Source organism: Castor canadensis, chromosome 15, assembly GCF_047511655.1.
Source record: "Castor canadensis chromosome 15, mCasCan1.hap1v2, whole genome shotgun sequence".
NCBI classification, from domain to species: domain Eukaryota; kingdom Metazoa; phylum Chordata; class Mammalia; order Rodentia; family Castoridae; genus Castor; species Castor canadensis.
This window is the reverse complement of record NC_133400.1, coordinates 91,005,481-91,077,569: the sequence shown is the minus strand read 5'-3', so window position 1 is coordinate 91,077,569 and position 72,089 is coordinate 91,005,481. Positions and strand designations below refer to the sequence as shown.

The following is a 72,089-nucleotide window of genomic DNA, read 5'->3' as shown; positions in this document are numbered from 1 at the left end:
AAATTGGTCAAAATTTGCTGTGTTTGCAATGACAGATTTGGGTCTTTAAAAAACGGATTTACTGAAAATAGGATAAGAGGATACAAGATGGTTATTAGAGGGCAGCAGCAGACAGCATGAGCTCCATAAATCAAAAATTTTGCTAAGATTCTGGAGCCAACTTGGTAGAAGAAAACACCAAGAAGAATAAAAAATCTGACAATCTGAACCCCAAGCCCATACAAAGCTTCTCCACACCACATTACACTGAGAAAACAGGAGGGCTCCCGAGCCGCCAGATGCCAGCTCCAAATCTGCTTGGGAGACACAGACCAACAAGTGAGCAAATAAGCAGCACATGGTATTCCCACAGCTAACCCTGGGATAAAGCAGCATAGCCTCCTGGACAGACTGACCCATGCACCACAGAAAAAAAGTTTAAAACTGCATAATAAGCAGGGAACTGAAAAGGAACATGAAGCAGAGGGGGCGGGGTGCTCGGAGTGCACTGAAGAAGGGGGGAGAAGCAAGAAGCTGATCTCCATGCGAACTTTCAGTAAACAAAGACTGGAAAGGCAGAAAGGCTGACAGTGGGTGGGTGAAAGCCACCCTGAAATAGGGCAGATAGCAGTCCACAAAGCTCATCTCCTAAGCCAGTGAACAACATCCAAAGTCAAACAATGTTGCAAAAGTTGAAAAACAGTCAACAAACCAGCATAACATGCTGACAGAAGAGAGCTGGCTGACAGATCTCTTACTTTGTCCCAGAGAAAGGGCATGAGGCAAAGAAGCAAGCCCCCAATAAACCAACAAAATGAAAACCCAACTCTAAAGTAGGCTGCCTAGTGGGCTGCAAAGCTGAACTCCAGAATCTGAGGACAAGCCCCACCTCATTGAGGGAGGAGCTGACTAAGCAGCTGCCACTGAAAGACAGGAAAAAAAAAAAAGCTGGTGAATTTCCCCAACCACTTGGCGAGACTAAGTCAGAGCTTCTGCTTAAATATTAACACCAGGACTGGATGCTGAAAGAGTAACACCAGAACTACTAAGACTGAAATTCTATTGTTCCTGAACCTGGAATTTTTTTTAATGTGTTTCTTTGTTTTGTTCCCTGTTTGTCTGTCCACCACTTTTCCCTATAGATTTCTTTGGTTCTCTCTGTTTTTTCTTTTTCTTCTTTCTTTCTTTGTTTTGTTAATTTTACTATTGTAAGTTAGCTAATACTAAATTACACATAGACCAAGGACAGAAACAGCAAAAAGTGGAGCGATGGGAAGATGAAAAAAGGATGGAAAACATTCTACTCCCCAAAATAAATTAATACAGGATTCAGAGGAAAATGAAGAAAACAGATACCCAGTTCCAAACTCCAACAAAATAAAGATAAACTATGCCAAGGTACCCAACAAAGCCCACAAGAACACTCTGAAAGAATAAATCCTGCAAGTAATCACTGAGAATTTCATGGAGATTTTACTAGACATGGTCAACCAAAACCTACAGGAGGCACTCAAAAAATTCCAAGAAAACAAAAATAAAGAATATGAGAAGACATAAAAACAAATAAATGAACTCATAGGAGCCCTAAATAAATACCAAAATGAAACAGAAAACACCATAAATAGAGAGATAAATGAATTAAGGACAAAAATTGACAATATAAAAGAAGTGACCCATGATATGAAAAACCTCAGAAAAAGAAAGAAATAGAAATACAAAACAGAATGGAAGGCCACTCCAGCAGACTAGAACAAGGAGAAGTCATAATCTCAGAACCTGAAGATGAAATGAAAATTAGGGAAAAACTGAAGAGCTATTTGTCAAGCAACTCAAGACCTATGAAAGGAAAATATGCAAGAACTGACTGACTCCATTACAAGACCAAACCTGAGAATCATGGGCATTGAAGAAGGAGAAGAGGTGAAACCAAAAAGAATACATAATGCATTCAATAAAATAATAACAGAAAATTTCCTAAATCTAGAGAAAACTATGCCCATTCAGTTACAGGAAGCCTCCAGGACACCAAACAGACTTGACAAAAATAGAACTACCCCATGACATATTATCATTAAAACAACAAGCACAGAGACTAAAGAAAGAATATTGAAGGCTGTAAGAGAAAAAAAACAAATAACATACATAGGTTAAAAAAAAAAAACACAGCAGATTTCTCAATGGAAACCTTAGAGCAAGAAGGGGATGGAATGAGGTATTCCACACACTGAATGAAAATAACTTCAACCCTAGGATACTCTAACCAGCAAAACTATCATTCAAAGTACATGGAGCAATAAAAGTCTTCCATGATAAGCAGAAACTAAAACAATATATGACCACCAAGCCACTACTATGAAATATTTTTCAAGGAATTCTGCACACAGAAAGTGAAAGCAAGTAAAACCATGAAAAGGCAGGCAGTACCAAACCACAGGAGAAGAAAAGGCAAGAAAGCAGATAGTAATATTGATTCAGCTGCACACAATCAAACCCTTTAACAAGAAAAACAACTAAATGACAGGAATCACCACATACCTATCAATACTAACACTAAATGTTAATGGGCTTAATTCCCCCCATCAAAAGACACAGTTTGGCAAACTGGATTAAAAATGAAGATCCAACAATCTGTTGCTAACAGGACACCCATCTCATTGACAGAAACAAGCACCGGTTTAGGGTGGAAGGCTAGAAGAAGATCTACCAAGCCAATGGCCCCCCAAAACAGGCAGGAGTAGCAATACTTATCTTGGACAAAGTAGACTTCAAACTTACACTGCTCAAACAAGATAAAGGACACGCCATACTACGAAAAGTGGAAATATAACCAAAAGGAAATAACAATTGCCAACCTATGTGCACCCAATGTCAATGTACCCAATTTCATCAAACATACTCTGAAGGACCTGAAAACATATATAGACTTCAACACAGTGGTAATGAGAGACTTTAATACCCCCTTACACCAATAGATATGTCATCAAAACAAAAAATCAATAAATCCTGGAACTAAATCACAACATAGATCAAATGGACCTAGCTGATGTCTACAGAATATTTCATCTAACTTCTGTACAATATACATTCTTCTCAGCAGCCCATGGAACCTTCTCCAAAATTGATCATATCTTAGGGCACAAAGCAAGCCTCAGCAAATATAAGAAAACAGAAATAATCCCATGCATTCTATCTGACCACAATGCATTAAAACTAGAAATCAAAAACAAAAACAGCAGTAAAAATCATGCAAATAATTGGAAGCTAAACAACACATTGCTCAATGATCAATGGATCATTAATGAAATAAAAGAGGAAATTAAAAATTTCCTGGAAGATAATGAAAATGAAAATATGACCTACTGGAACCTATGGGATACAATAAAGGCAGTCTTAAGAGGAAACTTTATAGCCATGAGTGCATACATGATAAGGACAGAAAATCTCAACTCAATGACCTAATGCCATGTCTCAAACTCCTAAAAAAACAAGAACAAGTAAATCCCAAAACAAGCAGAAGAAGAAAAATTATAAAAATAAGGACTAAAATCAATGAAATACGAGCAAAAATACAAAGAATCAATGAAACAAAAAGCTGGTTCTTTGAAAAATTAAATAAGAATGACAGACCTGGCAAACCTGAGTAAAATGAGGACAGAAAAAAACTCAAATCAGTAAAATCAGAAATACAAAATGAGAGATAACAACAAACACCACAGAAATCCAGGAAATTATCAGACACTACTTAGAGAACCTATATTCTTATAAATTTGAAAATATTGAAGAAATGGACAGATTTCTAGATACTTATGACCATCCAAAATTAAACCAAGAAGATATTAATCACCTGAATAGATATATAATACAAAATGAAATTGAAGCAGCAATAGAGTCTCCCAAAAATTAAAGGTCCAGCACCAGATGTACTCTCTGCTGAATTCTATCAGACCTTTAAAGAAGAACTAATACTAACCCTTCTTAAATGGTTCCATGAAATAGAATAATTTTATGAAATCAGTGTTATACTCATCCCAAAAACAGACAAAGACACCAAAAAGGAGAATTATAGGCCAATCTCTTTAATGAACATTGATGCAAAAATCTTCAATAAGATAATGGCAAAGCGAATCCAACAACACATCAGAAAGATCATTCACCATGACCAAATTGGCTTCATCCCAGGGATTCAGGGGTGGTTCAACATATGCAAATCTACAAATGTAATACAGCACATTAATAGAAGCAATGATGAAAACCACTTGATTATCTCAATAGGTGCAGAAAAAGCCTTTGGGAAGATCGAATAACACTTTGTGATAAAAGCTCTAAGGAAACTAGGAATAGGAGGAATGTACCGAAACATTGTACAGGCTTTATATGACAAGCCTACAGCCAACATCATACTTAATGCTGAAAAACTGAAACAATTTCCTCTAAAATCAGGAACCAAACAAGGATGCCCACTATCTCCACTCCTAGTCAACATAGTACTGGAATTCCTATACAGAGCAATTAGGCAAGAAGAAGAAATAAAAGGAATACAAATACGTAAAGAAACTATCAAAATATCCCTATTTGAAGATGACATGATCCTATACCTTAAAACTCCTATACACCATAAACAGCTACAGCAAGGTGGCAGGATACAAAATCAACATACAAAAATCATTAGCTTTTCTATACACCAATAACAAACAAACTGAGAAAGAATATATAGAAACAATTCCATTTACAATAGCCTCAAAAAAAAAATCAAATACCTAACATAACAAAGGATGTGAATGACCTCTACAAAGAGAACTACAAATCCCTGACAAAAGAGGTCAAGAAAGACTACCGAAAGTAGAGAGATCTTCCGTGCTCATGAATTGGTAGAATCAACATATAAAAAATGGTTATACTACTAAAAGCAATCTACATGTTAAATGCAGTTCCCATCAAAATCCCAATGACATTCATCACAGAGAATGGAAAACCTACTCTAAAGTTCATTTGGAAACACAAGAGACTGCAAATTGCCAAGGCAATACTCAGCAAAAAGAGCAATACTGGAGGTATCACAATACCTGACTTCAATCTATATTACAAAGCAATAGCAATAAAAACAGCATAGTGCTGGCACAAAAACAGATATGAAGACCAATGGAACAGAATAGAGGACCCGGATATGAATCCACACAGCTATGCCCACCTTATTTTTGACAAGACACCAAAAATATATGATGGAAAAAAGACAGCATCTTCAACAAATGTTGCTGGAAAAAGTGGCTATCTGTCTGCACAGAACTGAAACTAGATCCATGTTTATCACCCTGTGCCAGTATCAACTCAAATTGGATCAAGGACCTTAATATCAGACCCAAAAATCTGGAGTTAGTACAGAAAAGAGCAGGGAATACTCTAGAAGTAATAGATACAGGCAAGGACTTCCTCAATAGAACCCCTACAGCTCAGCAACTAAGAGAAAGGATGGACAAATGGGACTTCATAAAATTAAAAAGCTTCTGTACAACAAAAGAAATGCTCTGTAAACTGAAGAGACCACCCACACAGTGGGAGAAAATATTTGCCAGCTATACATTAGACAAGGGACTGATAACCAGAATATACAGTGAACTTAAAAAACAAAACTCTCCCAAAATCATTAAACCAATTAGAAATGGGGAACTGAACTAAACAGAACGTTCTCAAAAGAAGAAATTCAAATGCCAAAAAATACATGAAAAAGTGCTCATAGTCTCTAGCCATAAAGAAATGCAAATCAAAACCACACTAAGATTCCACCTCACCCTTATTAGAGTACGCATCATCAAAAACACCACCAATAACAGGTGTTGGTGAGGATGTGGGGAAAAATGAACCCTTGCACACTGCTGGTGGGAATGCAAGCTAGTGCAACCACTCTGGAAAGCAATATGGAGGCTTCTGAAAAATCTAAACATAGATCTGCTGTATGATCCAGCAATCCCACTCCTGGGGATATACCCAAAGGAATGCGACACAGGTTACTCCAGAGGCACCTGCACACCCATGTTTATTGCAGCACTATTCACAGTAACCAGGTTATGGAAACAACCAAGATACCCCACCAATGACGAATGGATTAAGAAAATGTGGTACTTATACATAATGGAGTTTTACTCAGCCATGAAGAAGAATGAAATCTTACTATTCTCAAATAAATGGATGGAACTGGAAAACATCATTCTGACAGAGATTAACCAAGCTCAGAAGACCAAAAATCGTATGTTCTCTCTCATATGCAGACTTTAGATCTAGGGCAAATACGGCAATGTTTTTGGACTTGAGTCACATGGTAAAGGGAGAGCACATACGGAGGTATGGGGATAAGTAGGAAACCCAAAACACGAACGTGTTTGATGTCCCCTTTCCAGAGGAACTAATACACAAACCTTAAAGCAACAAAGGTTATCATGAGAAGGGGAGATCAGGAACTAGTAAAAAGGTCAGATAGAGATGAATCAACTTGGGTTGTAACACACTTGTACATGAAAGCAATGCTAGGAATCTCTCTGTATAGCTGTCCTTATCTCAACTAGCAAAAACGCTTTGTCTTTCTTATTATTGCTTATGTCTTCTCTTCAACAAAATTAGAGATAAGGGCAGAACAGGTTCTGTCTGGAAGCGAGTCAGAGTGGGGTGGAGAGGATCGGGCAGGGGCAGGGGGTAGAAATGATCCAAACAATGTATGCACATGTGAATAAATGAATAAAAAATTATTTAAAATATGGGGATTTAGCAAATAGGAATCACAGAATTAAAGACTATCAGGATTTTGTGGAATCTTAGACATCATATTTCTATTTCATTTATTTTTCACATAAACGAATGTTCCAGAGAACTGTTTGCTGGCATTTCTATGAGTGCTCAGGCTCCACATCAGCAGCATAACCTATGCCTCCTTGTTTCCTAGTCAGAGCAATCCACTTTGTAGCCACTTTATTGGTGTTTTATACTTCCTTACCTCTATAAACACAAACACAGGGGACTTTCCCATGTTGGTTTTATTAATCTCAGTGGACTAAATTGAGTATTATTCAAATGGATATTACCCTTATGTCTGAAAAATAATGGTGTTGCATGTTTCTATGTAGCTATTGAACTTTTTATAGACTAGTTGTACAAAATGATGAAGGACTTTAAAATTTTTTGCAGTAATGTCATTGGGCTAAGGATGTATCAAGGAGTTAATCAGAAGGGTTTATTAATTAGCATATGTCCAATGGAGCTACTGCAACTGATTAATAAGGGCACACACACTAAAGCGATGTGAAGTTTTAAAATCGATGGTTCAATTGACAGCATTGTCTCTTCTGAATCAATTGCATTGGAGCTTTATCAGAGGAATTTTAGATTAGTAATCATCAGCCCAAGAGTCTTGAATGCTAGCCAACCAAACTAATATGGGCACAGGGAAAAGGTGCTAAAAATGTCTAGGAAATTTTCTATGAATTTATTTATATTAGCACATAAATCTTCCTGTTCAAATTGAAATAGCTATAGTGTTTAATTTTAGCTTTAAATAGGAAAAGCAATTAGTCAAATAAGTGAATTAACTGCTTTTAAATTTTCATACTTCCATACAAAGCCATTTTTAAATAACAGTGCGAAGTACCACTTCTGAGTGTAAGCAAATAATGACATTAAAAATATTGAGTTATGCAGAATTTTGATTGTCCACTAATTATAAACCAGAAAAGCAGTGATTTTAAAACATTCAGAAATAATAAAAACAATTGTTTTATTTTTATAAATATGAGTCTATTATAGGGAGTATGATTATGATTAATGCCTATGAATTTAGGCAATATATTTCTTAAAAACATCACCATTCCAGGAATTCATGCTGACACACAATAGACTTGAAACAACAGGGGCATTTCTTCTGCAACTTATTCCTGAAGACTCTATTTATATTCACAGCTTCAGAATGATAAACTTTTTCTACATCCAATCCCTCTCAACTATTACCTTTCCATCTTTTGAGGAAAAAAATCAGTGTTTAGTTCGCAGAAATCATAACAGTCTTTTTTTGATGATGAGGGTTGAACCCAGGTAATGCACTTGATTCTGAACTATACTCCCAGCTCTACAATATATGTGGGAATCTCCAGGATTTTATTAGATATTCAAGATTTCAGAATGTTCTGTATTAAAAGTATCTTTTTGTTTGAAAACTATTCTTAAAAGGCTCTTCTTTCCCTCAATCAGATTTCAGAGCTTATGATCATGAAGTTCGGAGCCAGTGAGACTGAACCAAATCTAACTCTGGCGCTAGTTAACTATGTGACATTGGATAAATTACATATTCCTTTAAGCATCAGAGTCCTCATCCACACAAATGACATAACAATATACTACATCTAATGTATTTATTGTTAGGATTATATAGATAAACATATAATGCAATTATTCAATAAAAAGAATACTTAGTGTTTGTATTATTATTTCTTTATCATGAATAAAATAACCATATATTATAAAAAGTAGAGGGAACAATTTTGTGAACCTCTACTTTATGAATAAATCAGAGCAAGGAACATGCCTAAGAAATGTGTTATCTCCATGTTAACAAGAGATAGTTAGGATGGGCCGTTGTGAACAAACTTGGCTTGGTGATTATCTTGCTAAGAATTCAGAAGATTAGGGCAGCAGTAAAGATGTTAGAGGGAAAGTGAGCAAAACAGAAAACTTACTCCACCATTTTTTCAATGACTAATACTTAAATAGTAATTAGTCAACATTAAATAAAACACTGGGTTGGTTAATATATACCCTACTTCTTTATAAATTTTGACTGCTTAACCTGGTAATATAAAACGAGGCAAATGTTATGTAATCTTAAAAAAATAGAATTACATGGCATTCAGAATATCCCTAAAATTAATTAATTCTCTAGAAAACATTAAAATAAGGAAATCAGAGCTAAGCAGATATTGGTTTAGGGCTCAAATGACAAAACATGCAGACATATACAAAGAATCCTTTAAACTTAACAGTAAGAAAGCAAGCAACCCAATAAAAATGGGTAAAAGATGTTAACAGAGACCTCAACAAAAATGATACTCAGAAAGCAAATATTTCAATATCATAGGAAGGGAAAGGAAATTAACAGGCGATACCACTGCAGATCTATCAGAGTGGCCCAAATTTGTACTCAAGCAACACCAAATCCTGCCAAGTACATAGAGCAACTGAAACACATTCACTGATAGTGAACGTAAAATGGTACATATACCATAGATGAAAAATTGACAACTTCTAACTAATTACATATGCTTGCCACATGATTCATAAATAACAGGTATTTTTCCAAAAGAATTCAAAACTCATCCTCACAAAAAACATGTATAGCCATTTTATTCATAATTAACCCAAACTGGAAGAAATCAAGATATTCTTCAATAGGTGAGTAGATAAACAAATTTTAGTATATTCAGACAAAATATCACTCAGCACTAAAAATATTAATGAACTATGAGGCTATGAGAACACATGGAGGAAACTTAAAATTTGTACACTAAATCATAGAAACTAAACTAAAAAGGCTACATATAAACCAGGGGCTGGGGATCATGCCTGTAATCCCAGCTTCTTGGAAGATGGAGAAAGGAGGATTGCAGTTTGAAGCCAGCTCAGGTTAAAAAAAAAAAAACAGTCAACAAGACCCTGTCTCAAAAAATAAGCCAGGAATAATGATGCACTTTCGTAATATCAACTACATCATGGGTGGAGATGGGAAGATTGTGGTCTGAAGAGAAGCCAAGCAAAAAAATGTGAGACTTTATGTGAAAAATAACTAGAGCAAAAAGGGCTAGCACTGTGGCTCAAGTGGTAGAGGGCTTGCCTAGCAAGCACAAGACCCTGAGTTCAAACCCAGACCACCAAAACAAAAAACAACAAAAAGAAGAAAAATGGCTGTATAGTGCATGATTTCAACTCTATGACATTGTGGAAAAGGAAAAACTATGGAGACAATAAAAAGATAGGGGTTATCAGGGAAAAATGGCCAGAAAGCAGAGTAGAGGAGATTCTGAGGAAACTGAAATTAATGTGCATGACACTGTAATAATGGTTGATTATGTTATTCCACATTTATCCAAGTCACAGAATGCCCAACTGCAAAAGTGAACCTCGGTGCAAAGTGCAGACTTAATAATAAGCTATCAATATTTTCTCATCAATTATTATGAGTGTGTGATATGAATCTAAAAAGTTAATGATTGGGAAAGTGGAGGAATTATAATTTTCTATGCAATTGTCCTGTAAATATAAAGCTACTTGTATAAGTGAATTCTATTTTTAAATATTATGCTTTTATAGTAGTTAAATCAGTAATATAATTATATTTAAATATTCAATATGTTCTACAAGTAATTATCATTATCTCAAAAACTATATGATAAAAAACATTTATCATTATTAGAATATTTGACTGTAATCCCTCTGTATTCACTATCCTTATGCACAAAATATGAACAACACAAGGACAATGGTGTCAACTGTATGAAGTAATGCAATTTGCCATTACAGTTGAAAATCATTTTTACTAAAGTGTGCTTTAGTACATAAGGAGATTTGAGAAAATGGTAATTTTAAGATAGTATATATTTGGTCAGAAATGCCAAATAATTGCATCTTTAATTGAAATAAGCTTCCTAGGATACTGAAAATTATTAAACTCAGTTTTAGTTGTGCATGGCTTTCTTATTTCTCTTGTAATATTGCATAGTATAATTTCAAAATTTATATTTATATTCAGAGCATAGCAGATAAAACATTTTTCTCATTTCTAAATTGAAACAAAGAACTTTGAAGTTCTCCATTCAAAAGTGCTCTTTAGACATATTTAGGAGACCAATTGTATATTTACCTCCTCATATAAAAAAGCACTAGTCTTATGCCTATGACCCAAAGATGCACAGACTTAGAATACGTGGGACTAACAGGGAATTTAATTAAAGTGCAAATTCAAATGGTGGTTCAGTGCAGCCTAATGTTCTGGATTTCTTATAAACTCAGATTATTTTGGGAATGTTGTTCTGCAGATCACACATTGAGAAGCAAAGTTTTATCTTTAATTGGCTACCTTCTGGAGAGAACAAAGGGGAAACGTGGAACATATCTGAATATGTGACTTGAGTGCTTACTCTTCTGTTTAGTCATTTGTTTCTCCTCTCCAACTAATAGTAGAAATAATAAGACTCTTCCTTCCTTCCTTCCTTCCCTCCTTCCTTCTTTCCTTCATCCTATACGTCCATCCTTCCTTTCACCTGTTCATTCATCATACTATCCATTCACCCTTCCTTCTTCCATCTGTCCCTCCATCCAGGATATAGCTGTTGCATCTTCCATGAAGAAAGCACTGTTGTAGACCCAGGAGTCTAAGTCCATATCCTGCTGAACCATATCTTCCAAGAAAAATATAACGTAGACAACTAAATAAGTATATGAAAAAATATAAATTTTGATTGCTACAGTTTCTGTAAAGGAAATAAATCAGGAACAAGACATAGACATTGATCCAAGCAGTCAGTCAGTCACCTAACCTCCACCCTAGGTCTAGATTTTAATGTGTATAAACTTGAACAAGTGACCAGATGTGTTGTGTCTCACATTTCTCCTCTTACGTGCCCTTCTTTAAAATGCAGGGACAATTGGATGAGATGATTGTTGAAAGGACTTAGCAGCATGCCTCACACATTGAAAGTATTCAGTGAGTGTTAAGTGTTATTATTTTCTAAGGCACTGACATTTGTAAACCACATTGTATGGTAATGTGAAGAAAGCCATTCAAACCAGAAACCAGAATTTATGAAAATATGGAAAAATTTGATATGTCCAGAGACTAGTAAACAAAGACTGAATCAGGAGATTTGGATTTTTTTGAGTAATATAGGATCAGTGTAGATGGAAATGGGTTCTTAAAGGGAGTTTTTCAATATTAAAGGGAGCTAGAGATTAGCGTTGGATGAAGTACCTGTCTCACACTAAGGGATTTGACCTTTAAGCCAATGGTGGTTAAACGGCAGTGCACAAAGTATTGTCCCAGAGTTTTTCATAAATACCCATTTTCATTTTAACAAGATTTTAAAATCAATGTTCCACTGGAGAAGAGAAAGCCAACAAAATTTGTAAAATATGCAAATGACCACAGGCTAAAATGTAATAGTGCTGATGTCATTATAAGCTACAAGAGTAAGACCAAAAAGTTATTTACAATAAGAAAAAACAAAAATTAGTTGGTCTGGGATGGACATTTTGAGTGTCCTTAGTTAAATTATAGTGATAAATTTGAATAAAAGATGCATTTCTAAGTAAAGTTAATGGTTGCTAAAAGTTAAAACTAGCTCAGAGTACAAATAAAAATTGTTTAGTTACACGGAAATGGTCTGAAGATTTAATTTTTTGGTGTATATGGTCATCTGAAGAAAACCGGGCAAAGATACTGAATGTCTGCATTTTCTTATCTTTGTCACAGAAACACCAGCAATGGCCTTATAAACTTAAAAAACTGATTTCTCCTTCTAATTTGCAGCAAATCAATTTACAATAGATCTTTTCACCTCCTATGGGTCAAAATATAATAAAGATTTTCATTCCTGAGAAGCAAATTGGCTTTAGAGAATAGACAGGTAAAAGAAACATAGTTCAAGATTAGGCAGCAGCACCTTATGAGATGTCAATTGGTTAATAACACACAGAGCCCCTGTAAACATGTAATCAAGATCATTGCCCATTTTTTTTTCTTTCTGGTTTGTTTTTGTCTCAAACTGTAGCCTGGTACTGACAATCTTCTTGCCTCAGCTTCTCAAGAGTTGGGATTTCACGCTTACCACAACCAGACTCTCATCTTGGTCATGTTTGGAAGCACCATTGAATGAGATTTCCTAGCTGAAGGCCTTCACCATTCCTGAAATTGAATCTGTTGCCTGCTTCACCAAGACAAGAGTGGCTACCATTCCATAGTATCATCAGCAAATTAGCTTATACATGAGTGTCTTTCTCTGGACACGTGTATGTCATGTACACTTCTACCTCCAGCACTATTTCAGTCATGAATTTACATTTATAAAAATGGCACTTTTATTTTACTGGAAATTGTCTAGTGACATTAAGCTACTTGTTATTTTATAAAGATAATTTTGACAGCAGTAGGATATTTGGATTGGAAAGGAAAGATCAATGACAAAGGGAAGGAAAAACAGGGAAAAATATCCCAAATATACCCAAGTGCTAATTTGTAGTGTTTAAGGCAACAATAAATTTCAAGCCAGCAACTGTTGTACTGACTCACAAATTTCTTGAGTATTCAGCACTGGTTTCCTACATAATAACCCAAGCTGGCTTCAGAACAGCATTGGAGTAGAGCTCATAGTCACAGTTCAGGTATGAAACTGAAAAAACACAAGATTATCAGCAAGTGACAAAGCTAATGCAATAGCTGTAGAATGGAAGAAACTCCCATATTAGATAGATATTATAAATTAATAAAATATTAATTTAAGTTGACTATTAAAGAAAAAGAAGTTGAGGATATTGTCACAGGTTTTGTTTTTTTTTTAACCAGAAATGTTGACAAAATCTTGGTGCCTCTGATTATGATTCAGAGGAAACAGTCAGAAAGTGTGGTAAAGAAGAATTCAGCTACATTTCAACATCCTAAATTCATTAAGTGCAATGTATGTCAGGCAAAGCTTACAAGAGAGGACTGCATGTACATGTTTTAATTACTCTATAGATTCATTGACATGAGAGTTTTTATTACTACCTCTAACAAAACACATCCAATGTAATATGTAGTCCTTTCTACAGGTAAATTGGCTCTGTTCTTTGTATATATTTTTAAAATTAAAGGAAATGTCTTCCACTAACCTCACAAAGATGGTCTTGAAGGTGTTTGATCTTTGATTCTGTCAGTAAAATGGTCATGGATTTATTCTTAACTGAGCTATTTTAAAAATCACTCACTTCTGCTCTACATCAATAGTTGAGCCTTGAATACCTTCCCTGATATTCCATTTTTCACATTTTGGCCACACTTATTTTATTTTAAAAATCATGATGTCTTTGTTAGGAAAGTTGTATTATTTGGAACATAGAAAGAATGCTGTTGGGATATAGATGCAACTTGAATTCAAGGCAGAAAGAGCAGGTTAAGGTACTAAAGATTTTAGTCTTGGAGAGAAGAAGACTATGGGGACAGGAACTGGAAAGGGAAAATATGAAATAGTTGTCATTAGGGATTAAAAAAAATCGTAGGAAAAAAAGCAATAATCTGTGTTTCCCCGAGGAGAAAATTTGGAAATAACTGGGGAGGCAAAAGCAAAGAGGACTTTGGTTCTGTTCCAAGCCGGGCTCTCAATTAGAGTTACTTAAATGTGGATCAGAGTGCCAGGACAATGGAGGTAGTTAGAGGACTGCTGATCACCCAGTAAATTACTTTAAAATCTAGCCATCAGGGAGTATTTGGCTGAAATACCTTTAAAAGTCCATGAAATGGAGAGTTCTATGATTCTCAGAAAGCAATTTTCTTTATAAACATATTGTTCTTCCCTCTCAATATGTTTATTTTTTTCCCAATCACTTTAAGAAAAGACAAAGTTTTGGGGGCCAATAACACTATACAAGATATATTAATATAGTCTTTGGTAATAAAATTCTGATCAATACCCTTCTATGCTACCAGAGAATGTGTATTTTCCAGTTTGGTTCACACAGAGAGCTCTCTTGTTCTAAATTTAGATGCAAGTTTTACTGTTGGAGGGACTCCAAATTTGACTAATACATCTGATGATGTCCCTTTTAGAAAAAATATATATGATGGAGAGTTCTATTTTCCTACCTTGGCGGGGGAGAAGAGTGGAGAGGGAAAAACATATGCTCTTTTCTACCAGATAATTCCATCTGTTCACAGCTATTCAGTAGGTTTGTTAATCTAATGATGCTAAGACCACTGTAGGTAGGCAAATGATGCTTTTCGTTCAATAGAGCTTATGGTTATTATTTGGCAGAGTTTGAATCAGTTAACAAATAGTCAGACTATTTTGATTCAAATTAACTGCTATACTTTTTTCCAGGTATGTTTCTGACAATGAGACAGTAGCCAATGACAACATGGTATTTCATTTGAATGCAGTCTTATTGAAGACCTACTAGTTTCAAAAAGTAAACAAAGATAAACAGAAGGGTTTTGTTGTTGTTGTTGTTTTGAGTTTCAGCTCTGAAGGAACTCAGTCTTTGCAGAGAAACAACTTTGGAAAATAATAGGTCACTATCACTGCTTCAAAATACTGTTACTTACCATAGCTTTTCCTTTATACTCTTAATAAGTAACTGCATCGATAGTTAAGACTTTTCTAAACTCTGTTAGTTAAAAGCCTTTTATAATTTTTGAATAAAGCTTTTCAGCATGCTGCTATCCTACATATTCCCTGTCCATGAATATCAGAATAAATTATGAAAGTAATATTCAAAAATGTTTACTTGTACTTAAATTAATACAAGCCTAGTGGTTCAATATATTTAAAATATTAATTTTAAGCCCTCCCCACCAAAAAATCAATGGGGAATTCCATACCTTAAAAAGTTCTTATATAATCCACTAAACTGGCTCTCCCCTTCTCTATTGCCAACAACTAGGTCTGTGGCAGACATTGTAGCCCTTTCTTGTGAGGAGAACTGGGTAAAATAATATGGCCACTAATATGTGGTTGCAAGCTTAAGTGATGACTGATGTTACACCGGGATGTTGCCATCAGTTCTGCTTCCTTCTTCCTGTCTCTATTCTCTTAATGACTTGACTACACAATGGGATGAAATCATATTAAGACTCTAATTCACAAGCCAACAGTAACAGAATCTTTTTCACTTCATACTCACTTAAACGCACAGGTGATTGGGTTTGAGATGTTATTAGTAAGATAGGAAGAGAGTAGGCAATGGTGGTGACCAGGGACAGCTACAGCAAAGCTAGAATAGTAAAAATACCTAAAGAAGGGTAAAAGGAAAAACTATTCATGCATATTACTTTTTACTCAAAACAATACACCTGGAATTTCAATTAGACAATATGGAAGTGACAATCTAATGATCTCATGTTGACTTTGATATACTCTTTTATTTATTGTAATGACTGTGATACTGTTTCTTGTTTTGCAGGGATGACCATATCTTTTACAAGTAATGACTACTTGATTCTCCCTTTCCCACAGCAGTGAAGGTGAACATTTTGATGCATTCCTAATCCAAAGGAAAAGTGTTAAACGTTTTGCCCTAACATGCAACATTTAATATGATTTTTTCCTTTTTATATTGTTGTGCTAGGTGGAGATATATTGTGGTATTTACAAATGTTCTTACAATATATAAATATATCATACTTGAATATACCCCCCCTCCACTATTCTCCTTTATCTCCCCAACCCCCATTCCTGGAATAGTTTCAGCAGGTATCATTCTTCTGTTTACATGCTTGTGTACACAGTATTTGCACCATATTCACCCTCCCACACCCTTTCCCCGCCTCCTCTCCCTTCCCACTGGTACCACGCCCCCTCAGGTAGGACTTGTTGCCCCCTCCTGGTCTCTGGCTTTATAAAAGAAAATGAGTGACATTTTTATTTGTTTAAGATAGTTACACAGGGAGGGTTCTCATGACATATCCATGTATATATGTACTATAAACGGAATTCATCTCTTCTATTTTTCTTCTTTCTACCGTAGTCTCCTTCTTATGGTGGTTTAAAAATTATATATTCATTGTTGTTTACAGAGTACATCAACCATACTCGCCTTCTTAACTTCCTTATTTTACCCTTCCCCTTTTGTATGTGACCTCCCCTTAGCATGACCTGTTTTTCATAATATCGCTGTATTTGAATTAGGCTTATATTCCACATATGAGAGAAAACATACAGCTTTTTGCCACTGAACCTGGCTAACTTCACTTAAGATGATGTTCTCCAGGTCCATCCATTTACCTACAAACAAAAAAATTTCATTCATCTTTACTATGACTTTTTAATAAGTTGCAATGTTAATGATCTTCCTAAATCTAATTATAAGAAAATATCTGACAAAACCAAATTAAGGGATATATTATCAAGTAACTGATCTCTGATTTTCAAGACCTGTGAATGTCTGAGATTTTATTTTGCTTAAAACCTAGCTTGGTGTGGGGGCCCACACTTATAATTCTAGCTATTCAGGAGAGAGACAGATCCAGGAGGATTGCAATCCAAGCCTAACCTGGGCAAAAAGTTAATATGACACCCTATCTGGAAAACAGATGAAAACCAAAAGGAGTGGAGCATGGCTCATGTAGTACAGCACTTGCCTAGCATGATGGAGTCCTTGCACTCAATCTCAAGGAAATAAAAAAAAAATAATAATAATAGCAAGCTAAAATGTTCACTTTTTTTAACATGGAAATTATACTAGCAAACACTCACATTCAGTTAATTTACACATACATAAATACTGTTTTGCTAGACTTAGGTATCTCCTTGTGTTTTCTTCTTGATTGTTCTATTATTAGTTAGGCTTCTCCAGGAAAACACAGTTATTAGAAGATATACACATACCTAGTGAGAGACAGAAGTCCAAATAGAGAAAGATGGAAAGACAGAGAGATTTGTCATTTGTTTCAAAGAATTGACTCTCTAGATTTTGGGGGTCTGATAAGTTTGAAATCAACTGGGCAAGTAGGTAGGAAGAGTAGAAATTCAGGTAAGACTTGATATTGCAATCTGTAGCTGAAAGTCTGCAGAGTGGAAAAGACAGGCTGGAATTTGAGACAGGATTTCTTTCATTGCAGTTTTGCTATTTTTGATGGCACTGTGGTTTGAACACAAGGCTAGTCCTTGCTAGGCAAGTGTAGCCATGCCCCCCCAGCCCATTTTTGCTTTAGTTATTTTTAGGGTAGGGTCTTAGACATCTCTTATGGCCTTAAACTGGCTTGGTAAGATTCACTCACATTATAGAGGACATCCTCTTTTAATTCAATTACACTGATTATAAATGCTAATCATATTTTAAAGACACCTTCAGAACAATATTACAGATTAGAGCTTGACAAAACAATTCAGCACCATAGCCTGGCCAAGTTACATATATTTAACCTTCACAGTTTATAGCAGTACTTTTTATCCCTTGTCCTTCTTTTTTAGAGAAAAACAACAGACTTAAAAATTCAACTAATCTCATTTTCTATATTTTAAGTTAAATTCTTATGAATGTATTTCTCCTTTATTTGAAAAAGAGATTTAATGTGGGTCTTTTCTGAAGCAACATTTTCAGATGAGATCAGGCATGACTGTAGGCTTCAAGTAATATTACATTTAAGAAATGAGCATGTTAAATATCCTGGATTTATTTTATATAATACTTTTGTCAGCTACAAAGCTATAGATTCAAAAGTTTACCTTTGCCTGTTAAGTTTTAAAATTACTCAATTTCTTTCATCTATTGATGTTCATCTGATTTTGTCTGTGTAGGTCCTCTGCTCCGTGTCTCTGAAGACATTTAAATCAACATCTACATAATCAAATGATTTTTGACTTTCTATGAAACAGTGGTTTTCAAAGTATGGTCTTTAGAATCTTCAATTTTATTAAAATTGCAAGTTCTTTGGATGCAAACCAGAACTTCTGAGTCTGGGGTCACAGTGGTCTCTGGGTGATTTTGATGTTCTTTCAAGTTTAAAAAACACTATTTGAAAGATAAGAAGTATATCATCATGTGCTATAGTTTGACAGAAGGGCCCATGTGTTAAAGGCTTGTCCACAACTTTGCACTATTGGGAAATGGTAGAAACTTTAAGTGGTGTGGCAAGTGGGAGGTTTTTAAGTCACTGGGGCTCTGTCCTTGAAGGGGATTGTGGGATACTGGTCAATTTCTCTCTCTCTCTCTCTCTCTCTCTCTCTCTCTCTCTCTCTCTCTCGTGTGCCATAACTATGAGGTGAGTAGTTAGTTATGATGTGCTTCTTGCCACAATGTGCTACCTTACCATAACACAGGCCCAACAGAGCCAGGTCAACGGGTCATGGACTAAAATCTCCAAAACCTTGAGCCAAAATAAACCTTTTCTCTTATTAAGTTGATATATTTCATATATTTATTATAGTAGCAGACTAACATATAGTAAAGACTAACATCCTGCTGTCTTCAAATATGTCTTCTTTCTCTTTTCTTTTTCATTTTTTCATAGGACACTTGTTATCCAAATGTTGGTGTTTCTACTTTTAAATGTTTACCCTGTTCTGCTACTTCATCTGAGAGCTTTTCCATTGAATCTTTCACCTGCATCTTTATCCAGCTCTATCAACCTTACTTTTTTCTCTGTTATTTTATTTCAACTACTATATTTTGTAGCTAATAATTCTATTTGATATTTTATGAATTCTTATTTCTTCCTTTTAGTGTTCAATGATTTTTTTTTGGTTTTTAAAAACTTTGACTAAATTATTAGGTTTACAATAATTTTAGCTCATATGGAACGTATTATCGCATCCGTTATCACACTTGCCATGGTTTTGGTCTTCAGTGTTTTACTCCTTTGACCTGTTAATTCATGTTCTCTTGAGATTCCAACCATCATGTCTGGTGAAATGTATTAGGGAAAGGGCAAAGAGGCCCTACATGTGTGTCTCCAGGTAAGGTTAATTGGAATGACGAAGATGAGAAATTGTGGCTACAATTGGAGTACACCAAAGAACACAGACTACCATAGAACTCTGATTGAACTTATTTTCCTGCAGTGTGCCAGTTGAACCACTGTTACATTTTTAAACTTCTAAGAGGATGCAGAATTGGCCAACAAGTAGCCAGTCAAGCTGTTTTCATCAGCTCCTGGATGACTGATTTCCTGTTTATCCAGTGACTAAGCAGCAATCACCAAATGTAAGTTAAGACTGGAGATAAACAGAGGAGAATTTTTTTTTCTCCTTCAATTTTTCTTTTCAATGGTGTGCCTGACCAACACATAACATGATGTTCTCAGTAATTTATACAGATATAACAATTTATGCCAACATTTATCATCTCCACAGGTAATCACTGTGTGTGTATGGTCCTTCAACTGATGTAGTTTCTTTTCTGCTTTTTATTTTTTATTTTTTGACTGTACTGGAGTTTGAACCCAGGGCCTGTGCTTGCCAAGCAGGTGCTCTGCCACTTGAGCCATGCCACCAGCTCTGTAGTTTCTTCAAGTTTGATTTTGAGGAGGGACCAGTGTAGGAGCTCATATTAACCCACCATTTTACTTCAAGCTATCTTCTTAAGATATATATTCAATTGGTTTACTCTCTTACCTATAAATATTTAAATACTTTCCTTTCTTATTAATCTCAACTCTTAACCATGAGATGAGGAAATTTTCATAACCTTGGTTAAACCAACTTTTTTTTTCCTTTTTCTTTTATTATTCATATGTGCATACAAGGCTTGGTTCATTTCTCCCCCCTGCCCCCAACCCCTCCCTTACCACCCACTCCACCCCCTCCCTCTCCCCCTCCCAATACCCAGCAGAAACTATTTTGCCCTTATTTCTAATTTTGTTGTAGCGAGAGTATAAGCAATAATAGGAAGGAACAAGGGTTTTTGCTGGTTGAGATAAGGATAGCTATACAGGGCATTGACTCACATTGATTTCCTGTGCGTGTGTATTACCTTCTAGGTTAATTCTTTTAAATTTTACATGTTGCTACTTTTCTTTAACCTAATCACTGATCAACTTACTGACATTTTTTGCATTCACTCATATACCATTGTCTGTCATGTCTTCACACTGCTTTCAAGTGTCATTTGTTCTTAGCAGTAGTCCCTTCTCTTGCTCTTCCTTGACAAAATTATAGCCAATTTTTAAGACAAAGGAAAATTTTTATTCTGTAAAATACAACCTCACAAAGTAGAAGTATCCATTTCTTTCTTTGGGGGGGCCAGAATATGAAGAATATATTGCATTATTTTGTTGCTTATATTTTTGAAATATTATTAAACATGACCTTGTTACAGTAAAGCATGTCTAGAATTTGTCTTTCTTGGCATTTTGTAATAATCCACACTCCACTGAGCCCCTTCCTTGTCCTCTCACAATGCCACACACTGGTCATCATGCACTCTAGGTTATTTGTATGTTTCAGTAGGCCATCTCAATCAACTGTAGATAGAAGAACTTGTCTGACTTCTTTAACATTCTAAACCTAGCAAAGGGCACAGTAAGTTGTGTACACATATTCTTAGTCTTTTCAAAAAACGTTTTTATAAGTACATGATAGTTGCACAGTTGTTTCATTGTGACAGTTCCATAAATACATATATTGCACCTTGGTGTAGTTTGTCCCCTCCATTATTTTCCCTCCTCCCCAGTTCTCTCCTTAAAATGGTAGTATTAAAAAGCGTTTCTTTATGCAAGGAAGTTGATAGGTAATTGTGCAGAAAGAACTGTTGTAAAACTAGCTTCTCCCTATCATTGCAATATATTTAATGCTGATCTATTTTACTTTAGGAATCAGCAAAAAATAGAATATTTCAGGTGTATGTTACAGAAATAGTGATGATCCAGAGGGTAATGAAAAGTTACGTTTATCTTATCCAGTTGTTTTTCTCTGAGGATTTAACACAATATCTGCTATAGAGAAAGCTATCAAAATAACATCTGAATAAATATGTGACACATAATTCATTATTAAATATTATTTTTATATTTAATATGGAATTGTTGAATGATAATCATTACAAATTGTGTTTGTGCAGAAGAATAGTCATAAGTTTGCAGAAACTTATCCATCATCTCTCAGGATGTTCTCTTTTATAAATTAAATACTTTTTTATTTAATATTTTTTGGCCTCTTCAGAGCTTTCATTTTCCATTGTTATAGGAAACAAATGATGCAACTGTATCTCTGTGTGTCACTGTATAAGCAGACATGTGTCTAGAGCACACTTTCTTCTAACTCAGAACATAAGAGGCACGTATGGTGCTGGCTTTGTACATGATTGGAATGGTCTATGAATTCCACAGTTGACAATTTGTTTGTGTCTGAAAAAGTTTCACTTCTTTCTTGACAGTGACTGAAGAGCCTCAGCAACAGACCACATTGGAAATAGGTCCTGATTATGCATGATTATTGGAATACAAGGAAGCTCAATGGTTTTGATGGAGAAGACAGTTCTGGTATCATCCTGTAGGAATTCAATAGCATGTGTAACATTTATAACTTGGAAGTCACTTTTTCCTTAACATACATGAAATTCTTTATTGATGCACTTTGGACACAGTAAAGTCTGTTCATATATCTTCAATAAATCTGTGATTTATTGAGAGGAATAAAATACTTATTAATCATTTGAGTTCAGGATATGAAATAATTTTTCAACTTGTCTAGATGAGCCTGTCCAGCTAAATTCTATCATCAATTGTAGGAGATGGTAGAAACTTGGCCTTGAATGTCAATCTGTCTTCAGACACAGTTTTAATTTCAGCTGCTACCAGTGCATCAGTGGCTTGACAGTGAAATATGAGTTTCCACTCTCTCAGCTGGACAAGTTGCTTACAGATTTTCTGATAATATGGCCATTTTCTGGAGGTATTATTTTAGACAAATGAGATTTTTTTAAATGAAAAGTTAAAAAAAATCTCTTTTCTTGTGGAGTATGTGAAAATGATGTGTATAAAGGAAGTCAAACAAACTATAAATTAAAAAATGCATTAATTGTGTATTGCTCTCCTTGATAGCCCTATACTGTGTGCTAGAAATCAGTTTTCATCAGTGAAGAAGAAAACCTGTGTAACAAAGCTGTATCATTCTACTAACAATTCCTGTATAGGTCAAGGCAAACTCCATTGTCAGTTTGGTTCCTAAAATTATGGAGGTAGTTTGTAAGAATATTTTCAAACATGCACTTTGTTATGATCACTTTAGAAAATAGAAGATAGAATCAACAGAATTAATTAAATGTGTTATAAAACACTGATGGAAATCAAGAAAAACAGAATAATATGGCAGAATTTATTTTAAAGAAGGGATTTAAAGTATGTTTTGATAACTACTCACTCTAGTACAAATCAATAACAGAAAGTATTAAAAACAAGTCAAGTAATGCTGAGTAAAATGAAGGCAGTCTACTAGGCTATGACAGTTAATAACTAGTCTGGTTTATGGGGTGATAGAAATTGAGGTTCACATTTTGTTTGAAAGCTATGCCTAAGGTAATATGTTTAATAAAGTATTGTTAAAGATGAAGTTACTTTATGTATGTGCAGAATTTAGCATAGTGACTTGTGTATAGAAAATTTCTATCCAAACAATACAGGGATATTTCTTCTTGTGAAGTAAACAGAGAAAGACAGCAGGTGAGTATACACATCGGTTAGAAGGAAGGAGAATCAAAGAAACTCATCTGAGACCACCTTTACTATAAAGAGCAGAGTGTGGTCAAAACAAGACAGGTATGTGGAGAACTTCTTGAAGGGGTAAAAAAGCTTGAGACCTACCAACATAAGGCTGGAACAAGTCCCAGCAGGAAGTGGGGTGCCACAGTAGTAGGGGTAGCATAAATTAGAGATGATGCCAGTCAGGGAACAGATGAGACAACAAACAGAAAAAACTTGGGCATAGGATAAGTTAACTAGATTTGGGTTTTTGTGCACACTGACCAATTCCACTACCTTGACTTGACATAGCAAACCATGGAAAATTGATACAATTCATGAGATAATTAAGAGTACTTTCAGAATTAAACATTGAGGATTTTTTTAAAGATGACTCTATGCTATTCTGTGTTGTAAATGGGAGAAGCGTTCCTTGCAGAGTCCTCAGATTATTCCAACGTGCATGAAAAGACTATACTTGGAGTGGTGAATGAAATTAAAGGATTATATTCTCAAATACAAGAGATAAAAGGCATAGTACAGGGCACAGGGGTCCATTTCGTAGGAGTTTCTAGGAACTATACTCAACCAAGCAGGTGAGGAGAGCAGAAAGAGTAAGGAGCATGAGCAAGTGATTTTACTAAAGGTCAACAGAGTTCTCAGAAAAAGGCATGAGGGGTTTTATGATATATTTGAATATCACTATATCCCAATTAAGGAGCCAAGAGCAAGATGGGAGCTATTGGCAGGAATCAGAATTTTCACAATGGCATACCATGTTGCCACTGGAGTGTGAAAATGTGTATGTCTATGTGTGTGTACTTATATCTGTTTGTGGGGATGGTGAAGAATCAGGAAAATATGAACTTTCAAAATTTATAATAAACATAGATATACTCACACACATATATGTTTAATCTTTCCTTTTATCCCACAAAATGATTTGTGGTAAAATAAATATCTACACAGAAGGTAACCTCAACAGGGCATCTGGTAGACCAACACCCAGCCTCTGAGAGAGCGTTGTTGGTACCTGATAAGATGCAGGAGACACAGCAGTGATTGAAGAAATACTGAGGTGAGAGAAACAAAGGACTGTGGCTAGAAGCTCTCCAATATTTCTCTTCTTTGTAGGGAGGTCAAAAGTCTATCTTGCATGATTAAAATTTTAATTAAATAGGTTTAAATTCTAGTTCAAAATGTAGTTTCACTATCCTTTGAACACTCTGTATTCTCCAGTTAGATAATAAATCTCAGTTGCCATAGGAAATTACTCCCTGAAACGTGATTAAAAGTGGGTTTTTTGTTATCTGTCAAAACTCAGTTTATGGATTGTCAATAAGGTTTTCAATAAAGTTACAGAGATTTCTTGCTAGACTCAGTAAGAAAGAAGGAAAACTGCAAGCGTTGAAGCACTGCTTTACCAGCTACTGTTCCTTATGTCTCAAGCATAATCTTTTCATTAAAATGCAGATGAGTATTATCAAACCTTTTATATTTGAAGAAACTGTTGCAGTGGTAAAATATCTTTTTTTTTTTACAGATTCATACAGTTGAGAAAGCAAGAGGAAGAACCAAATACCATGACTCCAAAGCTCTTGCACCAACAATCTTAAAAGGAATGTTATGTTTGATTTTTCTAAAGCAGAGCTTCCAAAACATAAACAGACTATTTACTGACGTTTGAAAGGATTCCATAGGAAAATTAAATCGCTAAAAATATTAAAATGATTCTAAAGAGTATTAAACAATTTTTTTCAAATGTTTTAACTTTGTTCTAGAATTACTGGGAAATATGACATCATGGATTGAAAATGTCTGAACACAGGCATTTTGGCCTCAATCTAAGAAAGTTTCAAGTGAAAGAAGGACTGGAAATTCTATTTCTGTTCCCTTTGTCCAAAAGTTTTGCTGTTTGTCTCCTGTTAGCTTCACACTGTGACATCATTCTAGTCAGAATGAAAGAATGCAGTTGCCAAATTTAGAACACACTTAAACTTTGTGATTTCATACATTTGAAATGAATTCAAATCTTTAGAAGTCAGTTTGTGAACTATAAAATAAAAGAACATTACTTCCTTTTTCCAAGAAAAGTGCCTCCCAGCAGCTTCTTGGACATCACATTTCCTCCAAGAAGCCAGACTTCGATGAGCTAAGTGTGAGTAAATTAAAAACATATGGTTGATATTGTCTCTGGATTTAACTGTTAAAAAGGAAACATTCAAATGCTTTAACAATAAATATACCAATCCGAGGATTTGGGTAGTCCTTAAACTGGGCTAAAAATGAATAGTTTGACTCCTTTATGAGAGTATAAATTACTGTGCTCACCGATTATAATGTTTAATACTTCTATTAATGATTTCTTTTAAATCACATATAAAAATAAATGAAGATAACATATTTCCCAGTGACAGCTTTTCCAAGCAGCAAAGCTACTTCAGAAAAGATAATAAATAAGTGAATAATATTTTAAAAAATCAGAATTCAAAGAAGGGAATTACCAAAAAAAATCTCAAAGCTGGGATTACAAGTGCATGCTGCCACAACTTGGTTGGATAATTTTTATATTAGATTAAAAGTTCTTATAGAAACTGAAATTGATTTACATGTGATAAATATCATGCAACATGCTACAAATATAAGAACTTACACAGAGGTTGCACTTAAATATCAACACCTTATCAACCTTTCAGTAGCTCTCCCAAAGAATGTGCAGTTTGATTTATTTCAACATGATTGGAAATGATTGTAATTGTTTTCATTTGTATTTGAGAATGCATGTAATCCTAAAAGATTTGCTCTAGAATCTGAACTGTGAGGTCATTTGGAATGACCATACTCACTATTCTCTTGGTTTTATTTTATTATGGATATAATTTTACCCATGATCAATAGATGCAAAACATGAGGTTTTGATACCCATAATTTCATTTCTCAATTCTCACTCCATATATTCCTGTATGAGCCACCCCCATTGTATCATAACATCTTTGACAATTTCTGGTTTGTGTTCATCTTGTAAGGCATCTTCAGAAAGGAATGCATTCAGCCTAGTGCATTTTGTCAGCCTTCAAAAACTGGTACAGGAATGACTATGTTTTGATAAAACCAGTAAATCCTTGAATATGTGAAGGATTTAAAATCAATTTAATCAGTCATAGAAATAAAATTTTCCTTTATTTTTCAAGTACCCAAATAATAAAGAATGTTGAATAAAAAGTGATCAGTAAATTTTTTTCTAATTGATGACTTTTTTTTCTTAATGTAAACACTGAAGTTTTTCTTCTTAATTTGAACACAGTTTATCAAGTGGTAGCAAGAAAAATTTAATAGCTCCAGCTTTTAAAATCTACTTCTATGCAACTTTGGCATTGTTAAGACAGGATTGTATTACCAGGACATTTAAGGAGGAAAAAACAAGCTCTTCCGAATCATGTCAATCTCACTTGTAATCTATTTTTGAACAATGTACTATAAAGAATTTCCTAATCACAGAGAACTAGCGATTTACTCTCTGGTGGATTCTACCCATCCAGCTGCTTGGCAATAAATAAAGCCAGAGTGGGGAGAGAGTATAATTAAAAATTAACTGCACCCAATTGGTTCTGTACTGTTTTCATTTTTGCATGCTTGTTTAATGAGGTGTTTTTTAGGACTTTATAACTGTGATATAAAATAAGGTCCCTGGTGATGAAAAGCTCAGGAAAAGGGGCAGGGGTTGATTTTCCACCTTGGTTGTCCTCTGATCTTACTTCCTGGTTTTTAACTTCTTAACCATGTTGTAGTTTCAGTCTCTGGGGGATTTGTTGTGCCATAAAAGCTACAAAAGCTGCTATCACCACACTGAAGATCCAGGAGATGCAGATTTTCCTGCTAAACACTAACTTGGTGTGGAAACTTCAGTCTTTAGTTCAACCAAAATAAAGTTAAACAGATTTCACAGACATGCCAGAGAGAGAGAGAAAGGGGAGGGGAGCATGTAAACTAGAGCAGAGATTTAGTTACACATTATAAATTTCTAAAATAATTATTAGCCATAAATGCATTCAGTTATCACAATTTACAGGCTTTATACACATTTTCCTGTTACTATTTTTTGGCCTCAGTTGTTTGCTATTGATATAATTTAGGTCATAAATGTTATACGAAATCTTCTGTGTTGGAGGCTTGATATCCAGAAGGGGAAGTGGTGGAGCCTTTAAGAAGTGGGCCCTAGTGGGAGTTCTGGTCATTGCGGGCATGCCTTTTGGAGGAATTAAGGGACTCCATACCCTTCTTCTTCCATTCTTCTGCCTTCCAGCTGTGGGGTGAATGTTTTTTCTCTGCTAGATGGTCCCCACCATTACCATCTTGCACTGTATCCAGCAGTCTAAAATCATTAGGTCTACCTAATCATGGACTAAAACCTCCAACACCATGAAAAAAATAAAATTTTTCTCCTTCCAATATTATGTCAGGTATTTGCTATAGTAATGGAAGAATGACTAATGCATCTATTGCTGTATTCTTTCCCAATTCTTTTAAGTTTGGTCTCTCAATCAGCAAAACTGAGCTTTTCTATCTATTGTGGAGTATTTTAAAACTTTGAATGGGGGCCATGATGAATTAATAAAATCTGCATCATAATTTGTTCTGTCCACCATTAGAAGCAAAGGAAGTTTTATCCTGTATCAATGTTCGTGGGTGGTAACTGACTGCCCATTCAGTTCTGTTTCCTGTCCAAGATGTTCCAATTTTAAACATATGACATCTACAACAGCCAACCCATCAGGAAATCCATTGGATATGCCTTTGAAGTGTATCTACAATCCCACTAATTCTCGCCCTTTCCTCTGCTACCTTTTTGGTTGGAACAATAATCATCTCTTGCTGGTTTATTACATAAGCTCTCCACAGGTCTCTGTTCTGATGACTTGCCTTCTTCAATCTGTTCTCAACCTAACAGCAAGAGTGGCTTTGTGAAAATGACTTCCAGGTGCTCACTTCAGCAGCATATACACAAAAACTGGAACATAGATTAACATGGTACCTGCATGAAGATGACCTACAAACTCGTGAGGCATTTTACACTTTTGTGAATATCCCGAAAGGCACTGAAATACATGTACTTACAAGGGTGAGTTTTATGGAATGTTAATTATATTTCATCTGAGCTACAATACATGGAATAAATAAGCAAAGCCAAATAATATCCATCCTCTTCTAAAAGCCCTACAATGATTGACCAATTTCAGTCAAAGTAAAAAAAAAATTTTTAAAGTCAATGTTCTTAAAAGAACATTGTGATCTAGCCCTTTTACTCCCACCATTAATGATTTACCCTTTCTCCCCATAATTTTCCCCTCATTTCACTCTGATGTCAGCCATACTTTCCCACAATATGCTGAGATCCTTTACCTGCTTTCCCTTTGATGAGACACCCTACAAAGGCAACATAGATCCCTACAAAAAAGGTAACTTCAATGTTGAGACCTATGCTACCCCATATACAGCAAAAGCTATGATAAGGATTACCTACCTAACAAAGAATGGGGAAAATCTCTCAAGCAGAACCCAAATGGCTGGAGAGAACAAGAAATGGCAATTAGTTCAATGTACTTCCGTGGTTAGTGACTGGGTAGGACTGGGTGAGAGTGTCCCAGGGAAGAGCTTCTTGGGGTTTGAATCTCACCCAGCATGTATGTAGGGAACCCTCAGGGCTTCTTCTCTACTAGTCCAGGTGTGAGGCCACCAGAGGAAGAGGGAGTATGAAGGTTAACATTGTCAATTTTCAAAAACATGGAGTCAGACCCTTTACTACACCCACACTTTGCTTGAACTTAAAATTCTCAGGGAGACTGAGCTTGAATGATAACCTGCAAAACTCTCCATGCATCATCTGTGTTTCCCCTTTCTAGGATCTGTGTTTTACTTTGTTTCTACATATCACTGGTCACCTGCTAACTTGTCCTGCCATCTAGGTAGGTAGATAGATTCTATATTTGTTATTCCCTCCTGCTCCTCTGCTATTCTGCTGGGAAGTCAGTCTTTGATATACTGGGTGAATCCTGAGTTTCTGGAATAAGCGTGGCACCAGTATGTGCTTGGTATATCAGTGCTTAGCAACTGAATTAGGTGTGTAAGAAGCAATCAGCATCAGCTCACTGAACCAGTTCTAGTTACCAAGTTATCTTTGGCAACTCATCTTACAATAATTTTTCAGCCTACTTTCTACTTCTTGGGATCATCAGAATTTTTTTAAATTTTTTTATTTTATTCATATGTGCATACAATGTTTGGGTCATTTCTCGCCCCTTCCTCCATCCCCTCCCTTACCCCTCTGCCCCCTCCCCCTCTCCCCCTACCCGCTTGCTACCCAGCAGAAACTATTTAGCCCTTATCTCTAATTTTGTTGAAGAGAGAGTTTAAGCAATAATAGGAAGGACCAAGGGTTTTTGCTAGTTGAGATAAGGATAGCTATACAAAGAGTTGACTCGCATTGATTTCCTGTGCATGTGTGTTACCTTCTAAGTTAATTCTTCTTGAACTAATAGAAGTTAATGTATTCAAGCTATATCCTATGTTAAATGAATTCAACCTATCAAAAATAAAAAAATAGTCCTCACATTTAAAAGAGTTTCAATTATTGAAAGTTATTTTAGTTTTTAATGTTTATTCAAAGGTTAGTCAGTGGACTCCAATCATTTTTATAATTGCCAATTGTTCAAGGCTTTTTTTTATGCCCACTAAACCTTTGTGTGTTGGCTCAAGTCAACATCAGTTCTCAAGAGAATTTTTCCTGTTTACCTCTCCCAGTGTAATCACTGGGATTCAAACGCCATTATATTACTGGTTGTCATTTTTTAACCTATTACTTTCAGTAAAAATCTAGTATATTAGATATTACATTTTAATGATCTGTTCACCCACTAAAATGAAATTCAAATGTGAGAAGAAAGTTTGCCTCTCATTAGTACTGTGCCACAGATCCTTGAAAGTGAAGGATATAATAATTGCCAAAGAATTTGTAATTAATATGAAAAGGTAAATTCACAATAAGTAGCACTGGTAGAACTAGAAGAAAATGTTCTTAAACCGTTATAAATGAAAAATAAAAAGAATTGGTGCAGTTGCATGAAGACATGTAGATTTGGTGCCTGGAACACTACATACAGTTCTTACTTGATGGCAAGACCAATGGGTAATTATGATGGAATTGAAGAGAAATAGAAAACTTTTCTGTCATTCAGTAATGAATGTCATTTCCTGGTTCCAATCCAATCTAGGATTCCAAAGTGCATTTAATCTATAGAGAAATAGTGGATAGATTATAGCTAGCTAGCTAGCTAGATATAGATATGTATATTTATATATAGAGTATACCATGATGTTTTGATATAAATATGAAGTGATTATTATAATCAAATAAATTAACATATCTGTCATCTCATATAGTTACCTTTACTTCCATCCTTCCTTATCTATCTCTCTCTTTATTGTATCTTTCATTCCATCTTTCTTTCATGTAGTATCTAGCTTATATCTAGGGGGCCTAGTACAGGTAACACTTGGTCTTGGCACTTGAAATGACCATAACCCTAAACCTAACATTGTGAACTGAATGTCATCTTATTCAATCATGAGTTTGCCTGAGCACAGGTGGAACTCCACTTTTAACTGGAAATTGTATATATGAAACCAGTTACGGCAGATGTGGAAGATAAAGTAAGCTTCATCATCAAAGGCCTTACTACTCTTATAGTACCTGTGCCTTTTTGTTTACTGCCTTATGTATCTTCAACCCATTGTACAACTTACAATTAATTCTTGTAATTTTTGATTTATCATGTGAGGAGATTTCATTGTGATAATTAGATACATGCATACAGAATACCTTGAACAAGTTCACACTCTCCAATATACTCCTATTCCCTCTCTCCCTCTTCCTCCAAAATCAAATTTTAATGAGAACTAAAAATGTTAAAGGGCTCTGAATTCCTTCAGTAGTTTTTGACCAATTGCAATCATTGGCATCACAGGGACCTCCCAAAATCAGTTAACAGAAAAGACAAGACATTGAAAGAAGGGCTCTAAATGATATGCTGGCACCAACAAAAGGTAAATACTGATATAGCTAACAGAAGTACTCTTGATATCAGCAATGAAAGGAAAGCCTCTGTGTTGAACTTCAGGTTTTATATCTGCTTGTGCATTTTGTGACTGCAAAGAGATGGCTTGAAATAGTGATCTACAATGACCTATTGACCAGGGTTAATGAGGTAGCCACTAACCTTGGTCTAGGAAGACCAAGAAAACTGGTGATAGATATTTTTGGAAGAGGTAGCTTGATTGGCCCTTTTGAAGTAGGTACAGAGTGAAAAGAAATCCATGTTTCATATAAATGTTTAACAGAAGGCGTTCCCTGCAGAGAAGCTCAAAATAACTATGAGGAAAGGGCAATACACCTGGTGCTCATCAATCACAGCTACCAAGGATTATTTAGTGTTTCATGGACAAAGTGATCATGATAGTAGAGTTTAAAGCTTTGCATAGGGTCAAGAGCATGAAATTACACTTACTAAAGTTATTGGGCTACTGAACCTTCAGAATGCTCATGTTTTTCAAAGAGCAATCATTCCATTTCATGAAGACCCAGCTATCTCCTGGTGGAAAGTTAATTACATGGAACCTTTTAATTATAAATAGAGGAGTCCTTTGTTTCATGTATGTTGATACAGATTTTCCTTCTTTTTTACAACACTTCTGCCAGAATCACCACTTATGGACTCTCAGAACATCTTGCCAGTCACTACCAACAAGTACTTCAATTAATGGCCAAAAAAAAAAGTGAAGTAGAGGACTCCCTCCCATTAAATTGACTGCTATCACCAGGTGCCTCATTATACTAAAAAAACAGGGTGGCTTATTGAAGGCTTAGACAGAATATCCCCTTTTATGGCGGGTTGTTGTCTTGAAGAATCTGGATGGAACCTCAAATCTCCATGCATATATTGTGCTGCTGACACTAAAGTAAGAGGTGGGCATCACAGGACAGAGGTAAGATCAGTCCTTTCCATTGTCATGTAGAGCAGGAAGCAATGTTTTGCATTCCACTTCCACAATCTTGAGTCTTCCAGGTACTGAAGTTTATAGTGACCAAGAGAGGAAGAATGCTTTTACCCGAGAACACAGTTATTGTTCCATCCAACTGTATGTCAGAACAACTCACATCACCTGTCTGGGCTACTTATACTGTTGAAGAAAATCATTAAATAAATGTATGTACACAATACTTTTTGTGATCTTATACAATATATACAAATCTATATTTAAATGTGAAAAAAGATGCAACTTATAAATATACCTTGAAAGAGAAAGAGAAAATGTGTCCATATTAAGTCATTTGATTAAATAAATTTTAAGAACAAAAGAAATGTCATTAAACAACATAGGGTCTGTCTTCCTAATAGGTTCTACCATTCGATCTGCCACCATACAACTTAATCACCTTTTGACTTGGTTTCCTGAACTGCAAAATGGGACAATGGTTGTAGATATTTCATAAGACTATTACAGAGACCAAACAGCATGATTTATATGAAGTAATAACTCATGTGAAGTGCTAAACACCTCTTTCCAAAGAAGTACTCAATAAAAATGATCTATTATGCTCACATATTTATAGAGGTATATTTATGCACATATATGCATATACATATCAAACATGGATGATAAATATAGATAGAGTCACCATTTATCATGCATTCTTCTTTTTTGAATATTTTATTTCTAAGAAAATCATACTGGAATTGTGCACTGTCCTTAACATTTGTCAAGTTAAAATTTACAATTTAAAAATGACACACATGAAAGTAACAAATTGTTTTGTATATGATAATTTATTGTTTGAACAATGTCAAGAGAAACAACCAATATATTAATGTTTATGGGATAAACTTTAATTCTTTGATATATGCTTCACTATTTTACATTCCTTGTACGATTCTCAGAATGATTTTTCATTCTGTCTCCGGATTCTTATTAAGAATTAGTAATGGTGTTAAAATCATCATTCCTAAATAGTTCTTGAGGTTATACTGTCTTTCATCTCTCAGCTTTTCACTCATTTTTCTCTTCAGTTTACAATTTATGGAACACAATTTGGTAGAATGTGTTTCAAACCATTTTTCTTAATATTTACCTCGCTTTTTCTAAAGTTTAGTTTGAAATTGGTACAGATTTTGCTTTAGTAATTTGCTTGCTTTGAATATCATTACTAGACTGGCAGTTTTCTCATCCTAGCTTCTATCCCACAGACTGCCTTGATGTGGGAATTACAGGACTATATTTAATCTTGAAACAAATTGAAATTCCCGTGATCATTTCATGGGATGGTTTTTAGCTGTAATTCCTCCCACACTAGTGCTCAATCTGTGCATTTTCCAAATATGCTTGCCAAGGAAGAAAAACTGCAGAAAATAAGCTTGAAATAGACAAGGGAAGGGAAAAGTAAGTGAATTTAAAAGTTTAATGAGAACCAAAATAAGTTAATGAGGTTATGATTTTTTTGGCCAATTTCAATTAATCAACTTGGCTGTTATTAAAATTGAGAAAGGAGAATTTCCACTCTTATTTGGATCTTTTAGGTCACACAGATTGAAAATTTTTAAATAGTTATACATATTAAAATTAAAAGAAAAGTCAGTATTAAATAATATAAAATCCTCAGGGCATATTTATATAAATATTAAGACTCAGAAAGGTGATTTTCCTAACATCCCTTTTAAGTTAGTAAAATTAAGGTTGAGTTTTCTTTCCAGTGGGCCACATAATTTACTGTATAGCAGATGTATATACTGCCTTCTTTTAGCCATACTTAACATTTATAATGCTGAGATCAGGCACATTATTAAATTAACTTCAAAAAATTGTAGCAGCTGAAAGTGTTATTAATGGTTTTGAGCTAATTAAAAGTGTGGAAAGCATGACAATGAAATGAAATGACTATTAAACAACCACAATGGTGATACCTGGAGCCAATGGTGATGGCCAGGAGCCATAAACAAATGCTGAAGGCATGTGGCAAAATATTTGTTGGGAAACAGTATATTTGAAAAGCTTCAGGTATCTCACCAGAGATTGCCTAGTCATGAAAAGGGAAGAGTTAAATTTGGAAGATAATGCCATAGCCTAGTGATTAAAGTTACTGTTCTGAAATGGGACAAATATGCATCTCTGGATGTAGTGGGCTGACAATACATAACTCATGCATTACTTCCACGAATAAATGAAAAACAAACATTTCTGGCTGGTTATTAAATCCAGTCATAAATTTACAAATCAAGGGACATTTTGATGTACTGCTCCTCAAAAAATGTAAATGTCATAAGAGACTAAGGTGGAAAAGTTACTGCAAAGAAAGGCAGATAAATGAAATTAGCAAAAGTAGATGGTGTCTTTAATTGGAAGAAAATGCAAAAAAGAACTTGAATAGAGCAATTAGTGAATTATGAAGACATTTCTAATATTCAGTGACATATGATATATTGATCTGAATTTGATCATTTATAATGATAAAACAAAGGAAAAGAATGAAGGGAAAAAACAATGACACGTTTGTACATTCAGAGAAAAACAGAATAATGGTAACACTAAATGAAGGATACATCATTGTTCATTGTACCACAGCTAGTTTTGTTTTGATATTTCTTTGCTATAAAGGAAAATCATATTTTATGATTAGAATGAGTTTCCAAGAGTAATGTGAATTTGTATTTGCATTACTATGCATAGTTATATTAATATTATACAGATTGATTGTATTCCCTACATACCACACCCTACTAACTATCCTTTCCCTAAAATATTTCTAGAAATAAAAAAGGATATGTTACATTTTTAATTCTCACTGACAGGGCAGTAGGAATATGATTCTTTGATTATAAGTCCTGTAAAATCCTATGAAGTTGGAATGATTATTCTTGACCAATTTAAAAGAAATCTCTTGTGATCTATCTATGTCGTTAGAGTCAGGGCCAAATCTGTGCATAATGATTAAAATTTAGAGTGTTAGAAAAACTTCAAAAGAAAAAAAAGAAATGGTTAAGGGACAAACAGAAGAGGAAGTCAAAAGAGGAATAGTGTTTTAACAGTCTTTGATTTCCATCTTGCTCATACATTGCTCAAATTAAACCAAAGCTTCCCCAAACTATTTTTTCAACTCTTACAAAGTAAACCTTTCCTAATTTTCATTCCTTCAGAGACAGCAATCTTCATTTCAAATAGAGAAGATGACGAATTTTTTTATTCATTCTGTCAATTTTGGTAAAGACCCTCTCTGGACCAGTTACAGTCTAAGTTCTGGTGTTTAAATTGGGCATAATCACTACTTTAATAAAAAAAATCTAGCACAGTTTGCCACATGAAGTTTGAATACTCAAGAACGAGGCACAATGATAATTTGGAGACAAGTCAATCAGGCAGTTATGAACATGTGGCAAGAGCCTGAAAAAGGAAACAGGAAAATAAAAATAAGCCACCATGTTTGAAAAAGAAGAAAGTAGGGGGATATTAATTCAAGTATTTCTGAATAAGTAGGTTCTACTTCTAAAGATTCCAGTTATGATACTAGAACATTCCTACTACACTAAATATTTGGATTATATGTAGAATGCAATGAACAGCCATTCAAAGTTCTGGGGTAGACTAGTGAGATGAGTGAATGTATTTCACAATGCTGTTTGATGTTATTTGAGGAATGAATTAAAAGAGTTCTGTTTTATAGATAAATGTGAAGGGGACATGAAATGTGGAGGGAAGAAATTATTTTGGAATTAAGTAAAAAAAAGAGCCAAGGTCATGAAAACAAGGGAAGAAGAAGACATTGTCATAGGCTAAAGGAGAATAAGGGGACACAACAGTGAATGTGACTTACGAGCCTAGATCCTAGAACACAAAAGGTGCATTAATTAAAAAAAATAGCAAAGAGTCTGGATCAATTCTGCAGTTTTGTTTACTAGTGTGGCAGGTTGATTTCTCATCTTTGATCATTGTTCTGTAATCAGGAAAGCTGTTAGTATAGAAACAGCAGAGTGAAGGCAATATGGAAACTCTATGTATTATTTTTGACCATTTCTCTAAATCTAAAATTTTCTTAAAATAAAAGTTTTTAAAACGTGAATTTAAGAAATAAAGAGAAAACTTAATAAAGCAAAAGGTTAAAAAAGAGGATGTGATGGCCCAGGTGACAAGGAAACCAACTTTTAAGGATTCCAGATATATCAACATTTGGGGTCCTAGCATGTGTAATAACTTTACTCTTCCCTCGCTGAATATATGTGGTGTGCATAAAATCTTAGGATGAAAATTATTTTCTTCTTGAACTTGACAAATATATTCCATTGTATTCTGGTTGCCAGATTTTCTGAACTGTGGAAGGTATAAATCAATTTTATTTTCTCTCTCAATGAAAGGTGAGGTATACAAGCATGAATTTATTTTGATTTACATTTGTTTGTAAAGTTACTTTTTTATTCTTCAAAATGTCATTTTGGATATAGTGAAGTAATACTGTTATTTTATTCTGTATCTTTTATGTATTATCCTTCTCTTTATACTAATTCAGAGAAGTTTTCTCTAACTTTATCTTTCTACCCTTATATTGAACCATCAATTTAACTATTTTATTTTAAACTCCCCTGGCATCGTATTTTATTATTTTCTCTTATTCTTGCATCCTGTTCTTATTTGGTAGGTAGATATAATATCTTAATCTACTGATCTTATTAGTTGTAGATTCTTTTTCTCTTGTGGTTCTTATGCTGCCCTAGGTTTTCTTTTTAAACTTTTAAGCTACATTTCCAATCCTGAACTCCACTGTGTGACTCCTTCAAGATATTCATTCATCTGCTGTCACCAGAAACCTGACAGGCTTTTGACCACTGATGATGCATAGTTTTGGTTTGATTTTCTGATAATCTTCATTAAATAAATTATATGACAATTGAAAGGATGAAATTTAAGGAGATAAAGTAGTTTTTTATTGGATTAAAAAATGCTCTTTACCTGGAGGCATTTGCCAGAGAATAAATTAAGGATAAATTAAGTAGTAGTTAAAGGACAAATTGTTATTGAACACCAGTGGAAGGATTGGACAGGGTAAAGTCAGATTGATCATTTTCCATAAAGACTAAAGCTACGTTCACCTTCTAGAGTTTCTGTTATGCAATCCTGAGTACCACTGGCAGCATGGTGTTTGGTTGATCCTTGGTGTTAGGGTTTGTTCGGTGGGGACATCAATGCTTTACGTGTACTGAGACAACCAAACGATAAAATGTTTTCTAGAATAGATTTTGTTGACATTATTCATCACACTACACTAGTATTACTATAGAAATGCTAGATATCTGTGCTTCAGTCTCTCAGACGACCTACTCTCACCTTGAAGTTCTGGAGCATTACAAAGTGACACTAACTTGAGGATTAAAGAATGCACCCCCTCCCCATAAAAGAAAATGAGTCACTTTTATGATTTCTTATTTTAGTCTGTTTCCTAGTATTTGAGTGGACAATATATGAAGGCCTGATCATTTCAATTATTTTTATCTTGACAAATAAAGATAAATCCATTTTTTATAATTAAAACTAAGCCAGTTTAATATATAGATTTTCCTTTCAACTAATCAAACATAACTAACCAAACGATTATGACTACAAATAGGAATGTTTTTCTCGCAAATATTTCAATGTAATAGCTATTGTACTTTTTTATTCTCTTAGGTTTAATTCTTAATTTTTTCTCTTTTTTCACTGTTGTTCTGAGGGGGGTACGTTGTGGCATTTGCAAAAATTCTTACAACATATCAGATATAGCATAGTTGAATTCACCCCCTTCACCATTCTCCTTTATCCTCCCCTTCCCCAATTTCTGGAGTGGTTTCAACAGGCATTATTTGCCATTTACATACATGTGTACACAGTATTAAAATAATATCACAGACTTAAAAAAAACTATTCAGCCCATTTTTTTGCTGGTAAAAAATTATCATTTTGGATCTCAATATATCACCCTACTTGGCAACCATAACACTGCTAGATTTAGTCCTAGATTAATGTAATTTAAAATTTTTATACATTTGCTAATTATTTATGGATCATACATGAATATTTCCTTACTATGTATTTCACTGTTCATATACTTTAAAACAGCCATCATAAACCAGGCAGAACTTTGTTGGAAAACTGATCATAGAGCATGCTTCTAGGTAGTCCATTCTATGTATTATAGGACTCCTCTGAGTATTGCCAATCTATTAGAATATTTCTTTTATGTCACATAAGACAAGACGTATATTTCAGATTTCAAAATTATTTATATTGTTTAATCATGGGGACAATTTCAATTAATATCCTAGTAAGATGACATTTGTCTCTCAAGTGTAAATTTTCAAGTCTAAAGTTCAAACAATCATGATTGAGTTGTGCTCATAGGCTTGTCCCATAAGCCCTATTCTGCTGTCCATCCAGAGATATTGTGAAAAAATCTCTTTTTGTCCAGTAAGCAGCTTACAGTGCTTCAACTGAACAAGCACAAGTAGGATTGTTCCTTCCTATTTGGCATAGCCAATCAATTTTACATGGAGGATGAATTTATGTACTAGCTGTTTTATAATACTAGATAGAGGAATGTTTCCTAGAAAGACACAATATTAATCCTTATATGTATTCAAATAAAGGAGACAAAATGAATTTATATAACATCTGTTTAAACATTTCAGTTTTCATTCCAACTTTTACCTTTATCTCATCAATATTATATTTTTATATCTTCCAAATCTGTTTAAAAACTCTATAGTATATTACCAAATTTTAGAACTAAAGTACATAGGACTTTTGTGCCTAGAAGTCTCAAAAACTCTCCTCTCCTTCCTTAGATCATTTTATCTATTCATGGACAATGATCTTAGGTTTCCAGCTGGAAGTCAAGCCTAGGGATATTGGCTACTCTATCACTTCTTAAACTGATCCATTTAAAATTTCCCCAATCTAAGGGAATCCTTTGATATTGGGGAATAAGGAAGTCCCTTCTTTCCCACCAAATGTCAACAAGTTGCATTAAGATTTCTATCTTCCCCCATCAATATTTATTTTGTTCACAGAATATCTTAATAACTAAAGTATTCCACTCTGCTGGAAGTAATTCCCTGAATTTACCTTTGTCTATCTTCATTCTGTTGAGAATAACTAGTTTTCTAAGAAACATATGGTTTTTGTCTAATTTCTCCTTTAGCAGCAGTTCTGAGGCTAGCCACTGTAGCTTGGATTGCTGAAATCTGAACTTGCCCAATATCAAGGTCGACCACAAGACTGTATTTTTCTTTTATTTCTGCTATCATAGATATCAACGGTAAAGGGATATTTAGCTTTCTTTTTGTTATTTATATTTCCTTATGTATCCAGTGATCCAATTCCTTAGAAGTTGGATCCATTATTTCTAAATTTCATTGGTAACTCTTTCTCCACTTGCAATATAATTGCAGTTTCATGAGTGACCTATGATTATCCAGGAACCAAATGTTCAGCAATTGACCTTTCCTCTTTCTTCTTCCTAATCTATATTTCACTTCAGATTTGCTATAGTGAATTTTACTCCAGAGCTAAAGAGTCACCAAGATCAGTCTTCTGAAACCAACTGAAAACTATCAGGGTCTGAAGACTATCCTTTGATTGCAAGTTCTAGGATCCCCAGCACAACTTTCAATTTTAATAATTTGCTGAATGAAATAACAGAACTGAAAATTGTTCATAGTTATGGCTTATTAAAGCATAAAGATACAGATTCATAAGAGCAAAGGAGCTCATAGGACAGGAATTCAAGAGTATCACCTGTCATCATTAGGATCCTTCCAAAAGAATGGTTTTAAAATTTTGTTAAACGTGCATTCTAAGTCAGAACAGATGTAGGCTGAAGTTGGTACCTGAAATTACTAGTTGAGGCATCTATGAAATTTAAAATAAAGCCAAATGGTTTGTACTAAGTATCAGGGGAAGAGATGGGAATTATATAGCTTGCAAGAAAAAAGGAGGTCACACTTTGAAGTACTTAATACTGGTGGCTGTGACAGTTCAGCATACACAGAAAGACTAAAAGATGTTCAGATGAAGAATTAGGAGATTGAGCAAGTGTATGACAGTAAGATAGTGAGTCTCAGACAGGGAGGCTGTAACATCTTTACTAGCTAATAAGTTAAAACATACATGTCAATGCCAGAGCTGTCAATTTAATTTGGCTCCACAGCATTAAGCCATGATCTGTGAATGAGGAGGAGATCTGCTTTCTCCCAACACAGCAAAACCATGCTCAGATTAATCAGCAGTTGAAAGAAAGGGCTGGAGAGGGAATTATTGGGGAAGTAGAAGATTAAAAACCCTTCCCTAGGATCATTGACTGGCAAACCCAGAGAGAATGATAGGACTCTCATCACAGCACCAGAGGACCAGAAGACATCATCTTGACACCTTAGACACCTGCAGGATGACAAAGCAATTTACCCAGTATGAGATTGTGTCTAATGGTATCTTGAAAATCACTGTGATTTATCAAGCTGTGGGATACCTCAGCATTGAAAATAAAAGAACCAAAATTGCTTTTAGCAGAAAGAATTAGGACATCTCCTTGATTTTCATAATGGTACCAAAATAATTTGGGTTTTATAATAAAGGCAGATCCAGTGCATCCAAATAATGTACAGCATAGTGGTACCTCAGCTCCTCCCAGCTATTCAGTAATAATATAACATTCAACTTTGCTTATGCTTGGAGTTTTCCACAAAGATCATTGTGCAGCATAATGGAAAACTTTGCCCTCTAATCCTTTTATCTCATCTGAATTCATGTTGGAACTTATTTCTAGATACTGTTTTGTTTTTCCTTTCATAATAAAGACCATCTTGGATCTGGAAAAAAAAAGATTTGTTAGTCACCTAATGTCATAATAATATACAAGAAATCCTATCAGATTGACCTATAATAGTAACCATACATTCTGAGTCTTGTGGATCTACAGACAAACCACAATTTGGCTGATCTAGCTTATGTCTCAACTGTGCAGGTCTTCTCTAAATTGTTAATTGGAAAAACTATGTCCAAGCTCTGTATCCAATTCATATCTATTCCATGTGTTTGTAATGTCCCATGGCTAAAGATACAGTAGGCATGTAGGCATGTTCATTTCCCCAAAGACCACCAGGGCACACAAACTCATGTAAGGCCTCTACTTCCACAACATGTCATAATGCTGCATTGAACAATGTGGGTAACATGATCAGATTCAATAATGAATTGACAAAGGATACTATGGCCAGAATGAGAGGAGCAAGAAATGAACTTTGCCTGCATAATAATCAAAATTATCAGGAGCAGAAAGAAAGCTAAATAAAATGCTGAATACTCATTCTAAGTTGGACCAAGAGCTGCTGATTGGGAAGACAAAAGCAACAGCCTGCCTTATCCTCTGAAAGAGTTAAGAGCTTGCTTATCACTAGCTACTTGTAATGTTTTTCAGTTAAAGGAAGTACTTTACGGCCTTTTTAGTTATAGTAAGTCCAAAAACTGGGTAATATGGGTAATATGAGGGGTATATTTTTTACCAATGGAATAAGGTGACCCTGGGATTGAAGTAGTAATTTACATGGAAAAATGTATTATTTTACTATTTATTATGAGAAAATAATTGGATTCTGAAATTTTAGAAGATACCCTTTTTTTTTTTTAAAGCCTCATTTCATGTAGGGTTGTCAGGTTCCTTTTAGCAAATTCTATAAGAACACAGATTTAAATTGTGTTTAATAGCCATCAGCCTGCCAAATATCATTGACATTATTTGTATTTGTATTTAAATTATCATTTTATAGATGTGAAAGAGTACTGTACTTATTATTGAAGTTTCAGAAAACATGGAAATACATAAAGAAAAACATTTTATTACATAATAAATGATTTGCCACTTACATTTTTATTCATACAAATACAGACAATTTTTAAAAGACTTCTGGACCCTCAGTTGGCTATTTCATCCAAAGTACTCATTTTTTTCTCCAATTCTGGAAAAAAATGTATATAAGGATATTCAATATCTCAGAGATATCAGATTTCTCTGCTTTCCTGTTATATGTAATTCTCTTATCTGAATCTACTAAAAGATATGTGTTGAATTTTTATACATAATATCCTTTGTGAAGTACTTTGCCCATTAACAACATGGTAAGGGACCTGAATATGGTAAAGCACACCTGTATTCCCATCTACTTGAATTACAGTTCAAACACATGCCAGAAAAATGTTAGTAAGACCCTATCTCAATAACAAGCCAGGCATAGAGTTACATACATGTAATCTCAACTCCAGAGGTATGAAGATCATGATCTGTGACTTTCCAGAGCAAAAGCATGAGATCTTGTTTGAAAAGCAAACTGCAAGTTATAGGATGGGGGTTAGGCTCTAGAGTGAAGCTTGGAGTTCATCCCCAGTATTGCCAAAAAAAAAAAAAACAGAGCAAGGTAATATGCTTTTTCCTTTATAGGTCCTCTCAACATGATCTGTTTTTTTCTTAATAAATACAGAAATAATATCATTTTCCACAACTTGAACTGCTCAACATACTTTAAAGTAATAGCATGTAAATGAAAGCAATCCTTTGTCATGGCTTGACAGAAATTTTCAATGAAAGGTTAAATTAAATAGATATCTTATTTTCCCTCTTCCAAAAGGCACAGTTCCCCCTGCATCATAATCTATGCAAAGAACAAATGGAAAAAAAATGTGGGACTAAGAATAATTCAACTTAAACTGTCCTATCACACATTCACTAACTAGACAAACTTGCAAAATTAATGCATGCACTTCGACTGTCTCTGATGGAACTAATCAGCTCACAAGCATAATCCTTTTGCTACATTATTAAATCATGCCCATTTGCCATGGTATAGCCTCTCTTAATTATTATTAACAATTTAATATTCCAATTTAAATATTAAATTTACTATGTACTAAAAAGCACACACAAGAAACAAGCTCAATCCAGAAGAAACTAGACTCCTTGGGAGACTCAGTGTGCTGTTTGTTACAAATGTACTAAAGATTTTCCATCAAATCTGGCTTCTTCTTACCACAGATACCCTTATTTACACAATGTCTTAATTTATTACTTCAATTTATTTGCTGGCCTGTTTTCTTTGTAGGTTTAGTCTAATTTTAACACTGTCAAGAATAATTCAAAGAGTATCGAGTAAGTCTGCTTAGAAGAGAGAACTTGTGTTAATCTTTTCTGACATTAATAGAATTAGACCTTATTAATTCTGACATGATTTATTTCATATTGTGTAAATACTAAATGCAAGCATCATGTTCTCATTGAAACAAGTGTTTAACATGCTTCATATGCTGCAGTTTAAACATGAATTGAAAGCAAGCCTTGAAAACAATTTGGAATTACTTAAATCTTGTCAAACTTAGAAAGATTATTACTGCCAAATGAGAAACACTAAATGCTAACAAACTTTGCTCCATGGAAGTCACTAAGAAAAAGAAAAAAAAAAAAAAACCAATGCAAATCAGTTCCTTTGTAAAGAAATAAAGTCAAGGTTTACAGGCTTGAGGTTCTCATTAGTGGTAGTCAAGTAGATATTCTCGTGAGGCATGAATATCCTTCTCAATACACATACACTTGTTTAAAGCACATTTTTTTGGTTTTGATAAGAGAGAATTCTGATACGTTAATGTTTGTTTTTGTTTTGTACTCTTGACATTGAGAACTGTTTAGTGTAGAGATGACACATCTTAGATAGGCTAAGAAGATAAGAAAAAATACAACAGAGTTAGAAAATATACTTGCCTAACAGCTTTACTTGTGTTTGTATGAGATATAATCTCATAGTTCCTGGCATATTTTTATTGATTAAAACTACGTTTTAGATTGTTTTAATTAATAAAACCTGTGATTACAGAGGTTCAGTGCAATAGGATTTGTGAACCAATAGTCCTATTTCCTTTCTTCTTCATTTATTTCTTCCATTCTCTTCTTTTCTTCTTCCTCTTTTTTATTTTTTTATTTTTTGGTGGTACTAGGCATTGAGTCCATGGCCTCTCTTCTGCTCATCAAGTGCTCTTATACTTAAGCTTCACTTCCAGCCCTATTGTTCATATATTTTTTCTAATTTGAGATAGACTTTTGCTAACTTTGCCCAGACTAGTCTTGAAGTTGTGATTCTCCTGCCCTGGCTCCTGAGTTGCTGGGATTACAGGTGTGTGCCAACATGCCTGGCTGTACTATTGCTTCTTAATGAAATGACTGAGAACATTGTATGTGAGTGAATGGAAGGATTCCCATTTCTGTTCTACTAACTGTAAAACACCAAGGTCATTTACAGTGATTTTGGCTGATGTTATTGACTGACTGGTCATATGTTTAAGGACAAACAGTTGTTTGACATTTCTTCGGATAATTTTTAAAGCATGACAATGTTCAAATTACATCTTTAGAGAACATGAAGTATCTACATCTAAGTTGCAGATGTGTGGACATCATTTGAACTTCTTTGTAAGTGCAATAAGATGAAAAGGAAATATTAATATTGGCTTCCTTCAAATGTGAGTGACTTGATCTATGATGCAAAGAGCTTTTTAAGAAGTAGAAAGGATACTAGGTCTTTGTTCTTTTGAAACAGAACAAAGATAGTATGGCTTTTAAACCTCAATTATTTATGTGCTAGAAACATATGGGGAGAATTATTAGACAAAGATCTCATATTTCTAGAACAGTTTATTTTGTAGCTTTCAATTGGGGTGTGAATTACACCATTTAATATAGTACATGAATGAGGGATTGGGAAGAAATTTGCTACATTTATACATTTTATATAATATTTATTATTAACTTAAGCTAAAATATCTTATCCAAATTGTTAAAGCAAAAACCAAATTGAAGTTTGTTTACTTGCATAAATCATTCAGGACTACTTTATAAAGCACTTATATATTTAAGATTATTTAACATAACCACTTTTTATGTCAGTGACAACTCTGAAATTTTCTTAATTATAATGATAAAGAAATAGCACCAATGATAAAAATATTTGATCTTTTAGGAACTGTTTTTAAAAATGAGCCTTACAAATGAGAGAGCTAGTTCATGGAAAACCAATGCATTAGAGTTAGAAGACATTGTAAAGTGGGTAGAAGCCAAATATCAATCTTAAAACCAGAAAATCCAAGAGATGCATATGGTCTCACATAGATCTAAAGCCTAGACTGCATTTGGCAGCTTCTTCATTCCTATCTAGCTTGTTGTCATCATGAAATTCATCTAAAAACTTTTGAATATTTGAGGATGAATCAGTAGAATAACATCATATGTTTATGGTACTTGTCCTAAAATTATTTTATTTGTTGGTGTTTTTATGAATATATACCTTCTTTAAATGTATTTCATACTGTTGGATAGTGTCTTTGAGATCTCTGTATAGTTATGTGTCATGTTTCCCCTTTACACCATAACTCTACAAGCCTTGATTTCTACCATTTTGGAAAATAAGGAAAATGAGTTCTTTTCTTGTGACAATAAATCTTACTAAAGAATTTTGAATGATCCTTTGAGGTACTAGTATATGTTATGAAGCTTAAATCACTCTGAAATATTAATTTCTATATATTTAGCTTGGTTTATTTTCTTTTAACTTAAAGCTACAAGTGGTAGTGTGGGTAAATGTTTTTATTTCTCTTGGGTAAATGCCTTGAACAGAACAATGAGATCATATGGTAGGTTTATCTTTAACACCTAAGAAGATGCCAAATGGTTTTCCAAAGCAGCTGTACTATTTCACATGCCCACCAGAAGCATAGGAGAGTTCTAGTTGTTCATCACCATATCAACACGAGGTGTAGTAACTCTTTACCCTTTACCATTGCAATGGGCAGACAGGGGTATCTCATTATGGCTTTACTTTGAACTTCCTTAAAGCTTAAATATTGAAAACATTTTTCATGTGTTTTCTAGTCATCTATATGTCTTTTTTGTTAAAGAATCTGTTCAAATCTTTGCCCACTTTTGCTGCTATTGTTTCAAATTACATATCTTTTAGTTTTTGAGTTGTAAGAATTGTTTAAATAATCTCGATATAAATCTGCTGTTGGATACATGTATTGTGTATATTTTCTTCAACTCACTGCCTTTTTTTTAACATTTTCTTATTGCTTTTTCAAAGTAAAATATTTTAATTTTGGTAAGTGTGTTGCATTGCTTTTTCTTTGATAACTGTTGATTTTTATTTCATAAATCAGAAATATTTACCAAACAATGGTCACTAATTTTTCTCTGCTTTTTTAAGCTTTATACAATTATAATTCTTACATTTAGGTCTGCAAATATTCAAGTCATATAGGTGTCCGTACTGGCTTAGTGACCCTGCATAGCAAGAAGCCAAACAGTATTGTGGATGAGGTTTCACAGAGCACACCCCACCAGTCATTAGGTTTGCCTTTCATGTGAAGAAGGAAAGCTGTCTTGGTTATCAGCTCAACTGAAGTGGTATCCGAGTGTTTGTATTCAAGTAATGTATATCTTACTTTATAATAGCTCCAAATCATGAGAGGTGATATTGGAGAGCACAGTGTATAAGACATAGAATAGCACTCTCTATGGTTTTAGGCATCCACTAAGGATTGGAATGAATCTTTCAAGAGTAAAGGGAACAGAGACCAATATATAGCTGATAGAATTTGAGACAGCATTTGATTAATGTTTTAAATTAAATATTAATAACCTATATTCTATCTCAGTTCTTTGAATTGCATGTCAGAGAGAAGATATATTTATTAATAGGAGAAAACGTAATTCTTAAGCATAGACTTTTGTAGTACAAACAAGAGTTTTTTTAAAAATATCAAGATACATCAGACAGAAACCAGTTTTCATGTCATTACAAAATTACATTTTAGAGTGAAAGTTTCTTAAAGTACAAGTAAGTAATCAGATATCTATATTACCAAATATAAATACGTTTTCTGTTTTATCATACAGCTGGACTGGTTTGTAAACTTGAAATGATAAAAACCTATGAATTCTTGAAATAAGTTGACACTTTAGTAAATGTTTCATAACAAGGCAAAAGGAAGAAAATTACAGAAAACTAACAGATTGTCACCAGTGTTAGTGAAGATGATGAAGATTTCAGTATCAATCCCCTGGACTTGCTTCTGACTAAAAATTATCCAAAATCATTCTTCAATATGTAGTTGGTTTTTAATGCTTCAAAAAAAAGAAAAATATCTACTGGTTAATATATTTTGGCATTGTCAGAAATCATAAATGGCTTTTGACTTGGTGAGGACCATCTTTAATAAGGAATGTCTTTTTTCTACGAATTTAACAAGACTCAAACTATGGCAGATCCTGCAATGCCATTTGCCATTCAAACATGTGCTTGATCAACAAAGACAAAGAATGAGCAAAACTCTTGGATGTGAGTGAATTCTGTAATATGATTGGAAAGGGTAATGCTGAGCTCTCCCTTTAAACAGAGACTTAAAAGTCAACTATGGCTACATTAAATATGAATTATAATATATCCAATAAGTAAATGACAACTCTATGATGTATTACTTAGTCTGTTAGTCTTCAGTCTTGCCTTCATATTACAACAAAAGCTGGTAGAAGAAAGAAATCACTAGCTCATTGCAGGGACATGAAATAATATGAGAGTTCATTTAGTATTTATATCTGAGCGTGGCCTTTTATTTCTAAATGTTCCTTAGTTTCTACTAAACCTTCTGGAAATTATAGCTTCAAGAAAAAGCTATGCAAAATTTATGATTTTTGGAATCAACAGATTAAATTTGGTAAATTCATATCTGTTTAATATAAGATAGAGTTATCTCAGAAAATAGATCAATGTTTTAGACATGTGGTTTGTCTATGTCAAAGTGAGTTTCATCCCAAACACTAATTATCCACATAGAGTTGCTCACCAAGGGCTTATGAAAAGGGACATTGTTATTGAATAACATATCACAGAAACCCCAAATAAATATTTCAAATGACATTTTTTGTATAAACAAAATAGATCTCCAAGATATTAGAAGGAAGAAGTGAAGCCAAGGTTTGGTTTTATAATATTCTTGTTTTTGTTTCTGCCTTGTCCTTGCCTGTCTTTCTCATAATACTAGGTGAAGTTATCTTAAGTGAAGTTATCCAGGCTCAGAAAGACAAAAGCTGCATGTTTTCTCTCATATGTGGAATATAGACCTGATACAAATACAGCAATATTATCAAAAACTGGTCACACTAAGGGAAGTCACATACGAGATGGGTAGGGTAAAAGAAGGAAACTAAGAAGATGAACATATTTATCCTCTATACAGGAATGAATATAGAATTCTTAAACTGGCTGAAACCACCATAAGAAAGTGGCTAAGGTAGAATGAAGAAAAATAGAGGAGATGAACCAATTGGGGTTATAATACATATATACAAGGAAATATCACAAGGAAACTTCCTGTGTAGCTACCTTTAACACAATCCGGAAAAATGTCATTTTTTTCTTTTTTTTCTACAATTGGAGAATAGGAGGCCAGAACAGATCCTGTCTGGAAGTAGAGGAGGTTAGTACTAGTAGAAGGGCGGGGAGGTGGTCAAGAAAGTGGTAGGAGGGTGAATATGGTACAAAAACTGTGTACACATGTATGTAAATGCAAAAATAATACCTGTTGAAATTACTCCAATATGGGGGAAGAGGAATAAGGGAGGGTTGTGGAGGGGCTGAATTCAAGTATGATATATTTGATATATTGTAAAACTTTTGTTAATGCCACAATGTACCCCCACTCAGCACAACAATAAAAAAATCAACTAAAAATACTAGAAATAATTTGCATTTTCCATTTGGGAAGTGATTTCACCTTCATTATTACTTCTAAGAAATTTTCTTCATGTTACCGATGTGAAAGTCACATTTAAGACAGAATATGTGACTTATGAAAGGTCATACAGCCAATGTGTCGGAACCCACAGGAGTGTGGAACTAAGTCTTATGAAAACTAATTCGATATTTTCTTTTTCCATGAGGGAGCAAAGACTTGAGATACATGAATCTCAAGTATCTGGATGGACACTTCATGTTAAGTAGGGAACACAGAAAATTTAAGTTACTATACATGCATTTTTCTTTGTAATCACAAGACCTTATACTGCTTAGAGACAGATTTAGGTGGAATTTTTTTCAGAAACAGACCTTATATCAGTGATTTTTGTGCCAGTGGTATACAAGGGTAGGAATTATAGGGAGGATCATCAGGTTAGTGCGGATACAATTAAGACAGGGATGAACCCAAGTAGGGTGCTGGTTAGTGAACAGAATTCTTCTCTGGTCCATGGAGTTCTGCTGTCCTGAGCATCTGTTGGAAACAGTGTAGATCACGCCTCTGAATTAGAACAACAGGGCAAGAAAGTCGAGAATATTAATATTTATCCTCCAAGTCTCACCTGTCATGTTCCACCATGCTTTAACACCTACTCACTGGCCTACAGAATTAGTGAACAGAGAACTGTACTTGCTGTAGGATGATGTGGTAGTAGAATTCAAAGAAACACAAGGGTGCACTACCCAGATTATCTGCAACAAATGTCACTGAAGAAAGTTCTGGAATGGCTTGGGGCCAGCTCACTACAAAATTGCATAAAATGGAATGTCTTCAAGAAATAATGTAATCTAGCACTTTGGATAAATTTCCAATCTCTAATAAAGTCAGAAGAATTCTTATATACAACTGTTATCTCATTGTGACCCTCTCTGAAAAGTGTGCCAGCATGATAGTCATCCTATAAAAGACTCAGAGGGCTATTAAGACTGGCACTGTTAGGGGAAAAGAATGTCGGGCGAGGAGATCAGCTCTACTGCTCATGCTATATTGTGTGGGACAGTAACCAGAATACTTCTATGGAACATTGGGGCAAAGTTGAAGTTGGTGTAATGAAGGCTCCTGAATGTCCAGTAAGACATTTGAACTGACATTTGTGACAAATAAAATAACAATTAAAATTCCCTCTAGTTGGCAATCTTAGAGAAAACATGTTAGTATATTCCTGTTTCAGTGACAGGTCATGTAAAAAAAGGTGGTATGAGGAATGTGTACTTTTAGTCTGAGGTTATGCTTTTATAATTTAGATAAATCAAATGAACATTACTTCAATTACCCTTATTTGAGTGGTAATGGTGGCAACAAAGAATTTATTGAGTTAGGGTAGTTTAAATAATGATATATAAGTAATATTTTTAAGTAAGTTATAAAATGAAAGACATAATTAAAGTAACTAAGAAACAGTATTGTTAATATTTTGAAGTTACTTGGAGACTTGTAACAAGGATCAATGAATAATACTTTCTGAAGTCCAATGGTCTTCTAAGTTGCTATACCTAAATATAGCAACTTAGAGACTGAAAGATACAGTTCTTTCTAGATTCTAAAACAACACTGGCCAAGATACTGGGTATGATAATAATGGTAAATATAACAATGTTCCATGATATCATACTACTAAGTCTAAGAGCAGACTGTTTAGCGTTACCATTAATTAAAATGAATTCTGGTTGTGAGGATTAGGAAAAAAATGCTACCTTGAGACATTTATTTAAATATGTTATATTTTGATCAATTTTATCTACTATCCTAATAGAATTTTTTGGAAAAAATGGATAATTTCATTACCAATTGGATGTTGTAAAAATTGAGTAACATAGAGTTGTCAAGGATGAAGGAATGGTAATTATTTTATGAATGAAAGGAACATATTAAATGCACCTTTATAAACTCCTAATAAATTCTGCCAAATTGGAAAGCATGATTATATTCAGCTAGAATTAAAGGGAAATTTTTAATAGATTTGCTTTTATATAGTTGCAGCTGCCTTATATCAAATTATGTTTTGTTGTTGTTGATTTGTGTAGACTTAAGTCCTGAAATGTAAACTACATGAATGGCTCAGTCTTTGTGCTACTTACAAAAGAGCAGTTGTAAATGAACTTAAAAATATCATTTCCCAATATTTTCTTGTCAATGAACTGAGGGCATGACAGAGCTACATTACTGAGTGAGTTGACTAAAGTATCTATTTTTCCATTCAATTATTATACAGTCTTTTCCAATAGTTCTGGCAATAATGTAAAATCAATTTAGTTTTGTACATCAATTATCATACTATATTAGCCATGAGCTCTATAGATTAGATTTTAACAAGCATTGAAGCTCCTGAAAAAAGTGTAAGAAAAACCTTGAAATTCTGACTTTATTCAGATGGCCTTCATTGGCTCTGATCAGTAAAAGAGGTAGTAGGCAACTTACAAATACATGGACACTGTACTGAAATGAATGTAATTGCTTATTTATTGAAAACATCTTTTAAGAGTCAAATAATGAAATATGGAGTGGAAAAAATCTCTAAGTCAGCACTCAAATATACACCTAATACTTTTACATCCCAAATGCTGTAGTTTCTAATAACCCATCTGTATATATTCTTCTTCTTCCACAATTTTATTCTTTAAATATCTATCTCATCATGCTGGATATTCCTTTGGAATTGGATTTGAAAATAATATTTTTGAGACTGTTTTCAAAAATATACACAAAGAACATTTTCTAATTTGGAATTCTGTCTACATTTGAGTCACAATGGGTGCAGAATCAATGCCCTCCATTTCTGGCCTCAGATACCTGCACTCTGGCTAACTCATCTTTTAACACTCCTGGTGTCTCAACTTCCAAGGATCACCATGATCTCGTGCCAGCTGTGGAAGGAATCAGCCAAAGATCCAGTGCTTGTGTGCCCAAGAGACCAGGCCATAACTTTAGGCTACATAAGGAAGTTCCATGAGTGGTGTTACCTTTGACCAATGTGACCTTTGACCAGAAGATGGAAGAATAGGGCAGATAAAGATTTTTGGCCATTCCTTTTCTTCCCTACTGAAGGACCTTTCTGAAGTAAGGCAAACTAGAGGAGGTTAATCCTTCCTCTTTCTCAGAAGCAATCTAACCTTCACTGGTTTACTATCTATAAAAATTGTGGCCCCCTAAGTTAAATGGGAGGGATTGCATTTAAAGGGTTTCATTTTTAAGTAGCTTATCATGGGAACAGAAAGCTGAAACATATTAATGACTATCATAAGCCTATATATCTCTAATATTCATACATTAATAAATGTAAAATGATGATTACTTCATCTCATGGTTAAAGTACAGCAATACCAAGACAACAAGATCACACTCTTCAGCAAAATCCTTCTGGACAATTGATAACATTGTCCAGTGATTAAAGTGAGTGGTGTTGCCTCATTAGACTTGCAGTCCATTTAAACCTGGGATCTGGGCCAGTTTACATGATTTGTACAGCACAGTGCAAAAGGAAAGTGCTGATCTCCTTGCTAAGAAGGCAAGAAAAATGTGCCTTTAAACATGCTAAAATATAGGTTTTTCTTTCCTTCTGGGGTCTCTCTCTCAGCTTTCCATGCTGTTCTTTTTTATTTGCTATTCAATGTCATTCTGACAAACAAAATATAAAAAGTTAAATCCATGGCATGGATCTTACCATTCATTTTCTGTGCAATGCCAGCTTTTAATGCAAATAGAAGACATTTAACTTGTCTGCACTTTAGCCTTCTAGCCCTTTCAGTAATCACTGAAATAATACAGTTTATAGCTCTTAGTTTCTACATTCTTGAAGGAAGAATAGAAATTGCTCAAAACAAACCCATGTGTTTTTACTTCCCTTTCTGATATACATGTATTATACAAACACTGACTGTGATCAGCTTACTGATGAGCGAAGAAGAACAGAATCGAGAGAGAAAGCATTGAGCTGTTCTGTCTTTTCTTCTTCCTACCCCATTATTTTCAGCATAAAGTGGTTGGCCAAAACAGGGAAATGACACATTTGTTTGAAAAGTATATGGCAAAGATCTTAGTTGTTTCAGAGTCTTGGATTATCAGTAGCTTTTATTGTAGTTTAGATCTAAAATGTCCCACGAAGGCCTATGTGTTAAAGTCTTGTTCCCTAGTGTAGCACTTTAAGAATGTGGGGTTTAGTGGGAGGACTTAAGTCATTAGGGTCATGTGTTTAAAGGGATTGTAGTACCCTGTTCCTTTCCTCTTTATCCCTTTTGCTTTCCAGCCATGAGGTGAAAATTTTTGCTCTGCCACATTCTCCAATCATGTGCTGGAACCTCCCGAACTGGAAGACAAAGTAATTTTTTCTCATAATCTCTAGTTATCTCAGGTATTTGTTTTAGTTCTAGGAAGGTGACTAACACACTTTCTTTCTGCATTTGCAAATTTTGAATTTTAAGTGAAGAGCACAGCTTCCAAATATGGCCAGTGCATTCATTCAAAGCTTATTGGAACTGAGTGGAACTTGCTGAACTCCTACCCCACCTGTGATAGCAGCAAAACCAAGGAACTTACATATTTTCCATATCTCCTTGGCTTGTATGTATGACTCATTTTTTTCCACCAAACTTCACCTAGAAGCACAAGTTCAAAGGTAAAGTTATTAATTTCAAGAAACCAGCAGCAGAGCATTAAATCAAATACTGTGTTCTTCTGAGGCTAAGCCCCAATTCAATGACACAGGATACACAAACATGAAATGGACCCTACTGTGTCTATGTCCATTTAGTAACATATTGCATCCTAAAAGTACTTGGTATATTGCAGTTTTGTGCAAAGAATTGTCCACTGACCAATAAACATTTATGCATCTTTTGGAGCAGAAGTCAATGTCTTTTCTATCTCTTTTTTATTCTTTTCTCCTTTTCTCCCTTATTTAATTTCTTGCTTTTTTATTCATTTTCCTCTATCAGTTTTAGAACTTCCAATATTTAAATGTGCTTTTGAGGAATAAGTGAAATATTTGACTAGTCTTCAAATATCCTGACCATAATTCAATTTTTGTCAAATGCTCAAATGCCATAGTGATGGAACTTTTATCACCAGCCTTGAAAAGAGCAACATTCAGCATTTGTATCTGCTTCTAAATTAGAGCAATGATTGAAATGAGAAACACCAAAACATTCATGCCCAGGAAGAAAATTTGTAAGATTACTTACCTACTTAGTAATATCAGCTGTTGGTCAGCATGAAATAAACAAAAATCCACAGTACTTAGGTAGTTCTTAGAAGGAAAAGTTAACAATACTATAACAGAAAATATCACTTACTTTATAATTAAAAATATGACCATGACTGTAAATTTGCTTTTAGCTTTTCAGGAATTCTTCTTATTGAGAAGAGGACCTTCCCTTTCAATGATGAGGTTCCTGTTCTGTTTTCTCCTTGCTGCAGTTTGCATACACCATTGATCAAGTCCACAGGCACCACTTCCCCTCTACTGGCTCACTCAGTACCCTGCTATGAAGTTGCTTGCTCTTCCTGGAACACTTTAGTGATGAGTTCTTCTAGAAGACACAGGATTGTCCTTTCCTGTGTTGTCTTTGTGTCTCTAAGCAATAAGTAAAACACCTGCCCCAATGCAGATGTCCAATAAATATTCATTGAATGCAAATGAAGCTACACATGTTGCCTTCTTTGAAGTTTATGTGCAAGTTTAAAAATGCACATTTACTGCTGGGGGTGGCGTATCATAAGAGAGCTCAGATCCTCAAGTCCATCTTTTGTCTTGTGGCATGAATCTACCTACTCTGAGTATCCCCCCTCACTCTTGGCACAAACTCCTGCTTTGAAATGAGAGAACTGGATATAAAGAGGAGTGTGAAAGTGACAGTAACATGAAACAATTTGGATTACTAAAAAAGTATAAGAAAACACACTACAGATAACAAAATCCATGGATGCACAAGCTCCTTACCTAATGTAATATGATATTTACATACAACCTATACATGTCCTACCACATGCCTTAAAACATCACAAGATTGCTTTAAATGCATAATACAATTTAAATGCTATATAACTATGTCTATTTTTTAGGGAATCATGCAATAAATATAAATGCACATTTTAGTATTGACGCATTTCCCTCAATACTTTTGATTCTCTGTTGAATATTCAAATGTAGAAATTGCAGTTATGGGGAGCATCTATGTATAAACAAATATAGGATGATCCTAAAAAATGGAGGGAGAGAAGATACTACACTGGTTAACAAACTGAGAATCTGAGGGAAAAGACTTCCCTGAGCTCTCCAGGTTTTCTTCTTTCCTGACATATTCTGCACAATGTGCTAGAGAAGATGCTAATCCAGAAACACCAATATTTGCAGGAAAAACAAGTAAAGTGTACTTTCTAAGTAAAGAGTTGAGTAGGAGACAACTACATAAGTTAGAAATCATTTAGATAATAACATTCAATTCTAGACAAAAATAGAGTGAATCAGGACTTCTGCTATTGAACAGTGGCAAAAGGCTCACCTCTTTCATGATACCATAGAAACAACTTCAGAAGCAGTAACAGAGCATCTCTACCTGATGAAGTGAGAGAGAAGTGTGATCAGGGCAGGGAGCCTGCACTGCCACCACCACCCAACACCAGTTGACTGCCCTTACAACTGCTGAATATAGGATCTAGACTTCCACCTTAATCTGGCAGGTACCCTTCCCTTTTACCAATTATATTTGAGGATCTCTGATAAAATAAAATTTAAATAAATGCAGAAGTCTCATAATACAATACTTAAAATGTCAGGAATTCAAATCAAAAGTCGTATCAGAAGGGGAGCATCTCAATATAAATGATAAAAGCTACTCACCAGATGCCAAAATTGAAAGGACACAGACTAGAATTATCTGATATTTTTAGCAGATAAGATAAAACATAAAAATGCTTTAATGAATAATTAACACATTTGAAGTAGATGAAAAATGTCAACTTTCAGCATCTTTAGTAAAGACTCATAAGGTATGAAGAAGATACACACTTTAGAAATGAAAAATACAATAACTAAAACATAAATGTAATAGATGGATTCAACAACTGAAAGAAGGTAGAAGAAAATCTTGACTTGAAAATACAGAAATAGAAATTACCCAGTCTGAATAACAGAGACAAATGTGGCCAAAAAACAAAATGAGCAGCACTTCAAGGATCTGTGGTACTATAGCAAAGTTCTGACATTTGTGTCATTTGAGTACAAGAAGGAGAGGAAAAAGAATGGATTTGAAAAGGATTCTAAGAAAACATGGTTAAAATTTTCCCAAGCTTGACAGAAGATCAACAAGCTGGGTGAACCTGAAATAGAATAAACAGAAACATCAACAAAAGAGCACATCATATTTATACCCTTAAAAACTGAAACTAAAAATATTTAAAGAAGAGAGAGAAAAAGGATGTCTTATTATAAAAGATGTACACTTAAGAATGAGAGTGGATTCTTCATTAGAAAGCATAGAAGACAGTGGAAACTGCACATTTCTCAAGTTCTGAAAGAAATGAACCCTCAACCTAGAATTGTACACCTAGTGAAAATATCCTTGAAGAATGAGGGAAATTGTGGTGTTCTTTGATGAAGCAACCAAGAGAATTTATTGCCTGCATATCTACCCTAGAATCATGGATAAAAGAAGTGTTTAAATAGAAAGGAAATGATAAAAGAGAATCTTGGAATATCAGAAAGAACACACTAAAACTATCCAACAACTAAAACAAATTGCTTGGGTTTAAATTTGTGAGAAAAAAAAACCTTTCTAATAAACTAACATTTCCTAAAACCAAGTCTAAAATAAAAGATAAGAGCAAAGAATAATAAGCTTAATGACAAATGCTACCCATTTTTCTTTAATGAGTGAAGAGTTCATGGAAAAGGAAATAAAAATGACCCTTAAACATACAAAACAGCTGCCAATCTCCACTACTAAAATGAAAAAGGGAAATTCCAAATTCTCTGAAGCACCATTTTTACTATTTGATTGGCCAACCTCCAGATGTGGTACAGCCTCTGATGGTAAGGCCTTGAGGAAAACAGCATTACCATACATTGTTTTTTGGGTTGTAAATATGTTTAACCTCTATAGAAGAGATTTTGGCAATACCACCCAAATCATGAATGCATAATTGTCTTTGAAAGAGCAATTTGCTTCTCATGAATTTTCACAGCGTTTGAATACTTGCTGTGCAACATATGAATGAGATCATTCATTGTGGTCTTGTTTGCAATAGGAAAACGTTGAAAACAACCTCAACAATATTTGTGAGTAGTAGAATGGAGAAGTAAATTATGGTGAAACCATACAGTACATCTATGGAAAATGATGAAACAAAACACTGAGAACTACAAAAAATATATATATACATACAAATACATACATATGTGTTTATATATACATTAGTATATATACAAATAAAACATGGTAAGGGAATTATGTAATATGCAAAAACTTATTTTTTCTAAAATGTAAACTAAACTTTTATCCTGCTGTCTGATTGAATAGGCATGTAAAAATTCTGGAAAGTTATGAAAATCATGAAGAACAGTGTACTAGCCTTGCAGATTCTCAAAATGGGAATGAGATGGCTAGGTGAGAGAGTGACAAGAAGACTTTCTTCAGTGAATCATTAACTATAAATTTAAAGATAAAACATTATGTATATAAAATGTTATGTTTAAATATATGTGTATATCTGTCTATCTGTCTATCTATATATCTATCTACCTACCTACCTATCATCTATGTTCTAGTTTGGATCTTCATCTTCTCCCAAAGGCTTAGGTGTTGAAGTCTTTGTTCCTATTGGGCAATAGTGGAACCTGTAAGAGATAGGTAGGGCCTGAATAGAGGTCTTTAGATAATTTGGAGGTGTGTCTTTAAAAGGATATAGATAGATAGACATAGACAGATGGATAGATAGACAGATAGATAGATAGATAGAGTTTTCTTTGAGGCGGGGAGGAACCGGGGTTTGAACTACAGGTCTCACGCTTGCTAAGCCGGCACTCTTGAGCCATTCTGCCAGCCCCATTTTGATTTGGGTGTTTTTCAGATTTGAGATAAGGTCTCATGAACTCTTTGCCTGGGACTGGCTTTGAACCTTGATCCTTTTGATCTCTGCCTCGTGAGCAGCTAGGATTACATGTGTGAGCCACTGACTTATAAATAAGCATTGAGTAAACATGGTAAACATTGGAGCAAAATTTCAAGGAGAGCCATTTGCTTAGATTCTTTCCATGTGAATAGGATACACACAAACACCCATCAGGTTATGTGCTGCAGCAGTCCTATTTTAAGACTATTTTTTTGGATATTACATATCCAAAAAGCATTTTAATTAATAAAATAAGTGTAAAATATAAGGATTGGGTTAAAAGGAAAAAGCCATAATATATTTGTAGGAGATAGAATTACTTGTACAGAAAATGCCAAGTAGTCTATAAATATTAAACTAATGTTCTTTAAATTTGCTAACATCTCAAATGGGAACAATTTTAGTGTCATATATGTTAAACCAATCCGTGTTAAAACAAGGTAAACTAATATAAGCCAATTCAGGCTACTCGAAGAGTTGTCTGAGTATAATTCTTTCATTTTGAACACTTTCTTATGTGCTAATTAATGCATCACTAACTAGTTTTGCATATTAAGTTGATCTATCTATTCATACTACGAAACAGGACATAGCTCCTGTTTCTTTCTTAAAGCCTATAGACTATCTTAGCATGCAGGCAAACAGCTAGTACTCAATAATCGTGCCTATTTTAAGTAGCACTTGGGTTGAAAATTAAGTGCAACAGGATACAAATAAAAATCAAACTAGATTTAACAAGTTATCAAAATCATGCAATAGTCTAGGGCAAACTGTAGCCCCCAGAATATTAGTATTTTTCCTCACCTGAGAACCTAGAAATGCATATTTTTGGATGCTCAAGCTAAACTTACTGAATCAGAATCTCTGTAGATTGGTCTAGCACTGAGTTTATTAAGCTCTCTAGGCAATTCTGATGGACACTGAAATTTAAGGGCTATTGTTCTGGGAGCTAAAATCTATACCATCAAAGAGACATGATGAAAGAATGATCTTTAAGAGCTGATGATCTGGAATAACTTTTCATGCATAGTAATTAATTATACCAGTTCCGTTTTTGACAGCTTGAGTTCATTTGATGATTTTGTAGAAAGTTCCCCCTTGAATATCATGTCTAATATTTAGCATGAAACACACACATGCCTTCAAATTGTGGGATTCTCCTCTAAAGCATGGCCTTCCCTTGTTCCTTCCTATTATTGCTTATACTCTCTCTACAACAAAATTAGAAATAAGGGCAAAATAGTTTCTGCTGGGTATTGGGGGGGAGAGGGAGGGGGCGGAGTGGGTGGTAAGGGAGGGGGTGGGGGCGGGGGGGGGAAATGAACCAAGCCTTGTATGCACATATGAATAATAAAAGAAAAATAAAAAAAAAAAACAAAAAAATAAATAAAGCATGGCCTTTTGGATATTTTTGTGCATAAAATTTCACATGGAGCATTTGCTAAAACATGGCCTCTAGACTTGAAATGCAGATTCACTGGTCTGGGGTACTCCTTAATTCTGCTTTTGTTTTCCTTTAAACAAGGAGTCAAATGAATCAGTGGCAGGTGAATGATGGACTACTTTGACACTCATTACTCTCCTTGATGTGCAAATTGTGATTGCAAGCCAGTTGCATTGGTACCACCTTCAAGATTACCAAAAACCCAGAATCAAGCTTTCCTTCCCAGACCTCTGGAGTCAGGAGTCAGAAGTATGATTTAGCACAGTCCTCAAACCATCTACTCTGCATATTAAAGTTTGGGAATCACTATTATAGGCAATTCATGGGAATGTAAGACTAAATACTGGCCAAAGGGAAAACTATAATTGCTTTGCCACAACTTATTTTCTATTGCTACTCCTAGCATTCTGCTAAATCATCCTGCTTTCATTCTACTTCTTGATTTCGATTACCCTGCATTCAATATGTTGTTAATCATATAAATAGCACAAATTAAAGCTTAATGAGAAATATACAACATTACAGATAAAATTGATGTGATTAAAATAATTTATGTGGAACCCTTTATGTTTTAGGATAACAAAATTACTTGGTTGTGGAAAGTTAATAATTACTTTGAAGTGACCCAATAATACATTCTGTTTTCCTTCTAGATTTTAATATTTATATAATTTAGATGTTGGTTAACAAAGGAGGGAGTATTTAAACTCATAATTAGATCTATTTTTATTAATTTATAGTCAAGACAGATACATTTATTTAAGATAGAAAAATATCACTTGCATTGCATTAACATTTTGGTAAGAGAAACAAAATATTCACACTTATTAGTGTAAAGAAGCTTATTACATATTGAGTAAATAGGTTTTAATAGATTTTTACATAAGCAAAACCTTATTTTTTAAAAACATAACTATTTAGATACCTAGCTATTTTTCTTACTTGCCATCATTTTAGTTATTTTTTCTTTGACTTTTCTTTCTTTTTTTTTCTTGCTTTTTATGATTTCATAACTTATTCATCCTTTTCTGTAATTATACCTTTGTTACAGTCTAGTAGCTCTTAATAGTACAAAAAGGACTAAATGGCTATGAACATCTTAGAGTTTAATGTCCCTTGAACGCTACAGCTCATCTTATGCCTAGGCAGAAACACTGCTTTCCTCTGGGGTATGGAATGGCCACAAATCCTTTGGAAACAAGAAAGACTATAAACAAGGAGTTGAGTAAATATTTGTGGCATAATCATGAAAGTAACAAGAGGCTAGATTTTTGGCCTAAAGTTATAAATGTAACTCCGACATTGCATCACTATAAGACATTCCTGAAAAAAGACTGCATCTTCACAAACGATGTGTGAATATGGCTCGAGTACTTTTTTTGTTGTTGTTTTTAAAAGTTTTTATTAAAATATATTCATTACACTGGGAAGGGGATCCAAAGTGACAATTCCAATCAGACTTATATTGTACATTATTTACATTTCCGTCATCATCTCTCCCCCTCAGCCCCCTCCCCACCCCACCCAAAGCAATTGGAAGGGTTTTTTTTAGTTCTGTTTCGTATAGGTATATGAAGTCTATCAACCATATACCATCACCTTAATCTCCTTCCTTCACCTTGTCTCCTCCCACTAGTACTCCCCGCAGACACGCTGTACCTATTTTACACTCCCGGTTTTCATTATTAATATTTAAGTTGATGTTCAAAGGGGTGTCTCAATGTATACCCACATGGGGTGTGCTTTACTTTGGGGCATTTCATCCCTTTGATTGTTCATCCTTACCCCTTTACCTCCCATCCCCCCATTTTTCAATAGCTTTCAAGGGATCCTCACTAGATTCTAGAGAGAAGGGCTGTAAGGTGTCAGTGGGAGAGGAGAGAAACCAGTCCTGGGAGCCAGGGTCTACCAGTCCCAAATTCTGACCCCTTAAAAAGATTTTGAACTGTAAAATTTTAAAATAAATGACAAATGAAGGTCCTTATTAATGGAAAAGTGCCAGAAAATCCTGAAGATTTGTTTTGTTTCCAAATTAAATGACCATAAGAATAAGTTAATATGAAGCTGGGGTAACTTGCACCATCTTTCTGGGCCCCAGTTTGCTCACCGCCAAAATAAATTGAACAATAAGATCCTGAATGTCCCACTCACTGTTTTTGTTTTCCAAAGAACAATAACAACTGAAAAAAAAAGGAATAATTTATATTTTCCCTTCAACTGTTTTAAAATTACCACCTTAGGCTTATGGGTCTGGAGTTATTTTCTATGATTCAGTGAATTAAAAAATAAAATAAAATAATGGAGAAAAGGAAAAATGATTTAGGCAAAGCAATAAAATTGCTTTTGAATGTTTTGGAGCTCCAGGCTTTGGGGATTTTGAGTAGAAGTTAAAACTGGGTGAGTATTATATATCTTCCAACATACTTAACCCATTCTTTAAGAAATAACTTCCTAACTTTCAGGGGACTGCATTCGTTTCTAACATCTTCCAAATATTATAGTAGTTATATTATTAACTGCACTGAATTAAATTTTTAAGGTACAAAATGATCACTAAGTTCTTGCCTGAAGATTTGAGAACATCCTCCATAAATGAATCAGTTAGAATGGATTTCACTGTGAATGCTCACAGGAATAATAATTGTTGATAGAAAAAAATGCACTAGTTTAAGATTTCCAAATGCTAATAATGACGGAGTATAGTCATACCTGTATAAAATTAATTAGAAACATGATTACATATTGTTTACACACATTGGTTTTAGATGAAATTTTATATTTTGAATAATTATCTCTAATTAATTGCATTAGTTTAAATAACTCTAGCATTAATTGTATGTCCTTTTAAATATCTATGATTCAAAGATGGTAACAGTATCTTTTTACATGAATTCTATTTAATGAGATATAAGCAAGAACATTTAGGAAGTGAGGAGTTGAAAATCTGTATTTATTCATATGGTAGACCTAACTAGGTGGCGCTATCTCAGTATTAGAATTTTGTCTATTAGCCAGTGACTCAAATTGGGTTATAATATATATAAACATGGAGTACCTAAAGGAAACTCCCTGTGTAGCTATGTTAATCAAGGAAAAGTGTCATTTTCTTCTTCTTTTCTTATACAAAATCAGAGAACAGGAGAGCAGGAGATGTTCTGCCTGGGATGGGAGGTTGGTAGCAATGGGAGGGAGGAAGGATGGGGAAATGGTGAAGGAAGGTGAATATGGAGCAAATACTGTGCACAAATGTATGTAAATGGAAAGATGATATATGTTGAAACTATTCCAGCAATGGGGGCGCTGAGAGGGGATAAAGGGGAATAGTGGAGGGGGTGAATTAAGTCTGATATAGTTGACATATTAAGAACTTTCTTTTTTGTGGTACTGGGGTTTGAACTTATGGCTTAATCCTTGAGCTACTCCACCAGCCTTTTTTTTTTGGTTTTTTTTTGGCAGTACTGGGGTTTGAACTCAGGCACTGTACTGCTTGAGCCACTTTGTCAGCCCAACCACCAGCTCTTTTTTGTGAAGGGTTTTTTCCAGATAGGGTCTTGCAGAAGTATTTGTCCAGGCAGGGTTCAAACCGCAATTCTTCTGATCTCTGCCTCCAGAGTAGTTAGGATTACAGGCTTGAGCCACAGGTGCCTGGCTTATAAGAAATTTTGTAAATGCCACAATGTACCCCCACCTGGCACAACAATAAAAGAAGAGTTCATTATAAAACATGAAATCACTCAATAAATGCCTAATAATCTAATAATGTAAAATTTAAATAAACTTACAGGGGTACTAGTTTAGGATTTGGATAAATGAGGAAACTTCCTCAATTGAACACTTTCTTTGAGAAAAGACATGTTAGGATCATAAGAACTAGAGACCCATTTTTATAGTGTGTTCAATAGCTATTCTAGTAATCTTTAGTTGTCTTTCCCACTACTTCTTGTCCTCAGCTGCAGGGCACTGCTCCGTCATTCAGAGGACTATTCCAAACGTCCACGGAGGGATTTGTCTTCAACACTACTCAGTTTAATAGAGTGGGCTAGAAGAGTACTCTTTAACTTTGTGTGGCAGGAGGTGGGTTGGAAGTACCTAACTTCACTTATTATTAATAGTCTCATTGATAGTCACAAAAGCCATCCATTCATAATTCTTTTATTTAATTTAAAACAGGTATAAAAGTGACATTCAATTGGAACACTCTTAATTTAATGAGGCACAATATTCCTTGTCTTCTAACCAAAGCATAGAATAGAAGCATTTATGATCTCCTAATAGATTCTATAGGTTTTTACATTTTGGGCTTTTTTATAGAAATGATAGAAAGAAGTACATGTATATTGAAATAATGTAAGAACAACATACAACACTCAAAATGTGTTAATTTTGCTGCCAGATTTTTAAAAAGGATCATTTGAAGGGAGAACATGGTTGGTCAAATGATAAAAGATTTCGGTTAGAACCAGGTGACAGTGACTCACACATTTAACCCTAGCTACTTGAGAAGCTGAGATTTGGGAGGTCTAGGGTTTGAGACCAATCTAGGCACATGCTTCACAAGACACCCCAACTTCAAAATTAGCTAGGACAAAATAGACTGACCATGTGGGTCAAGTGTAAGACCACCTGCCCTGCAAGGGTGATGCCTTGAGTTCAAACCCCAGTCCCATCAAATAAATTCAGCAAGAAAGGAAAAGCAAGTTCAAGACAACTATTTGTAACATGATGAGTGTAGTTAATGATATTGCATTATAGAATTGAAGATTGCAGTTAAAAGTGGATTTTAAGTGTTCTCACCAGAGAAAAATATGTGTGTGAGGTAATGCATGTTAATTAGCTTGATATACAAAACTGCATATATATATATAAATATATGCATAATATGTACTTAAGTACATTATTCAGTATATCATAAATGCTTTAAAATCAAAGTAAATAAAAACCATTATAAAATAATGACTATCATTTCTATTTTGTTATATTATTTTTTAAATTTAAGTAAGTGTGCTGGGATTGTGTTTTATTACATTTAAAACAAGAAATTTCACAATCATTCCTCAAATATTAGAGTTTATCAATGATATAGCTTAAATATTTCAGGGAGAGGCACACACACCTATAAATATTACACATTTGACACTTTCATGAAAATGAAGAAAATTATTTTTTGGTAACAGGAACATTGTATAAGGAAATAAATTGGCATGAGTAAATGTCTATTAATTTATTTTACATTATACTGAATAATTATTTGTGAGAACATCTAAGAAGTGGTTCGAAGTCTTTAGTAGTAATTTGAACCCTCCACTACTGACTTCTTCATTTTTATAATAAAATTTCCAGAGACAACTACTTATTGGTTAGAGAACACATTTGCACTTCAGTAAAAATAGTGCACCATTATTTATCCTGTGGGGAAAGAAAAAGAATAATGTTGTAAATTAATCTTGCTGTTCAGAAAAGCTAGAATATTAAAAAGTAAACTCTGAACGTAATTTATTGATAAGGGCTTGCCTTGGAGTTAAAAAAATACAGTAAATGTAGAAAGGAAAAAGAAATTGGGTTTAAAGAGTCTTGCAATCTGATAAAATTTAAGACATTTATTTTGCCCAATGGGTAGAATCATGAATTAGTGAGTTGAAGTTGTTCATAGTGTGACTTCTTTTCAGCAGGAGAATTCTGGAGGATGGGTTGGTAGTGAATAAAATTTGGTTTTGGGATGAAACTTAGTAATTGTGAAGGTCAGATAGAATTTCTCAGCAGAATCTGCAGAAATGTTAAATTCTGTCATTTCTCTTGATTTCTTCCACCTTACAGTATACAAACATCTCAGCTTGTTGGCAGCAGGTGTATTTGGAGTAGGGTAGTTGAGCCTACCTGATCAGCTCCTGGGCTGTTTCATTCTTTCCACTTAGTTTCCTGCTGTCACATTCTGAAGCATCTTTCACAGATGCATTAGCCAGTGGGCCGTGGTTTACCGCTGAGCCATTCTCTGCTAAAACCAATCAGTGTTTCCATTCCAACTGAGAACCAAAGATCAGTTGCAATAGAGTATCTTCACCCTCCACAATTTGTGAAATGCATTTTGCTTTATTTGTTATATGACTGACTTGGAGAGGTAAAACCATCCAAAAGCTTTTTCAGGGAAAATACTTCATTATTCTGGTTTCCATGGATGGACTCATACCTGACATAAGGAAGCACTCTTCAGGTAATCTTTTATAATGATGGTTGTGCTTCATGTGATATGTGCTAAAACTGCAGTATGCATGTGCTGTGATGTAATGGCCTCTGCTCCAGCAAAGACTGAGGCACCTCAAGCTAGAAAATTCACCGTAAAGAAAAAGCCAGCTCTTCAGATTGTTGGGCAGTTGTATTAGAACTTGATGTTGAGGTCATCAGGCTTTACATTATCTTTTTGACTCATTTCCCAACACAGAACAGTATTTTTAGAGGGGAGTGGCACTGAAGATGAACTTAGAGCCTCCCCATATTTACAACATGCATGTCTACCTCTTTAGCCACACACCCAGTCCTCTGACTTTTCGGTTGGTTTCTCATATAAAGTTGCATGCTTTTGTCTGAGCTGGCCTCAAATGCAGATCCTATCTCTGCAGCCCAAGTAGCTGGGATTATAGGTGTTTACCACCATGCCCAGTCTCAAATTTTAAATGTTAATATAATTAAAATAAGGTCAACCAATATACCAGCTCTTAGATCATTACGGGACACATTTATTATATCTGCCAGTAGTAAACCCTGTGATTGTCTATTAACTAAAACCTATAATGTACATAATAGGAAAAGTTCTGTTGTTTATAAAACACACATATAGGATGTTCTATGGTGCATTCTGCAGCTGGGAGCAAACACATAAAAGGAAGTCCCAGAAGAAACTGCATTGAAGAGAGAACATTGGCAGTGTGTGAAATGCATATTGACAGACACTTGCAGTGCATGCAGTTACAAAATCTCACATTATCCCACACATGGCACTTAAGATTCATTAAAGAGTTTCCGCTTATATGTGTCCACTAACATCTACCCTAGATAAGTAAGTACAAATCCCATTTATCTCAGCATGTACCTTCCTCTTCCAATACTTCCTATTATGTGGATTGCCCTATAATTCCAGTTTTCTGGGTGGGTTCAGAAGAAGTTGACAATATGTTGTTAGTATTTTCCTTTTTGTAAAGGTGAGTGTTAGTATTCAACCACCACTGTCTTAAGGCTGACAGTGGACACTTTCAGTCCTTGTCTTTTTTTAATGTACTCTCCATTGTTATAATTCAGACACTTCTTTTATCTAAGCTTCCTTTTTGGATTGTGTTTTTCTGCTTACTATGGATATTTATTTGCAATTCATCAGTGTTCTCATAATCTAAATTGTCACCCACCTCTATTTCTTTAGTAATCACAAATAGTATTATATCTACATTCTTACATGCTTCTTGTGAGTCTTAAGGCTTAGATCCATTCATAAACTGCAAATTTTCCTCTGATGAGCCACACGTCAGACTCAGTATGTCTAAAACAAACTGTTCATCTTTCACACAGTTGTTCATCTTATTTTCCCCCTCTATCTTGGTAAGTTTATATCTACCCCACAGACTCATCATGAAATCTGTAAATCTTTTCAGAGTTTTTGTTCTCCTTCATTTCTCACATGAAAACAATGAACAAATCCTGTTTGTTTAATGTATTCCTCACTTCTTTTATATTCCTTCTAATAGATACAAATACCATCATCTCTCTGGATAGTCCCATAATTACCTCCCAAGTGATCTCAGATTCCTTCCCCATAGTGTCAACACGGTGACATAGCTTATACACACTATGAAATTACTTCCACTTAAAGCCCTTCAATATTCTCTATTGCTATAAAAATAAGCCCAAAATATTTAACGTGGCCTTCTGGGGTCCAGTACCTACTCATTTACCCAAATTTTTTCTCCCCAAACTCATTGGTTTAGCCATTCTAAAGTATTTCTATTACCTCTTCACTCTTGGCCAGGATCTTCCTAAGTTTTAGGAGAATAACTGTTAAATTGTTGAATAAATTAGCACCCTACACTCTAATGTCTTCATTCACTGTAGCTCTAATGAGATAATTAATGATAAGACATTGATTGCTTGTGTATTAGCCAGTGGTATGCAGTGCTATGAGGCAATCACCCATTTATATGCTCATTCTTCATCCAGTAAAACAGTAAATAAAGGCAGCAGGTTAAATTTTTACTTTCCTAAAAAAACACACAGTTAAATTACAGATCTAATTGTGATACACATACATACGTATATACATAGCTACACTGCACTATTTACTGTTTAGCAGATATTTCACCTTTATTTTCCTTAATGGCTCTTCAATCAGACATTTGGGTTACTTCTACCTTTTCTCTAAAATCTTAAATTTTTATATTAGCTGAGATTTTTGATGTTGCTGTTGTTTGTTTGCTTTTTGGTACTACTGGGTCTTGAATTCAGGGCCTCATGATTTTTTTTCATTTTTCTTTTATTATTCATATGTGCATACAAGGCTTGGTTCATTTCTCCCCCCTGCCCCCACTCCCTCCCTTACCACCCACTCCGCCCCCTCCCTCTCACCCCCCTCAATACCCAGCAGAAACTATTTTGCCCTTATTTCTAATTTTGTTGTAGAGAGAGTATAAGCAATAATAGGAAGGAACAAGGGTTTTTGCTGGTTGAGATAAGGATAGCTATACAGGGCATTGACTCATATTGATTTCCTGTGCGTGGGTGTTACCTTCTAGGTTAATTCTTTTGATCTAACCTTTTCTCTAGTACCTGGTCCCCTTTTCCTATTGGCCTCAGTTGCTTTAAGGTATCTGCTTTAGTTTCTCTGCGTTAAGGGCAACAAATGCTAGCTAGTTTTTTAGGTGTCTTACCTATCCTCACCCCTTCCTTGTGTGCTCTCGCTTTTATCATGTGCTCATAGTCCAATCCCCTTGTTGTGTTTTCCCTTGATCTAATGTCCACATATGAGGGAGAACATACGATTTCTGGTTTTTTGGGCCAGGCTAACCTCACTCAGAATGATGTTCTCCAATTCCATCCATTTACCAGTGAATGATAACATTTCGTTCTTCTTCATGGCTGCATAAAATTCCATTGTGTATAGATACCACATTTTCTTAATCCATTCGTCAGTGGTGGGGCATCTTGGCTGTTTCCATAACTTGGCTATTGTGAATAGTGCCTCAATAAACATGGGTGTGCAGGTGCCTCTGGAGCAACAGTCTTTTGGGTATATCCCCAAGAGTGGTATTGCTGGATCAAATGGTAGATCGATGTCCAGCTTTTTAAGTAGCCTCCAAATTTTTTTCCAGAGTGGTTGTACTAGTCTACATTCCCACCAACAGTGTAAGAGGGTTCCTTTTTCCCCGCATCCTCGCCAACACCTGTTGTTGGTGGTGTTGCTGATGATGGCTATTCTAATGGGTGAGGTGGAATCTTAGCGTGGTTTTAATTTGCATTTCCTTTATTGCTAGAGATGGTGAGCATTTTTTCATGTGTTTTCTGGCCATTTGAATTTCTTCTTTTGAGAAAGTTCTGTTTAGTTCACGTGCCCATTTCTTTATTGGTTCATTAGTTTTGGGAGAATTTAGTTTTTTAAGTTCCCTGTATATTCTGGTTATCAGTCCTTTGTCTGATGTATAGTTGGCAAATATTTTCTCCCACTCTGTGGGTGTTCTTTTCAGTTTAGAGACCATTTCTTTTGATGAACAGAAGCTTTTTAGTTTTATGAGGTCCCATTTATCTATGCTATCTCTTAGTTGCTGTGCTGCTGGGGTTTCATTGAGAAAGTTCTTACCTATACTTACTAACTCCAGAGTATTTCCTACTCTTTCTTGTATCAGCTTAAGAGTTTGTGGTCTGATATTAAGATCCTTGATCCATTTTGAGTTAATCTTGGTGTAGGGTGATATACATGGATCTAGTTTCACTTTTTTGCAGACTGCTAACCAATTTTCCCAGCAGTTTTTGTTGAAGAGGCTGCTATTTCTCCATCGTATATTTTTAGCTCCTTTGTCAAAGATAAGTTGCTTATAGTTGTGTGGCTTCATATCTGGATCCTCTATTCTGTTCCACTGGTCTTCATGTCTGTTTTTGTGCCAGTACCATGCTGTTTTTATTGTTATTGCTTTGTAATATAGTTTGAAGTCAGGTATTGTGATACCTCCTGCATTGTTCTTTTGACTGAGTATTGCAGGGCCTCATGATTGCTAGGCTGGTGCTCAACCAGTTAACTTAAGCCACTCCCCCAGTCTGTTTTGCTTTTCGTTATTTTTCCCTGGGCCAGCCTGGATCTCCATCCTCCTATTTATGCCCTCACATAGCTGGCATTGCAGATGTGTGCCACCATACCCAATTTAATGCTTGGGATAGAGTTTTACAAATTTTTTCCCATGCTGGCTTCAAATCATAATGATCTTCATCTCTACCATCTAAATAGCTGCGATTACAAGTATAAGCCATTGCACCTGCTCCATGTCATCTTTTTTGACAATGATTATATTCTGTCACTTTTTATTGAAGATGTATATGCCCTTTCTAATACTTTACATTGTTTAATTCTTGAAATTACTTTAATTCCACTTTTTAAAACATGTTTTATTTTAGGCCCTTGGCTGGATCTAGAAGATAAATCATTTGAGATGATGAATTGAATACAATGATTAACTTTGCCATACTACTGTTTGTTCCATGGAACTTATCACTTGCTTCAGGATCTGAGCAGGTAAGAGAGGTAATTAGGGTATTGTGTGGAATGGGCATGGAAGCGGAAATTCAATATGTACAGTAGCATGAGGAAGAATTGGCAGAACTAGAAATGTATGATGGAGGACATCTTCATAGGAGAAGTTGCATCTAGGTGGGACCTGAAGACTGAAATACTAATTAGATTAAGTCTAGTCTGGACAGCAAACATTTGATAAGATTGGGAGATAGCTTGAATAGCTTCTAAGAAGAGATGTGTAGTGTATCACATTTCAAAGAATGGCGTGCAGCTGTGAGAGCCTAACAGAAGATGGAGAAGGCAGATTGACAGTAGCTGTATCACTGTGCATGTCTGAGAGATGCTCCATCCAGATCTATATGCAGAGCTTTGGAACAGGAATTTCTAAAATTTGGCTATTAAGTGTTAGTTGATTGTGTTAAGATGTTTAAAGGCCACCTACAAGTGTTCCCTGTAAACTCTTAGGCCACATGCTATGTTAAGAACAGTCTCTTAAAGTTGCAGAGTTCTTTCAACTCATTAACTCCTTTGTCTCCTTAAATGTGAAACCTGTTCAGTGTTGTTTGACTGCAATAATAAAATGTGTTGTACCTTAACCCTGCCAGCTAATCATGACGTCCATATGAGGCTCATAATAAACATGAACTGGGTATTCACTCTCAGAACTCATGAGAGTATTAAGTTTATGGATAGCACTTGGTTTGAATTTGAAATATTATCCAAGTCTCATGTGTTGATGGCTTGGTAACTAATGCAGCAGTGTTCAGAATGGGGCTTTTTGGAAGTGATTGTATCCTGAGAGCTCTGACCTCACCAATGGATTAATACACTGATAAGTTCATAATTTGATGGACTATTGGGAAGAGATAGATATCTAGTATATGGTGCCTAGTTTTGAGAGTGGGCCCTTGGATGGCATCCCCTTGGTAGCCATGCCCCCTTCCTTGTACCCCCTTTTGCTTCCAAGCCACAATTAGGTGAGCTGCTTTCCACCTGTATATCTTTTCACCTTTATGTTATTTATTTCAGGTATTTTGTCACAGGGATGGAAAACTGAATAAAATGGGATACATTGTAGATTAATGATTATACAGCTTATCTAAAATGCATGATATCTATTTTCATCAAAGACCAGTGATTTATAACTACATATTATTAAAATAGAAAATTATAGAACTATAAAACTGTAAGTGAATAAGCAGACAAATATGGATATTTTGTCTTGCCCCTTACTCTTGTAGATTTGAGAAACAGTTTTAAATAAGGGAGAAAGCACATTTAGAATAAGCACATTTCAATGAAACGAACTTATATATTTGGAAGTAAAAGAATCTTCATATACATATATGTTCCCATTGGTAAAATGACTCTGAGATACAAGTAATAGCTATTAGTCTTATTAAGAATTAATTATGGGTCATTTTCAAACTGCCAAACTGTTGGGATGGATTTTGAGG

General features: G+C 34.6%; 1 pseudogene; it reads left to right on the top strand.

Annotated features, from left to right (window-relative positions):
* The first annotated feature begins 28,349 nt into the window (after window positions 1–28,349).
* Window positions 28,350–28,448, top strand: LOC141417670 (U6 spliceosomal RNA; annotated as a pseudogene).
* Window positions 28,449–72,089: the final 43,641 nt, after the last annotated feature.